This window comes from Microtus oregoni, unplaced genomic scaffold, assembly GCF_018167655.1.
Source record: "Microtus oregoni isolate MIOR12 unplaced genomic scaffold, Mior012 000007F_ref0000211, whole genome shotgun sequence".
NCBI classification, from domain to species: Eukaryota; Metazoa; Chordata; class Mammalia; order Rodentia; family Cricetidae; genus Microtus; species Microtus oregoni.
This window is the reverse complement of record NW_024543066.1, coordinates 43,981,977-44,052,215: the sequence shown is the minus strand read 5'-3', so window position 1 is coordinate 44,052,215 and position 70,239 is coordinate 43,981,977. Positions and strand designations below refer to the sequence as shown.

Sequence of the window (70,239 nt, the reverse complement as noted above, 5' to 3'; positions counted from 1 at the left end):
GGGCGGAACCAGGCTACAGGTGAAGTTTTGTCATGGACTCTTCTGGCGCTGGGAACAAGTTCAAGGTATTTCCTCTCTTGGTGCTAATGGCTTAGGGACATCTACACTTTGTTTACCTTATTATTTTTTCTTTGTTATAAGTAATTTAATTGTGACTAGATAATATATGTATACAGTAAAAAATTTAAAAGACAGAAATAGATGTATTTAGTAATACACATAACAAATATCTTCCTCCTCCCACATCCTACCATGGGGCTTACTAATGAGTCGCTATGGCTTTATGTATTCTTGTATGCATCAAACACATGTATATCGCTCCCTTTTATAGCATGTGTAAACACCACGCTTTCTCCTAGTAGTTAGTGTGTCTTCCGTGTCAGTAATAAAGAATCTCTTTCTGGTTCATGAAAACGCAGTGCTGTGACACAGGCCTCTTTCTTCACTCCTCTTTCAGAGCTCAGGTGACAGACAGGTCCTTTGCGCCTTTGTTTTTTTTTTTTTTTTTTAAGCCAGTCATGATGGTACATGTCTTCAATCCCAGCACTTGGGAGACAGAGGCAGGTAGATCTCTGTGAGTTTGAGGATAGCTTGGTCTACATAGAGAGTTCCAGGATAGCCAGGGCTCTGTAAGGAGACCCTGTCACCCTGTCTCAAAATAAATAAAAAGATTTGTTTTTAAGTGTGTATGTTTTGGGTGGAGGGGTCTTGCTTGTGAGACGGGTACCCACAGCGGTCAGAGAAGGGCACCAGATCCCCTGGAGCTAGAGATACAGGCAATTTGTAAACTGTCTAACACGGATGCTGGGAACCAAATTTGGATCCTCTAGAAGAGCAAGCAATATGTGCTCTTTTTTAATTTTAAATATTCATCTATTTCATTTTATTTATGAGTATTTTGCTTATATGTGTGTATGGGTGTGTGTGCATGCTCACACATACACAGTACCCATAGAGGTCAGAAGAGGGCGTCAGATTCCCAAGAATTGGAGTTATAGATGGTTGGGAAACAACACCATGTAGGGTGCTAGGAACTGAATCTTGAGTCCTTTGTTACTGGGAATTGAACTCACAACCTCTGTGAAGAGCAACCAGTGCTCTTAACCTCTGAGCCATCTCCTGGAATCTGGGTCTTCTGTAAGAGCAACAAGTGCTCCTAACTGTTGAGCCATCTCTCCAGCCCCCCTCCTGATTTGTTGTGTGTCCATTCAGTGAATAGCTCTGTGTCTGTCACTTGCTGCATGTGCTCGCGAAACAGGCCACCTGTTGTCTGATTTTGTGTCGATGCACACTCCCACTGAGAGCCTGCTTCCTTACCTTGCCATTGTCTTGAGACTTGTGGTCTGATAGTAGAAGCTGTCTTACTGTGGTTCCATTTGAGTGGAGTCAAGTGTTCCCTGTTTGTGACTGTCATAAATAAGTGTATGCTTATGCTACATGGGGACCTAATAACCGCAGCGTGTGGTGGCATCTGTGCCTGGCATCTCAGAGGAGGCTGCACAGTCCCTTTCTGTCTGGGCTGGTGACAGTTGAGTGGGACTTCAGGTTGACTAAGTCGAAGGAAGGAAGGGAGGGAGGGAGGAAGGAAAGAAGGAAGGAGGAAAGAGGAGGGAAAGACGGAAGGAAGGAAGGAGAAAAGAAAAAAGGAAGGACAGAAGGAAGGAGAGCGGGAGGGAGGAGGGAAGGACAGATCTTCTAGGCAGAGAGGCACTGACAATGTGAGTGAGTGACGAGGACTGACTGTGGAGACAAGGCTGGACACAGACCCGAGCTTTGGGGGCCTCACCAGGGATTTGCATTTTGATCAGAAACCAGGATATACTTTTTGTATTTTCTGTCCTCAGTTGGAGGTGAGACTATGCCTTTGAACCGAGAACCCTCTGGCATCACCTCCTAAGTTTGAAGGTTACGGATGGTGGCCTGCGCCTGACCCAAGATGTTCTTTGTTATGTCTTCATTCTTGTTTTGTTTGTTTTTGTTTTGTTTTGAGACTACTTCATCCTGGAACTCACTCTGTAGACCAGGCTGGTCTCGAACTCACAGAGATCCGCCTGCTTCTGCCTTCCGAGTACTGGGATTAAAGCCACCACCGCCTGGCTTATTCGACACTTCCATTCCTGCACCACCTCACCCCACCCCCATTAGTATTTTTTAGAGATCATTTCTGCTACAGAAAAACATCCTCATTGGCTTTAGTGGCTGCAGAGTGTCTTAGCTGTTGTTTACATTGGGGATGTGTTCAGTAAGCAATGCCATGATGGCATGGTGTCATTTTACTAGTATATCTGGACCCAGCTTCCTAGAAGCAGAATTCTTATCCCAGAATATATGGAGCATGACTTTTATAGTCATCATCATTTATATGTGTGTGTATCTGTGTGAGTATGTGTGCCTGCGTGCATGCACATGCCTGTTGAGGGCAGAAGTGGGCGTCAGAGCCCTTGGAGCTGGAGTTCAGGCATTTGTGAACTGCTGGATTGTGGGTGCTGGGATCTGGACTCCCATCCTCAGGACTGAGCAGCAAGTAGTCCTAACTGCTGAGGTATCTCTCAGTCCAGTGCTGGTTTTCAGAGGGTGAAAACTTGTGTCCTAACCCATTGCCAAGAGGGTGGTATTATAACACTTTAGAGAGGCGATGTGGTCACCAGATCCCAGCCTTCCTTCATGAGATTACCACTGTTACAGTAGAGGCCCCTGATGGGGCAGGGCTGCAGCTCAGTGGTGGAGCGCGTACTTACCTGGTATGTGCAAGTCCCTGGTTCTACCTCATGCACTTTCAAAACCAGAAAGTAGCCGGGTGATGGTGGCACACGCCTTTAATCCCAGCACCCGGGAGGCAGAGGTAGGCGGATCTCTGTGAGTTCGAGACCAGCCTGGTCTACAGAGCTAGTTCCAGGACAGGCTCCAAAGCCACAGAGAAACCCTATCTCGAAAAACAAAAAAAAAAAAAAAAAACAAAAAAAAAACCAGAAAGTGGAACCTGTCCAGTCCCTTCTGCAGTACGAGGACAGAGCAGGCACCCGCTGTGAACCAGAAAGCAAGCCCTCACTGGACACCAGTCTGCCTGGATGTCGGGCTCCAAGCCTCAGAACCTGTAAGAATTCAGTTTTCCAGGTCCCTAAGTTTCAGTGGACGAGCTGTGTTCCAGCAACCTGAGCTGCTTGAGGCAGCGGCCTCTGCCAAATGCCCTTGCTAGCGTTGTAGTGCATTAGCCTCCCTCCAGGAGAAAACAGAGCCTGCTTTTCCCACACTGTAGCCAGAACCCTGTGTTTTAATCTCCTGCCAATCTGATAAGCGAAAAACAGTATTTGAGAAGCGTTTCATTTTGTGCTTATTAAGCTAATGGCAGGAGCTTTCCCACAGAGCCATGTTTGGATGGCATCCCTAGCAGACAGCCCCGCTGAGGAGTGAGCCAGGATATTGTCTGAGCCTGGGGTTCTCACCTTCCCGGGACTGCCTGGCAGCAGCTGTTCATTCTGGCCAGGATCTACCCTGGTGTCCGCATGTGTGAAACTAGCTGCTCCTGAAACCGAGTTCTCATGGACTGAGCTCCCCTCAGCTCCCCAGGGACAGCATGTGCCTCCTCCCCGATGGCTAAAGAGATCAAGCAAAGTGACTTTCCCTTCATTCCCTTCCTCGGGTCAGACACAATCTATCTTAATTTTAAAAAGTTTTATTTATTTTATGTGTATGGATATTTTGCCCGCATACATATATGTGCACCACATGTGTGCCTGGGGCCATGGAGCCCTGAACTGGAGTTCTAGACAGCCATGAGCTGCCATGTGGATGCTGGGAACGGAATCCAGGTCCCATAGAGGAGCAGCCAGTGCTCTTAACCACTGAGTCATTTCTCCAGCCCCTATTTAATTTTAAAAAGATTTATTTATTAATATTTTATGTGTACAGATGGCTTGCCTGCACATGCCTGTGCTTTGTGTGAAGCACTCACAGAATCCAGAAGAGGGCGTCAGAACCCCTGGAGCTGGAATTACAGACAGTTATGAGCTGCCGGGTGGGTGCTGGGTCCTCTACAAGAGCAGCCAGTGCTCTTAGCCAGGGAATCTTCTCTCCATCCCCTTGTGGGGCTGCTATCAGTAGTGTTTTTATTACTCTGTGGGCTGTGTTCTTTAGACAGTTTGAGGACGGTAAGAACAAAATGAGGCTTCCACTCCTTCCAACTCCCTCTCACGGGGTGTTGGTTTTTGTTCTCCAAAACAAGGTCTCAAGACAGCCAGGTTGGCCTTGGACAACTAGATAGCCTTGAGAGCTGGACTGGTGACCTGTCTCTGACAGCCCAGTGCTTAGAAGGTAGAGGCTAGAAGAAGAACCTCAGCTGTCCCCAGACAACTGCAGCCAAACTGGCCTTGAGCTCCTCCTGCCTCCAGCTCCTCAGTGCTGGGGTCACAGGTGTGCAACACCATGCCCAGTGACTAGAAAACACATTGCGGGCATGTTTCCTAGTTGGATTTGTGTAAATGAACTAGAAAGTAAGAAGCAAAATGTCCAAGAAAGGTAAAGCCTCAGAGATAATTCCTGTTTCTTTCTCTCTCTGTGTATGTATGTATGTATGTCTCTATGTAGTATGTATATATACTACATGTATATATAATATATATGTATATATTATATATGCACATATAGTATTCTTTTGTGAATGTGAGTATGCACATGTGCTGGTGTGGGTTCCATTCCTGAGAGGTCAGAGGAGGATGGTCAGGGAAGGGCCTAAAGGCTTTCCTCCCTGTTCCCTTGAGACAGAGAATTTTAATTTTTTTATTTTAATTTTTCAGTTTTTTGAGACAGGGTTTCACTGTAGCTTTGGAGCCTGTCCTGGAACTAGCTCTTGTAGACCAGGTTGGTCTCAAACTCACAGAGATCCGCCTGCCTCTGCCTCCCGAGTGCTGGGATTAAAGGTGTGCGCTGCCACTGCCCGGCTAAGAATTTTAATTTTAATTGTCTCTCTTAAGACCTTTAATTCCAACACCCAAGAAGTCAAGGTTAAAGGATTTTTCAGTCTGCCAAGTTTGAGAACCCTGGGATGCATAGTGAGTCTAGGCCAGCCAGAGTTCTGTAGCAGAAGCCTATGGCAGAACAGGTAAAGCAAACCCAGCACAGAGACGCACGGCAGAGCCGCAGAGCCGGAGCATGGACACGAGCACTTCCGTGTGGGAGTCGGGCTGGCTGGGGAGAAACAAACACATGCAGCTGTGTCGGGGGGCCTAGCTGCGAGGGGAAGAATAGATGGGGCCATGAGAATAGAGCATGAAGGAAGAGGTTAGTGCCTTTTCGTGGCTGGGACCCCGAGGCAGAAGCAGGGTTAGCCAGATGGGACTCAGTTCAGCTGTGCAGTTGTCAGACGTGAGATGACGCCAGACGGCATGTGGAAATTCTGGAGCTCCGGGAAGAGCTCTGGAGTCATCAGGGTGTGAATGGGAGTTGCAAGGCCCCCTCTATTATCCATGGCTTAGTTTTGTGGGGACCCCAGGAGAGAAACCGCCTAGGTTACTCGAAGGGCTGAGGTTCTCTGTGACCACAGCTTGGGCTCAGGCACTGTTTTCTCAGCACGGTGGCCTGGCCTTTCCTGTCCTCCATTAACCCCCTAGACATATGACCATTGTGGTAACGGGGATCATTGACTGTGTATGGTTTTTACCTGGTAAGATGTGGTGTTCCGGGGTCCCCAGACACTAGCAGCTGTGCTGCATTAACATGGGATAACGTTTCCTGGGGAAGCTAAGTGCAGTGATACACACCTACAACCCCATTACTCTGGAAGCTACGACAGGAGAATTGCCTGTAGTGCAAGATCTTCCAGGCTTGCCGCTCCACACCATTAGTTCCCGCATGAGGGAGATAGAGTTTAGTGAGACTGTGTCTTAAAACACACCAACAGTTTCCTGGGCTATATAGCAAGGTCCAGCCTCAAGAAAAGAAACTAGGGCCACAGCTGGAGAGATGACTCACTGGCTGTTCTTCCAGAGGACCAAGTTTGCTTGGTGGCCCCAAACTATTCCTAATTCTAGTTCCAGGAGATCAGATGCCCTCTTCTGGTCAGCTCAGGTACTGCATGCACATGGCACACATACATGCAGGCAAAACACTCAAAATATATCTTTTTTAAAAAAATTAAAAAGTGGGGGGTTGAGAATATAATTCTGTTGGTAAAGCACTTCCTTAGCATGAACAAGGGCCTGGGTTCCATCCCCAGCACTGACTAAGCCAGGTGTGTGGTATCACAGATGTCTAATCCCAGCACTTGGGAGATGGTGGCAGAAAATCAAGATCATCTTCAGCTACATAGATAGTTCTGGGCTAGCCTTGGTTACATGAAATCCTGTCTCAAAATAACATCCCTCCACACAACAAGGCTACTGTCAAAATCTAGGCTAGGAAAGCTGGGCAATGGTGACACACACCTTTAAATCCCAGCACTCAGGAGGCAGAGGCAGGTGGATCTCTGTGAGTTTGAGGCCAACCTCATCTACAAGACTAGTTCCAGGACAGGCTCCAAAGTTACAGAGAAATCCTGTCCAAAAAAAAAAAAAAAGCAGGGTATCTTGATAATGGTTTGAATGAGCCACGTTTCCCACAGGTCCCCAGTTGAGGAGAGTGTTTGGGGGGAAGGTACGGAACCATGCGGAGGTGCAGCCTTGCTGGAGGAAGTATGTCCCTGGAGTAGGCATATTTGGGAGCTTATGGCATCAGGCCGATTCTAGTTCACTGTCTCTTTTGTATGGATGTGATGTGGTCTTTCAGTTTCTTGCCACCTGCTGCCCTGCCTCCCTGAACCTGTCATTATGGATTCTCCTAGAATTCTCCTAGAATTTTCAGTCAAATAAAGCCGTCTCTCCAAGTTGCTTTTGGTCATAGTGTTCTTGCTCCTTGGAGTCCTTGTCACACATAGATGGCCTTGGCCTGGAGAGAGCCCCTGACACTTCTCTCTTGGGTGTGTATAGTTACAGAGGAGCTGGGAAGAAGGGAGGACCCGTGGCCAAGGAAAGAGGGCCTTTAGAGCTCCGCCATGCCGGCCGCCTGAAGTTGTGTGCCCCCTGAGCCCAGCTGCAGTAAAAGGTAATCTTCAGGATTGTGAAAGAAGCGGCTTGTTTGTCTCGGTCCCCATCAGGCATCCCTGAGCACCAAAGTGTGCTTCTAAGTATTCTCACACTGGTACTCCCTCAGGGTAGAACCACAGTGAGCCAGGCTGCAAGACAAGGTCTCATTGTATAGCTCTGGCTGGCCTATAACTCTTGCTATGTAGACCATGCTGGTAAAATTTCTTCGTGTGTGTTGCATGCACCACAACACCTGTAGAGTCAGGAGACAGCCTGAAGGACTCTGTTCTCCATCCACCATGTGTGTGCCAAGGATGAAGCTTAAGTCATCAGGTTTGGTGGCAAGCAGCTTTACCCTCTGAGCCATCTCTCTAGCCAGGAGCAGAGGGTTCCTAATCCTCAGTGCACTGACACCTGGGGCTCTATTCTGGGGACCAGCCCTGGGACCTTGGCTTCCTAGCATTCCTGGCCTTCCCTACTGATGGCTGGTGGGCTTCTTCACAGTCATCAGCGAAACTGTCTCCAGACAGTTGCCACTGTCCTGTTGGGGACCAAACCCCCAAGATAAGGGTATTGAACTTAAATCTAACACCAGGACTGTGTGCGTCCAGGTGCCAAGAAGAAAGTGCTAGAAAAGATGTGTGAGCAGCAGAGGCTCCCCAGGCTAGAACACATCTTCACTGCCGAAAGCTGTGTGATTTCTCTGAATGTTCCAGGAGAGGGTTTCCAAACCTGCAAGGCCAGGAGCTTGACTATTCACACAGGAATCCTGGCTCTGCCCCACAGCTCTGACCTAGGGACAGGTTTCTTCACCGTTTCATGATGGAGGTGCTGTGTCCTGGGGTTGTCAGGAGCACCCCATGTAAGAACATGGGCGAGGCACTTATACCAGTGCCTGGATCTGAACCAGCGGCTGTGAGAGCAGCCCTCTGGAGGCTGAGGCTGCTGTGTAGTCTTGTGGAAGTGCCCTAGGGTTGTCAGGGGAGGGGGAGGGGGGGCAGAGGGACTGCCTGTGCTCTAAATGAACCCCCCCCCCCAACTGCCGTGACCCTCCAGGACTGCTCTGACTGAACAAAGGACTGTCAGCAAGTGTGGGAGGGGCATGGCCTTGGGCGACAGAACTCTAAGGACAGTTCCTTGGGGGAAGACTAAAAAGAGGTCAGTGGGGCCCTTCTAGCATAGGGAGTATGAGGGCTTCTGGCTGGGAATGTAGTTCTGGGGTAGAGCACTTGCCTGCTCCAAACACGCATGGCCCTGGCTTCCATCCCACATACACGAAGTGTGTGTGTTGGGGGGGGGGCGTGCCAAAGGGACAGTACAGAGCTAGCTGATGCCCGTGTGAGACTAGATGTGGAATCAAAATGCCTCTGAACAGTGTGGATTCCAGGGAATTGCTCTTGGTCTAACAGTGGCCCTGCTCCTGGCTGTTCCCAAATTATCTCTCCCTTTACCCTCTTCTTTTCATTCCTTTTTTTTTTTTTTTTTAGACAGGGTTTCTCTGTAGCTTTGGAGCCTGTCCCTGGAACCAGGCTGGCTCGAACTCACAGAGATCTGCCTGCCTTCCAAGTGCTGGGACTAAAGGCATGTGCCACTACTGCCCAGCTCTCTCTTCCTTCTTGGAACAAGAATCTGGACGGGTACAGGCACACCCACATCCCCCATGCTGCCACGGGTACAGAGGGCAGAAAGGAGGGAGTTCCCACCTCTCCAGCTATGTGGCCTGCGAAGGTCATTTGTACTGTGGGAACTGTAGTTTCCTCTGAGAGGGCTGAGATGTGTGCCTCTCAGATGCGTACCTGGGAACCTGTTAGAAATTAGCCCCAGAAGCTTATTTTCACAAGTCCCCTACTGCATCCCATACCCAGGGCAAACCAGGTCAACAGGCAGCTGTGAGCACAGCGCCACCTGCTGGCTGATGCAAGCTGCATGTCCGTACTCACAGGGTGCAGGGAGGACACCAGTGCAAACTGCAGGGGGCTGCACTCTCCTGCCTTCTGCCGGGGAAATCAGGTGAGAGCGAATGTCAGAAGCAGCATTAAATGTCCAAGAGATGTCACCAATGTACAACAGCAGAATGCTTGCGCCGGTCATGACAAGTGTCATTGTCAGGTGTTCGAATGTGACAGGCATGCAAATAGTGGCCCTTCTGCACAGTTCCAGTCCCAAGGCTACCACGGGTCCCTGCCCCACACTCTTCTCTCACCTTCCTAGCTAAGAGCAACCAAAGAGGTCCCAAAGCAAGTCTGCTGCACCTGGAAGGAGGTACAGGATGAGGCCCGGCTCTCAGTGGCCACCCATCCAGACAGCTGACTAATGACGGGCACCAACTGTAGAGCTGTAGAGATGAAAGGGGGCATAGTTGCGAGGGTAGGTGGGTGGAGCTGGCAGGTCAGGACAGGACCGCTTGGCAGCGCAACCCTCACCTTTTGGGTCCAAAAAGATCTCTGTCCCACTGGTTTTAGTCCCCAGCACTGCAGAAATGTAGACAATAAATGAAACAGCTGGGCATTTGGCACTAAGCAGCGGAAGGTGGAGGCAGGAGGATAGGGAGTTCAAGGCTGGCCTTTGCAATGTAGCAAGTTCATGTCTAGCCTGGGCTACAAGAAACCCTGTCTGGGAAAAAAAAAAGCACGACGGGTTGTTGGGGGGAACCAGATATGGAGTCTTTATCCGCCACTGAGGGAGGCTTGCTTTCTTGAGTCTGTCTCAGAGAAAGCTAAGCTTGACCCTAAGGGATGGTAGACCTGGGCTCCAAATACAGGCATCCTTAAAACTTGCCCTTGCTGCTTTAGACCAGGCTGGGTCACACAGAGAGGCTTCTGCAGCTAAGGTGTGGCCAAGCAGACCCAGGCACACAAGCGTCAACCTCAGCCGCCCACAATTGCAGAGTGGCTTTCCCGGCTCTCCGCCCCCGCCCTGCGGTGTTGGGTGAACGGAGGGTGTAGAGTGGGGAGCTGTATGTACAGAGGAAAGGCTGAGCCAGAGGGAGAGGCTGGAAGGAAGGCAGCTGTGATGAAACACAGAGTGAGTCAGGCTGGCTATTTGGAGTGACTTGATTCCTGCGTTGGAGGCCTGGTTTCCTCATCAATGAAATGCAAACACGGCTTACACACCCGCGGATGCTAGGACCGTAGTGAGCAACCAGAGAAGGAGCAGACTTTCCCAGCCGTCAGGGTTATGTTAGTGTTGTTGGCTATGGCTGCCACATCAGGGGTTTTCAGCCAATGGTAATATAAGAGCGCTACAGTTTGCATGGACCCGTGTTTTAGGTACTCTGACAGCACTACATAAAGCTATATCCCTAAATGCCTTTTTATATGACATGGGCTTTATGTATCCCAGGATGACCCTGGACTCATAGTGATCCTCCTATCTCAATTTCCTGACTTGCTAGAGATAGAAACCAATGCACTCTACCACTAAAACCACATCTCCAGGCCCATATGTATACACACACATATGTGTATATATACACACACACATTTTTTTTCTGAGATAGAGTCTCACTGTGTAGCCTTTGCTGGTCTTGAATAGAGATCTTCCTGCCTCTGCCTCCCAGGTGCTGGGATCAAAGACTTGTGCCTACCCCACCCCAGCCAACCTTTTGTTTGTGTTTTATTCTGTGCTCATGAGCAGGGAGGAACATGTCGAGTCATAGGACAACTTGCCGGGTCAGTTCTCACCTTCTACCACGAGGCTCTCAGGGATCATACTCAGGTTTTCAGACCAGAAAGCAACTTGCTTCACCCACTGAGGCATCTCACCAACCCTTTAAAAAAAACTCCATGTTTTTGTGTGTTCCTTTGTCTGTATGTGTGTGACATCTGTAGGACAGCCTCTGGTGTAACCCTTAGGAAGGTTGTCCACCTCGAGACAGGTTCTCTCATTGACCTGGGGCTTAAACATTAGGCCTAGGCTCTCTGCCTAGAGTCCCAGAGACCCCTGTCTCAGTGCCAGGACTACAAGCAGGCACCAAGCACAGTGGTTTAGTGTGGGCTCTGGGACCAGGTTTTAAGCAAGGCCTTCATGGGCTGAGCCATCCCCTCCACCTAGCACTGAACTCAGGTCCTTACGCTGGCAAGGCAGGCATTTATTTATTTATTTATTTATTTATTTATTTATTTATTTCGAGGCAGGGTTTCTCTATGTAACAACAGTCCTAGCTGTCCTGTAACTCAGAGATCCACCTGCCTCTGCCCCCCGAGTGCTGGGACTAACGGCATGCACCACCACTGCCCGGCTGTCTCACCTCTTCTAAACTGTATTTTTACTTCTGTTCACAAATCCTTGTGTTTTTTGTCTTAGAGGTGAGATCTCATGTAGTCCAGCTGGCCTTAAACTGTCTTTCTCCTGCCTGCACTTCCTCAGTGCTGGAATCGGAGGTTTGTACCACAGTGCCAGGTTTTAGACTGGCCCAGGATCTGAACCGTGGCTGCCTCCATTCCTCGCGGCGGCTTGAGTTAGGATTACCGCCGGGCCCAGAAGAAAAAACAGACTCAGAAAATCAAACTTGTTAAGGACAGTTTATCTGGCTTTACCCCTCGGCCCGGAGCCCTGTACTTGGCGCCATCCAGCTGAGTTCTCCAGAGCCCCATGATGCCTGGGGAGCTCCAAGTCACCAATCACCAGCTGCAGAGCAGGGGCCAGTCCAAACTGGCTGTTCATTTCCCACGCCAAGTGAGACCAAGCCCTTCCTCACCCACCCCAGGACACTCCATAGCACTGCTTAGGGAAGCAGTCAGAGGCCAGTGCTGTGTTGATGAGCTTGGCTTCGTGAATACAGGGAGTCCCTCTCCCTGCTTGAACCAGCTGGGTGCCATCCACCTAGTACTTCAGCTAGTGCCACAGATCACAAAGGTCCAAGAGCTCCTCCCACAGGGGGCTGCTCCCCCCCACAGGGGGTTGCTTCCCCCACAGGGAGCTTCCTCTTGTCTTTCTTCTGTTCTTGTGAGGTGGGCCATTCCTCTGCCCTTCCTTTCTTACCTGCCTTGACCTGGTCACAGGAATCCAGCCAGTCCCCACCTGAAGAACTAACTACTGTTCCTCATGTATTTGACATAACCCAAGACATATACTAGAATATATCCCAATTCCCTGCCCAGGCAGAGGACAGATGGTGACTATCCTGACAGGTTGCTCCTGCTCTGAACTGGCCTTAGCACACTACCCTTGATTGTCCAAGACCTGTCTCCATGTTGGCAGCATACTTCTGGACCTTGTGGCTCCTTGGGTCTACCCCCCATCAGGACTTCTTGGGCCTGGATGGAAAAGCAAGCCTACCCCCCATCCCAAGCTCTCTCATGGGTAAGTGACATGGCCAAGGAGCAAGGATCCCACCCTCGACCTAACCAGTGCATAGGCTTCTGTACTGTGCAAGCAGTCTTGATCGCATCTCCAAGTGCAGAGGAGACAACCTACTACATGTTCGGGGGAACAGGCACAGTGTGAGGCTCTGACATACAAATGTCACCCCCATGGGTTTCAATTCAGACTTGGGGCCCAGCCCTTCTTTTAGAACCTGCGTGTAAACTGGTTTCAATAAACCTTGGTAAAGCAGACAGTACCAGATAGCAGAGACAAGGCGCAGGCCCGGAAAGCTCCTCCTTCCCCCTCCCACCCCCATCTGCCAATAGTACATAGCCAAGCCGTCCCTTGGTGCTTTCGAGACAGACATGTTTCCATCTTCCACAGACCTCTGCCACTCACACACCACCTGTCTGTCTGTTCTGTCTTTGAGAACAAAGGCTCTCAGTGGTGTCTGAGCTGGGACCTATAATACCCAGAGTGACCTCCCACCCCCCACACAACAGCTGCCCCAATCCAACCCCTTAGAAGTCAGCAAAGTGAACCACAGCTCAGGAGGCGGCTTTCCGATGGGTTCCAGAGTAGGCGTAGGAGATGGGATGGCGTGTCCCTGGCCTCACCGTGAACGTATTGATGGGGCTTCCATAGTGGGGAGACCTGGAGGGAGTGTAAAGGGGGAGTGGTGAAGGTTCGCATGGACCCCCTCTACCCACCTCTCCAAGAACAGAACATTTTAAACTGTGATGTGATGAACTTCTGAACTCCAGGGTGGGACCAAGTGCATCAGACAAGCCCTGCTGACCGCAGAACACCCCTGGTACCCTCTGCTCACTCAGACTCCTTTACTCCCTGCCTCCACCCGGATCCATCTTTCCTCCTGAGTCCACTAGGTCTCCCTTTCTTCTACACTGATTTGAAGCCCTGAACCTCCAGAGGGCGAGAGGGGAGTGAAGAGATGTATTGGGAAGTAAGGAGCCAGCCAACAGCACCCTCTCCATGTATCTGAGCCTTTCTCCCTTCTCTCTTAGTTGCAAGCTAGGGACGTGGCCTTGGCATTACCTCTGTTCACGCATCCCTGGTCACAAACCCCCGGAGATCCTTCCCCAGCTCACCTGCTGCCTTTGGCAGGGATGAAGCCATAGTCCCCAGCTTTGCCGCCACTACCACCGCCGCCCCCGCCGGGCGTCTTGTACTTGACCTCGGCTGAACCGCGGGCGCCCTCCAGCGACAGCCTCCGTGCGTGCAGGCCTCCGGGGGCCGCGCGGCCCCCCGAGTTGACCCGTCGCATCTCAGGACCTCCCGGCTGCGGTCCGAAGCAGTTAGGGGAGCTCATGCTGCGGCCAGTGGCGCCGCGGGGCGTCCCGGCGTTGCGGTGGGGCTCCCCGACATACAGGCGCTTCTTGATGAGCGAGCGTCCGCTGCCGGAGAAGCGATCCAGGCCCCCGAGCCCGGAGTATTGAGTGCCGGCAAAGCGCGAGGAGTCGCGAGCCGGATTGGCCCCAGACCCCAAGTCCAGGGGCTGCCCCAAGTCCGAGTAGTTGTTCCTGGGTGGGGACCCACGACGGTCCTGATGCTGCAGCCCAGCGTGGGGTTCAGGGTCATTGCTAAACTCTGGCGGTGGCGGAATAATATCAAAGCTGAACTCTTCTTCCTCTTCCTTCTTGTAGGAAGGAGAGGGCGGAGAAGAGAAGGATTTGGGAAGGGCGCGGCCCTGGGATAAGCTTGAGGGTGCGTGTCTTTCTCGGGTCACAGCGGCGTGGGACTCGGCCTTGGTCCACCCATGCCTATGTGTTGGCTCTGGGCCCTGTGTGTCTCGTCCCTGCTGGGGCTTCCACTGACTGGCTCCAGAGGGCCGTGCTGAGGTCAGGTGGGAGCCCTCTGTCTCACTGGGTACCTTAGGGACCACAAGGAAGGAGTTGGGCCGACTACCTCTGTAAAAGATGGTATCAGAGCTGGCCTCCATTTGGTTGCCATGGTCACGGAGACTTCCTGGCAGAGAGGACCTTCCCGGTCCCATCGCAGTCCCTGCAGTGCCCCCAGGCCTGCTCTTCTGTGCCCTCTGCCTGGCTGCGAGGAGCAGGGCCATTGGGGAGCCCTGCTCCACCACCTCCCCAGTCACCGGGTGTCTGAGGAGTTGGTCAGCAGGCTGGACTGGGGCAAAAGGTTTGGCTGGATGGTTTTCAGGCTCCTTTTCGTCGGCCAGTCCCCCTGAGTCTGTGGCCTCCCCTTTGGCCCGAGTGGGAATCACCACAGCAACCCCTCGGCTGTGGCTGTTCTGGCTGCGATGGGATCTGTACAGAAACGGTACCTCCTCTCCTCCAGTGGACATCTTCGGTGGGAGGGCTGGAGGGGAGCGGGCTCCGTTTGTGGACAGTTGGGTGGCCGCTGCATTTGCTTGAGGTTCTGGCTTTTCTCTGTGTCTCACTGGGACAAGGTCTTTCTCCGCCACCTGCTGAGATGATGGGATGGACAACCCAGGTGTGTCCTTGGGTGCTGTGGCCTGCCCAGGTGTATCCTTGGGCGAGGTGGCCCGCTCAGGTGTAGGCTTGAATGGTAAGGCTGGCCCAGGTGTGGCCTTAGGAAGTATGGCCTGCCCAGGCGTGGGCTTGAATGGTGTGGCTGACCCAGGTGTGGCCTTGGGTGGTGTGGCCGGCAGAGCGGTGGCAGACTGCTGGGGTGGATTCCTGGTGACAGGCTTATGGAATCTGCCATGATCAGTCCCATTTTCAAAAGTTCTTCCCCCTTCCAGCCGGGGTTTGGGAGGCAGGGATGCTGTGCTAGGCTTGGCTTCTTTCTCCGCTGAGGAGGAAAACCGAGCCTCTAGCTCATTGCGGATCTGCTTGACACTGGGGGCTGGAGTATCCTGGGGGATGTAGTCCACAGGGGGTAGGGTCAGGCTGCTGGTGGCTTCTCTCTCTGGCAGGCTGTTGCTGGAGTTACTCTTCTCAGGACCACAGGGGTCTGTCTTCTCAGGCAGGCTTGGAGGAGCCTTCTCTGCCAGGCTAGGGTCCTTCTTGCTCTCGCTGTCCTTCAAGGCTACCTTAGGGACTGGCCTGTGGCTGAGTGACCGATCCTCTTTCCTGGTCCCACAGAGATAGGCTGCCAGCTCACTTCGAAGCTTTTCCATCTGCCGGGGGTCCCTCCAGTCAACGGGTTCTGACGAGGCTGTGTCCTCCGGAGTGGGGGGGTTGGGTTTGGGGTTGAGAGTAGGTGAACTGGATTTTGGGGTCTTCATAAATCCAGAAGATGGAGGGACTGCCTGCTCAGGTGGAGGCAAGGGAGGAGCAGCTGGGGGCAGGGAAGGTGCTGGTGGAGGGAGTGGGGGAGCAGGTGGGGGCAAGGGAGGAGCAGCTGGGGGCAGGGAGGGTGCTGGTGGAGGGAGTGGGGGAGCAGGTGGAGGCAAAGGAGGAGCTGGGGGTGGAACTCCAGCTTGTCCGTTTGTCTGGGGTTCAGGCTGCCCGAGCCTTGGGTTGCCTCGTGTCTCAAGCCTGGGCTCTGGCGTGTGCTCTGGCTCTGGGGCCCTGTCAGGGTAAACCTGAGACGCAGGGCGGACACTGAAGCTGGAGGGTGGCGGGAGGTGGGTAGAGGCCTTCAGACTGGCTTCCTCCTCTGGGGAAGCCCCTGGCACTTCCTGAACCGGGATAGATGAGGTCCTGACTGGAGTTGGGGGAGGCACCTTGAATGACCTGGGGAAGGTGAGGTGGGATTCGGGGCTAGGCCCCTTTAGTGCAGCAGGGCTCTTGGGGAAGCTGGTTCTGGGGTCTTCTGGCTGCCTGCCATTGAGTGCTACTTCGGATTTCCACTTGATAATACCCCCAGTGGGGAAAAGACGCGGTCCAGTTGTATGAGGAGAGACTGGAGTTGGGGGTCCTGGGGCTGGCAAAGAAGGTGGAGGGGGGTTTAGAAAAGCTGATGGCGGGGCAGGGGGGATGAAGTCTGGAGGGGTCGGTGTTGATGGCGGGGAGAGGGCAGAGGAGGGAGATAAGGTGTCCAGTACAGGGGGCGGAGGTGGGGCTGTGCTGGGTGGGGGTGGGGGCGGGGGCGGGGGTTCCACCAGCAGGGGAGGAGGAGGGGGAGGGATAGCAGGAGGCGGTGGTGGAGGGGACTCCCCCAGAGGCTGTGAAGTTTCCTGGGGTGGCCCTGGGGCTGGGCCTGGGGGAGGTGGCGGGATGGAAGAGTCCAGTTCATAGTGTGCGGGCCTCAGGTCGCCCACAGAGCTGTAGAGTCGGAGGTTGCCATTGACTAGTGAGCTGGTACCTGGGAGAAAGAAGGCAGAGATGTGGGGTGGAGCCGCCTCCGTCCCCCTCCCTCCCTCTCTTAACAAGGCTTTCCTTTTCTCTGTCTCTTTCTTTAGTGTGTGTGTGTGTGGGGGGGGGGGTTTACCATGGCATGGCTGAGGCGGTCTGAGGACAGCTATGGGAGTAAGTTCTCTCCTCCCACCATGTGAGTTCTGGAGACTAAACTTGGCTCGGCTCTGGTTGGTCACCTGCTGAGCCATCTTTCCAACCCAAAGCCAATCTCTGTGCCTGGCACAGAGTTGGTCAAAAGAAACACTAGTTCTTCAACCCTTTCATCGTAAACCTGACTGAGGAAGCAGCTATGCCGCCTGTGTCCTGAGCTGTCCTAAGAGCCATCAGTCCCCTTCTGACTGTAAAGGGTGCCTCCCACTCCATTTGTCACATGGTCTAGGACCTCTGCAGCAGGCTCTGGCCTGTGACAGTGCAAAGGAAGGAAGGTACCCTGGGCAATGTGGCTGCAGAGACAGACACCTGGACGGCAGCCACATTCCTCTCCTCCTGGGCCCTAGCCTCCTCCACATGTATTTTTCCTTTCCCCACCTCAAAATAGGAGAGAGCCGCAAGCTTGGAGAAGGGCTCCTGGGAAGGCTCCCCTAGACCTGGAGCTCCTGGGGTCCCGACAGCAATAAACAAGACAGACGCTACTCACTGGAGTTTATTCTTGTTTGTTCCAGGGATCAAACCCAGGGCCCTGTTCATGCTAGGTGATGTTATCCTCTGGCCTCCACCCATGCTTCCTTGCTATATGCTCAACCCCTGAAGTTTATTCATTAAGGGGTCAACCAGACTGACAAACAACACCATACATTAGTAAATCATTACCACGGTGAAGGTAGTAATAAAATCAGGAGGGGAGGGGTACCGAGGGGTGCCATCTTATTAGGAAGGCCCCACTGAGAAGGTGATCGTGGAGGAGAGAGATGGCAGGAGGGGGCTGAGATGCAGACCCTGGGGTGAGAACTGCCTAGGCAGATTAAGGAAACCCCACGCGGGCAGAGGTGGGAGGAGGGGGAGGGAAACTATGCGTGAGATCTCAGCAGTCCTCCATACCCTTTGCTCTGAGTGACATGGGATGTCACTGGCCAGGTGTGAATGGATACCTTAACACGAAGTGGCTTACATCCATCCATGTCTGACCTCAGAGGTCTTGCTGCTGCCTTCTGTCCTGTTGTGACCTGGTCCCGCCCCTTCCCCACGTCCTCCAATGAGCCTTAGCCAACCTTGGCTCTCCACACCTCCCGGCTCCACTGTGAAGATCACCCACCACCCACCTCAGCCAGGGGCTAAGAGGCCGGGGCCTCTGACTTTGCCTCCAGCTGGGGAGATGGAGCAGGTGGAGGGAGAAAGATGAAGAAACCACAAGATCAGAGTTCTCTTACCTCCCACTTCTTTGTCTGCAAAGTCGTCTGGGACAGAAGGGGTGGGCACAGCCAGCCCATGGTTCTCCTGGGCATTCTGAAAGAGATCCGAGAGAGGTCAGGGGGCATAGAGAGAGAGATGGAAGACCAGCCAGATCTCCGATCCCGGCTGCGAGTCTGTTGACTTGCTGAAGATGGTGGTCACTTTACAACTTTGTAAGTGGATGAAAACAGAGTGGGTTCACTCATCTTAGAGTGTGCAGTGCCCACAGGAGAAGAGGCCAGGCTAGGAAGAGTCACACACAGTTGGGAATGACCATGTGGGTGCTGGGACTGAACCTGGGTCCCCTGCAAGAGCAGCAAGTGCTCTTAACCGATGAATCATCTCTGCAGCCCTAAGTGTGAATTTTAAAAGATGGGTTTGGTCCAGGGATATACTCAATTGGTAGAGTGTTTGCCTAGAATACATAAAGCCCCGAGTTCAAGCCCTGGCACTGCAAAAAACCGGGCGTGGGGGCATGCCTGTCATCTCAGTACACAGGGTAGGTAGTTCAATGACAGCCTCAGTTATATAGTGAGACATGGACTGTCATCTCAGTACACAGGGTCGGTAGTTCAAGGACAGCCTCAGTTCTATAGTGAGAATGGGACTGTCATCTCAGTACACAGGGTAGATAGTTCAAGGACAGTCTCAGTTATATAGTGAGACGTGGGACTGTCACCTCAGTACACAGGGTAGGTAGTTCAAGGACAGTCTCAGTTCTTTTTTTTATTTTTTTTATTTATTATGTATACAATACAGTGTGATGCCTCCATGTATGACTGCATGCTGGAAGAGGGTACCAGATCTCATTGTAGATGGTTGTGAGCCACCATGTGGTTGCTGGGAATTGAACTCAGGACCTCTGGAAGAACGGTCAGCATCCTTAAACTCTGAGCCATCTCTCCAGCCCGACAGTCTCAGTTCTATAGTGAGTTTGAAGCCAGCTTGAGAGACATGGGATTGTCAAAAAAAAAAAAAAAAAAAAAAGAAAGAAAAAAGCCAAGTATCCGGTTGTCTGTCAGCTAGAAATGCATGCTTAGGGGCTGCCAGTCAAACCGTCCATTTCTCTGTGCACGTATGAGAACAACCACAAAAGAGCGTAAGTGTTAGTTGTGTAGTTACAGACCAGATTTGCAAATACAGCGTCAGCAGTGCTGAGAATCAACTACACTGGAATGAAAATCCCAATAGCAAACCAAGGAGCCAGGCAAGGTCATCCAGGTCAACAGAGTAGCTTCCGGCTACAGTAAGACCCTGTCAGCTGGGGAGTCAGCTCAGAGGGTAACGGTGCTTGCTGTCAAGGCTGAGCTCGGTCCTGGGGACCCAGAAGGGACAGAGAGAACCAGCTCCTGTCCCCAAACCTAAGAACCCTGCAGCGACTCCTTCTGGCTACCCAGTGGCCAGAGGCTAACACCACATCCTGACCTCGTGTTTACTCTGAGCTATCATCAGGAATTTACAGAAAAATAAGTAAGTGATGAAGCAGGGCTTCCAGGCAGTGCGGGTGCCTCTCTTCTCCGGAGGTAACAGAGCAGACTGCGTTTACACAGCTGTGGCTCTCCCCAAACACACATTTCCATAGATCAACAAAGCGTGCACCTGCTGCTCCGGTAAGGCACAGCGTGGAGCTTTTGATGGGTCTGGGGCCTGGTCTGGGCCACAAGCCCGCCCTCCTTTCCCACACCACCTCCTTCCTTCCTGTTCCCCCCTCCTAACTGCAGTCTGTGTTCCTCCTGGGGCTGGAACTTCCTAGCCCTATCTCTCCCACCATCCCTCCTTTTCTGAGCAAAGACAACCTTGAACTTCTAATTTCCCTGCCTCACCTTCCCAGTACTGGGATTCCAGTTGTCACCAGCACTCCTGGCTCGTTGTGGTGCTGAGAATCAAATCTAGGGCTTTGTACATCCTAGATAAGCCCGCTACCGACTGAGCCACACTCCCAGCGCCCCCTCCTCTCTAATAAGAATGCTCCTGTGAACACGCCATCTCAGTCACCACTCGATGAGATGTCCCCTGTATTTACTACATGAGGACATGACACTCAGAAGCACTGGAGAAATAACTGAAAGCATGCACCTGGGCCCGTGGAGTCCATGCCGGCACTACCACGCCCGGGCCCGTGGAGCCCATGCCGGCACTACCACGCCCGGGCCCGTGGAGTTCATGCTGGGCATCCTGCCCCTCCACAGCCACTCCTCTGAGGACTAGCTGCGCTGTCTGTTGTAAACAGGCAAGAGTTGTGAGCACTGGCTTTGGAGCATGAGGCCTAGATGTGACCAATCCTGCTACCCAGCCACAGGACTGTGCCTGCTATTTCTGCCTGTGAAAGTTCTAAAACCAGAATGTACCCATGCGCCCATCCAAGGAGGCCATGAAGAATCAATGAAGCAATGTCCAGAAAGCACTGGGCTCATGGCATAGGATGGAAGGAAGGGGCCACCCGCTGCCCGTGCCAGGTCCTACTGCTGGCCTGCTGCTGTCCTAAACCACCCAAGCAAGGCTGTCTGCCCTCCCTCTCCTCCACCTCCACTGCATAAGGCACGTGCCACTTGTTTGCTTTCTTCAGAATTCTTACTTTTGTGTGTTGCATGTGCCTGAGTACATATATATGTACCGTGTGTGTGTGTGTGTGTATGCACACGCACGCGCGCATACAAACCAAGCTGTCCCCAGATCCGCAAGCCCATTTTCCCCTCTCATATCTCATGGTTTCAGTTCTTAGCAGCTGCTTCCAATGCTCTCAAGAGGAGGCAAATTCAAGCTCATTTGAATCTCAGCCTCAGAAAAACAGTTTCCTCTTTTGCTTATGGGACCCAGCCGGCTGCAGCCTACAGACAGGCCTGGATGGGGACCAGCTCCGTGTGGACAGTGGAGGCGTACATTGTATCACCCTCGGGGTTGCCCAATTCTCATCGTCCTCTCAAGAGTCTAGGAACTGAGGCAAAGTCTCACGAAGAGGGTTTGGGGATGGGGAGGTGGTCTGCGGGCAAGTGCTTGCTGTGTGAGCGCAAGGCCTGAGTTCCAACACTCTAGAACCCGCATAGAGCTGGAAGCAGTAGTGAGTGCCGACATGTAATGCTAGCACTCTGATGGCGAGATGAAAGGCAGATGGAGGAAACCCCTGGAAACGGAAGTGTGCAGGCCAGCTAAGCCAGCACAAGAGCAACAAGAGACCCTGTCTCAAACAGGATAGAAGGGGAGGAGCAACACCCCAGGTGTTCTTTGACCCCTCTCTCTCTCTCTCTCTCTCTCTCTCTCTCTCTCACACACACACACACACACACACACACACACACGCAGGCACGCACACACAGATAAAACAGAGAAGGGCTTGGAGGTGCATTTGCTGGCCACGTGTGGTCCTGGAGTAGGGAAGGGGCGTGTCATGAAGAGCACGCGGGGACAGTTGATAGTTGCTGGCTGTAAACAGTTTACCAGATAACAGTACAGTCACCGACACTACCTTCCGGGGTGTTGCTAGACGCTGTCTCCTTGGGCAATACGCCAGGAGGACTTGGGGTAAAAGGACGCCATTTCTCAGCCCTTAAGAGACTCATAAGGAAACAAAATACACTTTTGTTTTCTTTTTCTGTTTTTTCTGAGACGGCGTTTCTCTGTGTAGCCCTGGCTGTCCTGGAACTTACTCTTAAACTAGGCTGGCCTTGAATTCAGAAATCCCTCTGCCTCCTGAGTGCTGGGATTAAAGGCATGTGCCACCACCACTGCCTGACCAAATGCAGAGAGAGAGAGAGAGAGAGAGAGAGAGAACGAGGCAGGTGCGGAGGGGTGTGACTCAGGGTCAAGTAGTCTGGCATACTTGGTGGAGTTCCAGGCCAGTGAGAGACTCTCTCAAACAAAAGATGGAAGACTTGGAAGATGTGACGGTTAGCTTACCTGTCTACTAGACACAACCCAGATCACCTGGTTAGAGCAGGCTGGCTTGTGAGATATCTGTGGGTAATGGATGTGACAGTGGGCAGCACCATTCCCTGGTGGAGCCCTGGACTGTACAGGAGTGGGAGGACTATATGGGCAGTGGGGGTGCAGACGTCCTCTCTTCTCTGGGCTGCGGATGTGCCTGCCATGAGCCACCCACCCTCGGGAGCTCCTGTGGCTGTGGCATCCGCACGGTGGGCTGTAACCGGGAACCGTAACCCAACGAAGGCTTTCTCACCTAAGCTGCTTTGCCAGGGTGTCCTGTCACAGCAGCACTCTGAAGACCTGCCACCGAGGTTGTCCTCCGGCCTCCATGTGTGTAATCACACGCCTACGTGCCCCTTCCCCCACACACGAACATTTTAAAAGATTATCTCACACATGAAAATAGCTGGATATCGTGGTGCACACCTGTAATTCTAGCGCTTGGGAAGTAGAGGCAGGAGGACCACGGTGAGCAGTAACCTGGGTTATATGAGGCCCTGTCTCAGAAAAATAAAAGCAGAGTTATACCCGTCCTCAGACAACAATGTGCTTGCTCCCCAACAATGAAAGCCTACAACTGAGTTTAATTCCTAGAACCCATAAAGGTGGAAGAAGAGAAGTCATGAAGTTGTCCCCTGACCTGTGAATACGTAGACATGCATCATATATGTATGTGTGTGTGACATATGATAGGTACACACACAGTAATAAACAGAAATTTACAGAGAGGAGGGAAGGAGGAGGGCTAGGGAGATGCTCGAAGGTAAACCTCCTGTGATGCAAACCGTACACCCCAAGCGAGAGCCCCCAAACCCACAGAAGAAGCTAGATGCAGTGGCGAGCACTGTGACGTCAGCACCCGAGAGACAGGAGAACTGAGAGAAGGTCTCTGGTGCTACCCTGGAGTACACCTCAGCGCCCCAACACGAGAGACCTTGCCTCAAGCGAGGTGGAAGGAAAGGATGACCCCCAAAGCTGTCCTCTGACCTCGATATTCTGGGACGCTGGCTCATAAGGTGTCTCTGCTGTGACTCCTCACCCAGGCTGTGTGACTACAGACATGGGCACACCAGGCCCTCTGTAAGGAACAGGGTGTTGTTAGCTCATCCTATTTCCCTGGCCTCAGGGGGTTGTCTGACTCCAGAGACTTGTCAGGGAAGTGCGGTAGAGGAGGAGAAAGCCCAGAAAGCAGTTTCCAGGAGCCACAGGCTAACAGTTGTGGTGTGTGTGTGTGGTGTGTATGTGAGGTGTTGTGTGTGTATGTGTGGTGTGTGTGTGTGTGTGTGTGATATGTGTGTTGCCCTGCTCTCCTCAGCACCACCCTATCCTTGGCCTCTAGCTCTGGTAAAATAGCAGACTGTGTCCAAGATGCTGTGTGTGGGGGTCACTCAGTGCACTGCTCTTAAGGGGTGGCCGTCCACCTCTCCATGGAGTGGACTAGCCTGTGGGCAGCATGCAGCGTGCTCAGATGAGCCACACCCTCTCCTGCTGTGGCAGGTGCCCTCACTCAGGGCCTGGGGCAGAGTTCAGCCTGGCTCTGACAGTCAGGAAAGGCACGAAACTGGGCTTTGGCACTTCCTGTGGCCCCAACGAGACAACGCCCAGAAGCTACAGTCGTGGGCCATCTACTTTTCACAGAGGTCCATGGCGGAGCCTTTGCTCAGAAGGACAAGGCCAGTGAGCCAGCTGCACTGCAGGGCCAGCAGAGGGCCTGATGGAGAGAGGCGCCACTCTGAGAAGATGCACGCTATTTTCCTCCTTATGTCTGTTTCTCCACTTCAAAACACAGGGTTTCATATAGGCCAAGGTTGGCCTCGAACTCCTGATCCTCCTGCCTCTGTTCCCGTATGCCAGATTATATACATTAAGTCACTGTGTCTAGCTACCTTCCTTCCTTCCTTTTTTTTTTTTTTTTTGACAGGGTCTTATTCTGTAGCCCTGGCTGTCCTAGAACTCACTCTGTAGACCAGGCTGGTCTTGAACTCAGAGATCCACCTGCCTCTGCCTTCTGAGTGCTGGGATTAAAGGCATGCGCCACCACACCTGAACCTTCCTTTCTTAAATTTCATTTATTTATTAATTATGTTTGTGTGTGTATATGTGTGTGGGGATGGACATACCATAGTGAGCTTGTGGAGTCAGGGGACAGCCTGTGGGAGTCACTTCTTTGTCTCTACCACATGGGTCTCAGGGATCAAATTGAGGTCGTCAGACCTGGTGGTGAGCGCCTTTTCCCACGGAGCCATCTCGCAGTCCTCCAGTCTCCTTCTTAAGAAGTGATTGTTTTTCATTCATAATTAAAAAACACCCAGTGCTGTTCCTAAACGTTATTGTGGCTGTAGGTGTTTGCTCATACTCAATCCACACAGCTAGCTGGGAGGGTGGGGCTAAGATCAGGCTAAATTCCCGACCAGCCTGGCCAGTAGAGCAGGACTGAACTAACTGTAGCTCACACTGTCTTTCAGTCTCATGGCACACGCCTGTAATGTCCACGCTTGGACGGCAGAGGCAGGGGGACTGCTACCTGTTTGAGGCTAGCTAGCCTGGGCAACATATGGAGACCCTGTCTCAAATAAAACACACAAAAACAAAATGAGCTAGGAGTAATATCAACCCCTATACTCCCAGCACTCGGGGGAGGCAGAAGTAGGAAGAGCAGCGAGTCAAGGCCAGCCTGGGCTATGTAAAGTTCTGTTTCAAAAGAACAAACTATAAAACAGCCCAAATAAAGTATCCCAAAGGCAGGGACCGTAGCTGTCACTGACAGTGCTCAGTGAGTGCCCCCTCCCCCTCCAGGACTCCGCGTCTGCACTCTGTAAAGTGGAGTGACCCCTTAGGTTTGCTGGACTACAGAGGCTGAGGCATGCCCATAGGCCCCCAAAAGCAGGCCAGAGAAAGGTTACCGCGCCTAGGCTCCTCTCCCGTGTCTAATTAAAAATCAGCGGGAGGCAGGAGAGACACTCAACAGTTAAGAGCACAGACTGTTCTTCCTGAGGACCTGGTTTGATTCCCAGCACCCCCACACAGGAGGCACCTCACAACTCTGTTACTACAGTTCCAGAGGATCCAATGCCTTCTTCTGGCCTCTATGGGCAACACACACACACACACACACACACACACACACACACACAGAAATATATACAGGCAAAACATTCATATCACAAAATAAAAATAATTAAACCTTAAAAACATTAATCAACAACACCATCAGAACCCTCTGTGGTTAGTAAGAGCCTAGACATTCGGATGCTCTACACAGGGCACAGCCTGTGACTCCTCTGTACGGTGCATTGAGGAAATGGGCATTTCCCTGTGGTCAGGGACAAGTCACCAGGGATCCTCTCCTGTCCTTTTGCTTTCATTTTAGGGTGGAAGAGAAGAGGAAGGAAAGGAGGGAAGTAGAGGAAGCACACCCCTCTCCTCCCTTGAGTAGAGTCTGCTGCTCACCCCTGCTGCCAGAGAGAACTCCAGGAGGCAGGACTCTGAGGGCTCTGTCCCGTCCCACTGACCTTCTCTTGCCCTGCACTGCACATCCTCATGCCTGGGATTCCTAAGAGTCCAGCCAAGGGTAGATCCTTTAGAGGCTGGGTCAGCAGGCAAATGCACAACTAACCTTGGTATTGGAGGGCCTGAAAAGCTTCCTCACCAGCCTCCTCCCGAGGCCTGTCAGTGCCCAGCTGCGGAAATGGATGGGGAGGGTGGAGAGGAAGAAGCCCCTGCCCCAGCTGTGACCCAGGCATGCTTGGGTCCTCTCCCAAGGCCCCTGGGTGGAAATCACAAAGAAAACTTTCCAAGCCAGGGTGTTTGGCTGAGTGAAGAGCAGTGCCTGTCACTGCCTTGCAGGGGGCCTGTGTGGGGTGTTGGCCAAGGACAGTGCTGGAGGCTCAGACAGGATGGCACAGACCCGGGAACAGCTGTGCTCTCTCCCTTACACTTAGCGTCTCTGGAATCAGACTCAGTGGGCGACTTTAGAAGTGAGCTCAGCCGAAAGGGGGCGTGCTTAGTTAGCATGCCGAAAGCCCTCGAAAGCCCAGGGTTTGATCCCAGCACAGAGCAGATCAGGCGTGGTGGCGCATGCCTGTAATTCCAGCATTCCAGAGGAGATACAGGAGGATCAGGAGTTCACGGTTGTGCTCACAAGATGATTCAGTAGGAAAGAACCTGTCACAGAGTCTGCTGACCCGAGTCCAGTCCCCAGGCCCCTGAGAGCTGAGGGGATTGCCAAGGGCGGAATTGAGGACAGACTCACACATACACACTAAGGCATGAGAGTACACATATGCACTAAATAATAAATAAATGTCATTTAAAAAATGTAAGTTAATGGCTAACCCTTTTAATTTCAGCACTAGGAGGCAGAGACAGGAGGATCTCTGAGTTTGAGGCCTGTCTGATCTACACAGAGCTACATAGTAAGAGCCTGTTCAAACAAGCAAAGAAATTCAAATTACTATTAAAAGTTCAGGATAATCACTGGTAATGTAATAAACTCAAGGCTAGCCTGGGATGTCTGAGTCCTTGTTGAAAAATGGCTCCCCACATCCTCTTGCTTCTTTGCCTCTTGGTGTCAGAGCTGCTTGGCTTCGGTTCTCGCCCTCCCCTCCGGGGTGAAGAGTAAGTAGGGACAAAGGAACAAGTTCTTGATGTCCGCGCTGTCGTGATCCAGGCCCGATTCCAGAGTTGTCTGTTTAAATCCCCCCCCTCCACTTTTAACTTCTCTTCCTGGTCCGCCGTCCTGAGGCAGCGTCCTGAGGCAGCCACCGTGGTGCTTGTGTGTGCAGGAGCCCCGGGGCTAGCCAAGAGGCCACTGTTTAAAGGTAAGGGTGACGGCGGCCTTGGGGCTCTTGCGAGTCATGGGGTCAGGTGGGTGGGGAAGGGGCAAACACTCCACCTTTACTCTCACTGCAGGCCTCTGACACCCCTTACCCCATAACCTTTCCGTTCAACATCACCTACATGAATCAGTCACACCCCACACTGCCTTGTCTGGGCCTTGATTTAGGGATAAGCTCCCCAAATGGATGGGCAGGCTCCGTGGGAGGGCTGGAGTTGCCTTCAGCTGTTTCTTTGAGTTCCCAGGTAACCAAGGACTAAAGGGAGGGGGCCTGAAGACAGGTCTCTCCTGCAGCTCAGGGATGCCTCCCCTTGGCAAGGCCAGGCCTGTGTGACTCAGAGGGTAGGGCAACCCAGGGAGCTCTCACCGCCTTGGGCACCCCCAGACCTGTCTAGCCAGTTTGTCTGTATTTACCACATGGGCATTTGATTTCTAATTTCTCATTAGCATCAGCCTAGGGGTGACCAGATCAGAGTGAGGGGGAGAAGAGGTCACCCCAGAGGAAAGTACAGTCTTTCCTTCAGCGGCTACTCAGGGTTAGCGCTTGGAAGTATAGGGCAGCTCTGCCTTGAGCTCGGGGAGACATTGTTCTCCCAGAGGCTGTGACAAAGCCCCAAGACCCAGCTCTGTTTGAGGCTGGGTCTCTGTGGATCCCTGGCTGTCCTGGAACTCATAGATCCTCCCACTTCTGCCTCACGTTCTGGGATTACAGGTGCAGGCCACAAGCCTGGCCTCTGTTCTTGTCCAGGGCAGGCCTTCCCTTCCTTGGGTCCAGCATTCTTTTTATTATTGTTATCATCACTGATATTTCATTTATTTATTTCGTGTGCGGGCGCCATGCGCACAGATGACTCAGGGGTCAGAGGATGACAGCATGCGGGCTCCAGGGATTCGCTCAGGCCATGCGGCAGGCTTGGCAGCACGAGTGGATAGAGAGTCTTTATCCTCCGAGTTATCTCACGGGCTCATTCCCCACCCTATACCAGGAGTGAACCCAGCGTACTGCACACCCTCGACAAGAGCTCTGTGACTGAGCCCCGCCCCGGCACTTGTAAAACGAGATCCGGCTACCTGGAGCCCAGACTGATACTAACTTTCAGGCCTCCTTGCTGCGGCTCCTGGGAGCTTAGGCCTGCACCACCATGCTGGCAACATGTTCCCACCCACTTCTGCTGTCTGGTGGCTCTAGCCAGTTCCTCAAAGCCCCCAGAACAGCGAGGTGAGTAGACCTGGTGGTCAGACGGCAAACTCCAGGAAGGTTGATCTCCAGGAATCAACCCAAGCTGGTGTCAGAGTTTACCATGCCCCCTCCTGTGCATTATAGTCACAAGTCACAGTTGGGGACACCTAGAGGCCCAGAGAGAACAAGGGCCTGGCCCTCTGTCACTCCACAACAGGGTTGGGACTGGGGACAGGTACCCGATGGCCAACTCCAGGGCCCAGCCTGGTCTCCAAGGAGCCCAAGGGTCTGTTTCATGATTGGGCTTGGGTTGTGGACACTTGAGAAAGTATTTTCCTAGAGTAGGGACATCGGAGGGCACCTCTTTTTGAATGCGTCCCTGGCTGGCTCTTGAAAGGTACTCAAGATGAGGGGCCATTCAGAAGATGGCCCAGGCAGAGCTCAAAGACCCTTACTGTTCCTGTCACCCTTTTCTCAAGTGACGATGCATCGTGACTCTCCTTCCCTGCCTCCTGGCCTGGGTGGTGTCTTTTTGCAAGTTGGAGGGTAGGGAAGGGCTAAGGACCTCAGAGGTTTAATACAATGTCAGGCAAAGGGGGCAAGGCTCAGGTACTGGCCCAGGGTCCCTCCCACACTGACATGGGGCTGGGGGCCGGTGTGCGTGCACGCATGTGCGAGCCCACACACACCTGGGGCACTGGAAGAAAGCCCAGCGCTATGGAAGGGGTCAGAGATTAGAGTGGAGAACATGAGCTGCTCAGCTGCCCTCCAGGAGCAGCTGGTAGATGAGGCCCTAAGCTACTCCAGACCCGTAACCTGAAGCAGGATCTGAGCTGCAATTAGACCAAGCACACCAGAGACGGCTTCAGTGGGGCCTGCAGGTCCTCAGCGAAGACCACTTTAGACCCTTTGAGGCTCCAAGGGTCTCAGAACCAAGAGGCAGCAGGGCAGGGATGGAGAGGGCCAAGCCAGGGAGATGCGAGTGTTTTGTGCCAAGGCTGCCAGGTGGGGCATGGAGGGACGGTCAGGGTCAGGGCAGTCTGAAGGGCATCTGGCTGTAGAGGGCTTGGGTCTACAGGACCATAAGCAAGCCATTTCCTGTCTCAGGGCTATAGCTCTGTGGCTGTAAAATGGGGGTTTGGAGGGGGGGCCCTCTGTGTGTCTGACCTCTGTAATGATGATCACAGAGTGGGTGGGACAGATAGCAGCCCCACCTGTCGTTCCTTACTTAACCGGCACTGAAGGAATGTGGGTTCAGTTCCTGGTCTATAAAGGACAATCCCATGGACCTAATTGGGCTTTAGTTGTTGGTTTGACAAGTGTTTTCTCTCCCATTCTCCATAGTGGGGCCTTCCTGATGGGTCCAGAAAGAATGCTCCCAGGGCAAGTCCCCAGGAGGCCCCAGTACTCCAGGCCTGAGCAACCCTCCAAGTGGGAACTGTGGTAATCTTCCACCAGCTTCCCTAGGGGCTGCCCAGATAGAGGTGTTGGGGAGGGAAGTAACGGCACGCACGAAAGGCCCAGAGTGGGCAGGAGGGAGAGATGTAGGAGAGTGGAGGGGGCCTCACCGACCCTGTAGTCATGGGTCAGGGAGGGGTCAGGACAACGGGAGCCAGTCACCATCTAACGACCAGTCCAGGGACAGGCATGTCCCACACCACCATCCCCAGTATGTGCTATGGGTCGATGAGAGGACGGAACGAACTCACATCTAGAAACAGGACGGCAATATCATCGTGGCTGCCGCAGCCTTACACACAGCTATACGCATCTCGGGAAACAGGGTGGTCAGGATTTAGGGTGTTTTTTTATTTTTTCCCCCCTTTGGTTTCTCTTTCTTTTTTGTTTTTTGAGACAGGCTTTCTCTGTGTAGCTTTGGAGCCTGTCCCGGAACTCACTCTATAGACCAGGCTGGCCTCGAACTCACTGAGATTCACCTGCCTCTGCCTCCTGCATGCTAGAATTAAAGGTGTGTGCCACCACCATGTGCCCTTTTGTTTGTTTATTTTTGGAGACAGGGTTTCTTTGTATAGCCTGGAACTAGCTGTTTTTTTGGTTTTTTGGAAGGGGGTTGTTTTGTTTTTAGTCTTTATGTTGGAAGTGGAAATTCTGTATCTGTCTGTGTGCTGCTTTTGTTGTTGACATGACAAGGTGTCATGTAGCCCAGGCTAGCCTCAAACTCATTATGTAGTTAAAAATGACCTAGGACTTCTGATTGTCCTGCCTCTACTTCCCAAGTACAGCAATCACAGGAAGGCTCAAACTGTCCTGTTTTGTTCGTTTGTTTTTGTTTTTTATAATGCTGAGGACTGAATCCTGAGGATCATATAAGCACTTTGTCAAGTGAACTACAACCCCAGCCTCTGAGATCACTTTTAAACAGAAAATAAGAGATCTGAAAGGCACGGTTATTTTAGACAGGGCCTCAAGTAGCCCAGGTTTGCCTTTACTTGCTATGTAGCCAAGGATGACCTGGTCCCATACCCCAAATGCTGGAGCTGAGGGGCTTCCATGCTCAGCCGTGTTCTGTAGTGCTGGGAAGTGAGCTCAGGGTCATTTATTTCTTTTTAGTTTGTGTGTGCTTTGTTTTCTGGGCCCTTTGAGACAAGGTCCCCTGTGCCCAGGCTGTCCTTTGTTTTCTGGGCCCTTTGAGACAAGGTCCCCTGTGCCCAGGCTGTCCTTTGTTTTCTGGGCCCTTTGAGACAAGGTCCCCTGTAGCCCAGGCTGTCCTTGAATGCCCGATTCTCCTGCTCCAGCAAGTGCTCAGATTACAGGCTGAAGCCACCACATGGACCATCCACTTTTTACTTTGAATAGAGCACCTAGAAATTTTAAAATCACGCATTGACTTGCATTTCATTTTGATTGAACAGCCGTAGAGAACCCAGCAACTGTCCTGGCACTAAACAGAACCATTTGCCAGAGGTCCTTTTTTAACAGGCACTTGCTTGGAGCGTGGAGGTCAGGGGGCAGCTTGCAGCAGCTGGCGCTTTCCTTTTACTGTGTGGGTTCTGGGGAACCGAACTTAAGCTGAAGTCACCAGGTTTGGTGGCAAACACCTTTGCCTAACCATCTTCCAGAACTCCCGAGCAGTTCTTGGGTCTGGAGAGATGGCTCACTGTTCTTACACAGGACCTAGGTTCCATTGCCAGCATCCACATGGCTGCTCACAAGTGCTTGTAATTCTACTTCTAGGGGTTATGATTCCCTCTTCTGCTTCTGATGCAAACATACATAAAAGCAAATACCCATACAGATAAAATACATACATACACATATATACATATACACATACAATACATATCTACTTAAGGGTCAAACATCCATACAAATAAAAATGTATATACAGATATACAATACATATATATACATATTATATATATGTGTATGTATGTGTGTATAAGGTGTTTGTTTTGCTGGGAAAAATTGTAATTCTAGTACTTGGGAGGCAGAGGCAGGAAAATCATTAAAGATCCAAATAGCAAGTTTCTGGATAGCCAGGGCTAGCAAGATCCTGTCTTGGAACAAAAGATGAGAGTTTTTTGTTTCCTGTAGTTTCATATGTGCGTGCGCACGCGCACACACACGTCTCAGATGCCCTTCTCCCACGTGTCACTACTGTGTGTCCCAATGAGGAAGTTCAGTTGCCACCTCTTCCAGGAAGCCCTCCTTGACTATCCACAGTGAACACACTGGCTGCCTCTGCCTGGCTGCATCCTTACAGTGGGCACAGAGAGCAGAAGTGCCAGCTACGTCATCCCTGCACCCAGAGCCTGGTAGGAAGTCACCGGCCATTAGTAAAACTAACACCTGCTGTGCATGGAGCTGGCGCCCACCACTGGGTGCCTCTCCTAATCCCAGGCTGATGTCTGTGGCGGGCAAGGTGCCCACCCGGAGCGAACTCGGAGTTCAGGCCTAGGCACTGAGCACTTACCAGGGGAAGGAAGGTCAGCAGGGGCCGGACTCTCGGCCGGGCTTTCAGCGTGGCTGTTCCAGATTCACTCACAGTGTTGAACCGACTGTTTTCATAATAGATCCCATCTAAAGGACAGAGAGGGGACAGTGAGCTGGGGATCCAAGGAGGTGACTAGGCCTTGAGGTTGCCAGGTGTGACTCAGGAACGCCCCTCTGACACAGCGAGGTCCCACAGACAAAGGTGTGCTAGTGGCAATTCTAAGATCACTCTGTGGAAGGGACTTGGGCTGTGCTCTCAGGACGTTCGGCCCCCAGCAGCCACTATTCTTCCAACACCCTGCCATACGCCCTCCTAACCCTCCACGTCCACACAGCGCCTGCCGTACGCCCCCATAACCCTCCACGGCCACACAGCGCCTGCCGTACGCCCTCCTAACCCTCCACATCCACACAGCGCCTGCCGTGAGCCCTCCTAACCCTCCACGGCCACACAGCGCCTGCCGTACGCCCTCCTAACCCTCCACGGCCACACAGCGCCTGCCGTACGCCCCCATAACCCTCCACGGCCACACAGCGCCTGCCGTACGCCCTCCTAACCCTCCACGTCCACGTCCACACAGCGCCTGCCGTGCGCCCCCATAACCCTCCACGTCCACACAGCGCCTGCCGTACGCCCCCATAACCCTCCACGTCCACACAGCGCCTGCCGTACGCCCTCCTAACCCTCCACATCCACACAGCGCCTGCCGTGAGCCCTCGTAACCCTCCACATCCACGCAGCGCCTGCCGTACGCCCCCATAACCCTCCACGTCCACACAGCGCCTGCCGTACGCCCCCATAACCCTCCACGTCCACACAGCGCCTGCCGTACGCCCCCATAACCCTCCACGTCCACACAGCGCCTGCCGTACGCCCCCATAACCCTCCACATCCACACAGCGCCTGCCGTGAGCCCTCGTAACCCTCCACATCCACACAGCGCCTGCCGTGAGCCCTCGTAACCCTCCACGTCCACACAGCGCCTGCCGTACGCCCTCCTAACCCTCCACGTCCACACAGCGCCTGCCGTACGCCCTCCTAACTCTCCACGTCCACACAGCGCCTGCCGTGCGCCCTTGTAACCCTCCACGGCCACACAGTACCCTGCCATGTGCCCTTGTAACCCTCCACGGCCACACGGCGCCTGCCGTGAGCCCTCGTAACCCTCCACGTCCACACAGCGCCTGCCCTGAGAGCTAGGCCAAAGCCTGAGCTCATCTGGCACAGAAGAAAACAAGGTTGTTTCTCTCAGCTGTTTGTGTTTCTAATCCGGAACAAGCAGGTCAGAGGACCTACCTGCTCCCCCTGTGGCCAGTACCCCCCTCACACCCCTGTAGGTCAAGTGCTCCCAAACCACCATCAACGTGTGACTGTGTCCATCTTGCTTCAAGGGTTAAGAAACAACCCAGCTCTGCCACTGGCTGTACATGTTGTTTAACCTCCCTGGGCCTCAATTTTCCCATCTGTACAATGGAAATTATGGTGCCAACCTTATAACAGCTCTGAGGTATAGATGTGGCCAGTGCAGAGAGGAACTGAACAACTGTAGCTCCCTCCCCCAAGGGAGGATGACGCTCTGGGCTGACCTGTGAAAAGCAGTGTTCCTGTTCTCAGAGGGCTCCCTTGTGACCTTTGACATCATTGATAAGGATTCCCCATTTCCTCCCAGGCTCGCACTGTCACAGCTACGGGCCTCCTGCTTTATGGGTCATAAGACAGAAGGCACTGTCGTGTTTAACAGACTGGAGGAAACGAGAGGCCGTCTCCTCTCCATTGAAAGAGGAAAAAGGTCAGAATCTCAATTAGTCAAAGCCTGGTGTCATGTGCCTTTAATCCCAGCATTCAGGAGGCAGAAGCAGGCAGAGTTCCGGAACAGCAAAGTCTACGTAGTGATACCCCGTCCAAAGTAACAAATCCTAGTTAACCAGAATCCTGTTACATGGAAACAGAGAATCCTTTCCTCCTCACATATTTTAGGAGGAAATTACAAGAAAACCCAATAATTTATTTAAAAGAGACTGAGCTAGGCTGGTGAGGCGGCTCACTGGGATTGCTTCCTAAGCCTGTTAGCCTTAGTTCAATCTCCAGGACCCACATGGAGGAGGAGAAGGAGTGACTCAAACTCTCCTCTAATCTCCATGCGCACACGTACTACATACACGTGCATGCACACACAAGTACCACACACACATATACCACACACATACTCCACCTCAATACGTAGATTTGCCGTGGGACAGTTTCCAGTGCTGCTTGGAGCTTTGTGAAGGAACATGATTCCCCAGCCCCCAGTCTGGGTTGCCAGGCTCTGGTCCGAAGACTGGACACAGACAATGGCCAGGGTGCGGCAGAGAAGAAGCAGACTGCCGAAAATGCTGGGCAGAGCAGTTGGTTCTAAACCTGACCCATGTTCCCAAGATGGTGGGCGTTCTGTCCTTACCATCTTACAGTCTCAAATGCTGGTGCTTGAGAGACTGAGAAAAGAGGAAGGCTCTGAGCTTCAAGCAAGCATAGACCACACAGTGACTTCCAGGTTAGTCTGAGCTACACTGAGACCTTGTCCCGAAAACAAAACAAAATTCTGGGCTGGTGAGATGGCTTAGTGGTTAAAAGTACTTACTGCTAAGGCTCATGACCTGAGTTTGATCCCCAGGACACACACACACACACACATACACACACACACACACACACACACACACAGTGTGACAAAGAGAAAGGGAGAGACTCCTTAAATATCTCTGACCTGGAACTCAAAGAGACTCACCTGCCCGTTTGCCTCCCGAGTGCGGGGATTAAAGCATGTACCACCATGCTCAGCAAAGTCTTTTTAAAAGAGAAAAGGGCAAAGCTAATAGGAAAGGGGCAGTGGCTAGACTGGCAGGCCTGTCCCAGGCCCTGCCAAGTGAGGGACAGCATCAGAGAAGGACACTATGGCCATCATAAGCCAAATTTTTCCCCCAAGGCTCAAGGTCAAGGACCTGAACCAGATAGAATTCCAGGAGTCCACCCTCATGGAATTTCCTCTTAAAGCAGCCGAACTCTGTGGATCACAGTGTCGGGAACCCTGGAATGGGCCTTCCTGAGAAGCAGCCCCCTCTTCAGGCCAGTGAGACAAGGACGGAGGAGAGGAAAAGAAGGGGTGAAGGTGGCTGGAAGGCAGGTGGATAGGGTTCCTTGACACAGCGATAGCCCCAGTCAGAAAGCCAGGCCCATCTTCTTGACTGTAGGCCCACTGGAAGGGGCTATGTGCCTAGAGGTTCTGGCAGTGCCGAGCGCGGGGATGCAGGGCGGACTCAGAGGGTCAGAAGGGCAAGGACCTGCACTCAGAGAGGCTTCCAGAGGAAAGGGCAGAGGACCTTCAGGAATGTCCTGAAAGAGAGCCTTGTGAGTGAGGTGTGAGTCTTAACTGAACCACAGACAAACCAAGCACTGGGAAGAGAGTCCAGCAAGTAAAGGTACTCGCTGAGAAGCCGGGTGGCCTGGCATTGTCACTGGTGCCCACATGGTGGAAGGAGAGGACTGATGCCCGCAACTGTCCTTTGTGCCACACAGTGGCACTGAGGACATAGAAACACATGCACACCACTGAAAATTACACAGTAATGTTTAAAAGTCAAAGGAATCACGAGCACACGTTGGTATCGCCCCCCCCCATCATCACTGATTCCCACCCCCTTTCTCCTGCTAAGAGTTTAAGGCTTTGAGCCTGAATCGGGTCAGATCCCCTGTGCCCAAGGGTAAGAGTCACCAGGAGGGATGTGGCCTCTTGCTTTCTTGCCAGGCTTCATTGTGAGTTCTGATGCGTGGGGCTGCCTTCTTGGCACACAGGAAGACCGAGGCCCATAATGGAAGGGACTGGACCAAGGCCACAAGGGCCCAGTGGTGTCAGGGTTCACAGGGTCCCAGACAAGCCTTCAGTACAAACAATGTGGTGTCTGCCATGGCCTGGAGCTCAATGCCTCCATAACAGGCCTGTCTGGTTCTCTGGCCTGGGGTGGGGCTGGCATATGGCTCTGAGTCTGTGTTTGACCTAGGGGATGCCTTGGGGAAGCTGAGGACTCACCACAAGCTGCGTGCAGACTCTGAGTCCTTTCTTCCTACCCTTCTCCCCAAGAGGAGGAGCCCATGGGACCTTCTGCAAGTCTGCTCCCACAGAGCTCAGGTTGAAAACCTTTTAGTGAAATGTGCTTTTTGTTCCCCAGGCCCAAATCTGGCGAGGGATCTCCACGGTCACTGAGGCAGAGATATTCTGGGACAGTGACTTAGTTCATGTTCTCTGAATCCTAGATCTGCCCAAAGAAGCAAGAAAATTAACTAATAAATAAATAAATCCCTAACATATATTAAGTTACAGATACCTAGTATATATTAAGCATATACTATGATCGAGGCACTTTTTCCCCCTGTCCTGGAGCTCACTCTGTAGACCAGGCCAGCCTCGAACTCACAGAGATCCACCTGCCTCTGCCTCCTGAGTGCTGGGCGCTTCTTTTCTGTAGGTGAGGTCTTCCTCTAGCTTAGGCTGACCCGGAACTCACCTGCCTGAGCTACCCTGCCTAGTATAGGCATCATTTTTTGTCTTGCACTACAGGTAACTGAACCTGAGCCTTGTGTCTGCCAGGAAACCACTCTGGCGACCACTGAGCTAAACCCAGAGCTACAGGGAACCACATTCCAACCTTGTGCCTACCCTCTCTGTCGTGTATCCTGTGGGGAAAACACTCTTTCTAAAAAAACATTTGAAAACGTTGTTAGTGCGTGCATATTGGTTTTTTTTCTAACTAAATATTTTTTATTTATTTTACATACCAGCCACAGCCTGTTCTTGGGTGCATGTTCTTACGCATATGTGGAGACCTTCCTTCGCATGGGTTCTAGGGACCGAATGCAATACAGCAGCGCCTTTCCCCACCCGGCCATCTTCTGTGAGACAGGGTTTCCCTGTGGAACCCTGGCTGCCCCGGAACTCATTCTTTAGACCAGGCTGGCCTCACACTCAGAGATCTGCCTCCCGCACTGAGTCACCCTGCCAGCCAGGGAAAATACTTGAGGAACCTGAAGCTGGAGGAGGTTATATGCTCACAGTACCACACCTGCTGAACAAGCAGGGCCAATACTCAAGGGCCAGCCTCTAGAATCTTCTCCCTCTGGCCACACAGCGGGGGAAGAGTGCAGAGTCTGAGGGTCTCCTGTAGTCAGTGCAATCCACGCGGAGTCACAGGACCTAGGAGGTATATCCAGGTTCACAGCCAGTTCCTCTAGACGATACCTATGAACCTTCTCAGGCTCAGTTTCCCCACCTGTAAAGCGGGAATAATGTCTCCTACATTGTAGGGAACGTTCCAAGCTCATGGCAGTGAAGCCGTCAGGGGTAAGAAAAGGGCTAGAGCGCCCCTGGCGACCTGTTCTAATGGCTTTCAGGGACTTAGGAAGAATGGAGTCATAGCTTAGAGGACTTGTGGCTTTGACCCAGAATAACCTGGAACCCCCAAACATACCACACAGCAGACACACAGTGGGGGCCCGTACAGTGGGAAGGCTGGGACTTTTTGTCTCCCACCACCGGAGGATCAGCAACAAGGGGTGGCCATGTGAATGTAGCCCACAAATGACATTAATGAGGCCCTTCCTTGCTAATTAGCAGGTTCACATGACAGGAACCTGAAAAGGCCAGTTTGTTCCAGCAAGCCCTAGCAGGCCTGACCTAAGCACCAGAGAGAGGCCTTTGTCCAAGGGCAAAGGGGATGCTGAAGGGAGGTAGGGCAGGGGACGTGCAAAAACGGAGAGCAGCCCAAAGGACAGCAGTCTAGTGTAGGACTGAAGAGGACGTGGTTCAGCAAAGGTAGCCCTTGTCTAAGGACGGCTGTCTCAGCCCACAGCAACCAGGTGACCTCACCAGGAACTTGCTAGAAACTCTGAACCTCTTCCCATTCCAAACTTGTCCAATCAGGAGCTGATCTTGACAAGGGCCCGTGGGATCGGGTATGCTCTGCTGCCCCTCGGAGTCTTGATTCCAGGAAGACACAGAATTTATGGATTTTACAAGTTCAGGCCATGGGAACTGACAATGAAGCTATTACTCAGGTTAGGGGTGTATTCCACGGCTGGGCACTTGCCTAACATGAGTCAGGCTTGGGGTCCTGTGGCTGATATCTCAGAAGAAAGATAATTATGCTATGATCATTATTAACTTATGGGCTATAGCTGTCAAGGAGGGGCCGCTTTCTAGAGTTAGCTACAGCCAAAAGAGGTACTTACATAATGGGGCTATAGGGAGGGTGAGTGTGTGCATGCGTGCATGTGTGTGTATGCGCGCATGTGTGTGTGTGTGTGTGTGTGTGTGTGTGGTGTGTATGGGGTGTGTCAGGTGGGTGTATGTGCAAGCACGTGCTGAACCAGGAAGACACAGCCTGTCTCTAACAGTGACCTCCAGGCTGTGTTTACTCTAGGTGACAGGAGTGTAAACAAGTCTCCTTCACACCCCAGCAAATCACAAGTCAGTTTCCTACCAGCCCGTGACAGCCTGGCCTTGGCTAGATGTGGGCGCTCAGCTCTGGGAGGGTTGTGACTTTCCACCTTCTAGCCTGGCCTGGTCTGCAAAGTGTGTGGAGCCTGGGGAGAGAGTCTCAGGAAGGACGCAAGAACCAGCTTCCGTCACAGGGAATGCTGATAAGGCTTCAGCCACAGTTCACCACACACAGATTTCCAGCCTGCTGTATGCCCTGTAGGGGTCTTTGGGAGAAAGCCAATAGCTCAGCTCCAGCAGGGGAAGGAAAGTCCAAGAATTCCCACAAGCCACCTGGTACAAAGAACCACCTGGGAAGGAGGCGTGTAGGGAATGCTAGCCCAGCTCCTGGGTCCGAGGAATCTGCACCGCTTGAGGTCTGAGGGATGAGTGCCTGGACTGGTTCTCCTTTGGTAGAAGCAGGCGGGATAATCCCCAGCTTCCCGTTGCTGGGATGGGGAGGTTCGGCAGCAGGGAAGGAACCTCAGGTGAGTTGAGCTAAGAGGCCCCAGAAGTAGAGCAACAGCAAGCTTGGTCACAAGGTGCTCCAGCAGTTGCTTTTGTGGCCCAGTCTCTTATCAAAGGAGTCTACAAAGATCTGTGGAGATTCCAATCTGTTTTCTCAAGTACTTAAAAGACAATGGCTCAGCCCTTTGAAGCCCTTGTTAGGGAGGCAGAAGGCTTAATTAGGACTGTGCTTGCATTCAGTAGGGCTGAAATCACCAGATACAGGGGCTAGAAAAATGTACCCATCACCCCCTGCACCTGTTTGCATTTTATCCGAACCCAGCCTGCCCTTGTGCAAACAGATTGGGAGCTGGGACGTGGCTGTAACCAATGCCAGGCAGGCTCAATGCCTTCACATACTTAGACATGGGTTTCTGATTTCTACCCGTCCCCCAGCACTGAAAACCCGGCAGGTGCCGGTCTCAGGGGCCCTTAGACCTGGAATGCCCCACCCCTTTGAGACCTTGGGGTGGCCTCTTCAGGTCTATTTCCTTTGGAGTACAGCCACCTGAGGACACGGAAATGAAGTAGGCAGGGACAGGCAAAGTTCAGAGTGGGAGTCAGCCAGGCAGCAACATGCTTGTGGTACCAGCTAGGAAGCTGAGGCAGGAAGATCGATGGGGTCCAGGAGTTCAGGGCCACTCTGAGCAACATAGCAGGCCACATTTCAATAAAATCAACAAAAAGCTGCAATGACCTGAGTATAACAAACTGTACTTTAGGAACCCCTGGAGAACTTTCTGGAAAGGCTGGGCAGCAGCTACTTTAGAGTTTAACATCTCTTGCAGCTACTTATAGCCCCACGAAAACAGTTTCCTTTTTTGTTTGTTTGTTTTTTGAAACAGGGTTTATCTGTAGGACAGCTCTGGCCATCCTGGAACTGGCTTTGTAGACCAGGCTGGCCTCGAACTCACAGAGATCCCATTGCCTCTGCCTCCCCAGTGCTGGGATTAAAGGTGTGCACCACCACAAGCTGCCTTCCTCTTGTGTTTGCAAAGGTTGTCATATACATGACTTAAGGCAGTCAGTCTCTCTTCTAGGGACTGTATATTAAATATTTGCATTACAATTCACTACAGTAACAAAATTACAGTTACAAGCTGGGCGCGCCTTTAATCCCAGCACTCGGGAGGCAGAGGCAGGCGGATCTCTGTGAGTTCGAGACCAGCCTGGTCTACAGAGCTAGTTCCAGGACAGGCTCCAAAGTCACAGAGAAACCCTGTCTCGGAAAAAAAAAAAATTACAGTTACAAAGTAGCAACAAAATAATTTAATGGTTGGGGGAATTACCACAACAGGAGGAACTGTATTAAAGGGTCGCAGCATTAGGAAGATTGAGAACCACTGATCTAAGCAGTCTTCACACCCTACACACTGAACAGAAACCACTGAGGCCCGGGGGAGCTAGCTAGCACTATCACTGACAGGTAAGGCTGACAAATTCACTGCCATCCCAGAATCCCCAGTGCCAGTTGCTTTCCTCCTCAACCCCAAGCACAGCAAGGAGGAGGGGTTCTCAGGCCTGTGAGCACCCCAGGGAACAGTCCAGAACGCAGGAGAGCCAGCCTGCTGGGTTGGTACTGTCCGCCCCCCAAAACCCCAGCCCAGTGCACACGCAGCCTAGCTGAGTCAGCTGAAGGCTCGGCCCTGCCCCGGGGACAGGGAGGAGCTGTCCCCTAGACTCCTGCCCTGCCTAAACTGGTAAGAGCTGACAGGGTACCCTGTCCCTCTTCTCTCCAGGACGGATGCCTAGCAACAGTCTGGTCATCGGGGAAATAGGGAGAGTGGGAAGGCTGTTCAGAGATTCTCTTTAGAGAGGAAGTCAGGGAGCTGGTTCAGTTCACCCTACACCCCTCCTACAGAGTGAAGTTTGCAAGCTTGCTGCGAGTGGCTCTACCTGGGTCCAGATGTTGGCTCTCACCAGCAAGACCCTGGGGTACTAGAAACTGTCAGACTTGCTTGGCTGTGACTGCTCTGTAAGTTTGCAGTCTACTGAAAAGTGTCTGTCCCCTCGGGGACAACGGCAGCGCTACCATTTCGATCTTGTGATCCTCAACATGTTCTGTACCCCCCTGTCCTTGGTGTCCTCATCTGGACAGCCAATATTAGTACCTGACACTAGACAAAACCCCAGTCAACACCAAACATTTTGGGAGCTTGCATCTAGGAAAGGGTGGGTGATGGGGCCTCACAGAGTGCTCCAGGTTCCTAAGACACACCCCCACTTTGCCCTGCTCTCTTTTCCTTTGCTGTAGCCTGTGGTCTGCCAGGAACACCCCTCCCTCTCCACTCTGAAGCTAGGTCCCCTACAGGCATCTCTCCTCTCTTCCTCATGCTGAGGCCCACAAAGGACATGAGGCATACTGCTAGTTTTGTCCACCTGTGGTGAGAGGTCTTTGGGTCAGAGAGAGGTGACATCTTGTTGTTTTTCTGGCCCCCAACGTAGTAATATGGGTGTCAAACAAACCATAGCACCAATGGGGGTTGCAACATCCTCTGTAGCCCAGTGCAGTGACCTTAAGGTAAGAAGGCAGGCAAATCAAGGGGTGATACTTTTTTTGGGGGGGGAGGTTGAGACAGGGCTTCTCTGTGTAACAGTCCTAGCTGTCCTGGAACTAGCTCTTGAAGACCAGGCTGGCCTCGAACTCACAGAGATTCGCCTGCCTCTGGGATTAAAGGCATGTGCCACCACCGCCCGGTAAGGGGTGATACTCTTGACATCTCCCTCATCAGACCCCAGAATCATGGCTCAGAAACAAGAAGTGAATACCTATCTCCCATTTCCCTGGTTCTTCTCATTCAAGAGCATACAAACCGTAGATCGAGGAAGAGATAAGGTGACCCATAGCCAAACCTGGGACAGGGCCAGTTTGTTTCCAGAAGTTTGTAAACCCTCGACTCTAGGGCTCCCTGCTCTCCACTCTCCCACCTCTGACTCCTTAATCAGAGACCATAGACAACCCAGACCGAAGTGGACCTGGCAAGAACCTGTGACACGGTCCCCACCCCCAGCCCCAAAGGGGAAGAAAAAAACCAAAACAAAACTAATTCAGTGTTGCGAACGGCTGGCAACCTGTTAGCAGTGGCTGCGGTGTCGCTCTCTTTTCTAACCCAAACAGAGCGAAATACAGGGCACCTGAGGCAGGCTCTCTGCGGGGCAGAGGAAGCGGAAAGGGTGAGGGAGAGATGCCTAGATCTCAGGATCACTTCTGACTCAGAGAGAATGCGGATATGCGGTGGGGTGGGAGACACAGCAAAGACAGCCACACAAACGGAAACCCCACCATAGGTTGCGAAGGAGCCGGGATAGCAGGTGAGGGCGGCAGGGTTCGCCGGCCTCGCTTTAGGGGGTCCCTCTCTGACACGGGCTGCGACGCCTCCTCCCCCTTCCCAGCATCTCCTTGGCCCGTCCGCAGGTTCCAACGTGTCCCTGCCCCTGCCCGCCTTCCCAGCGCCCAAGAGACGCCAGAGTCGGGAGGGAAGAGGCGCCGTCGGGATTTCTCCCTTGTTTTTTTCCCCCGGGGTGCACTCACCAAAGTCCCTGGGTCCCTCTTCCTGGGCCTCCTGGGTGAAAATCCAGGGTGGGTTGGTGGCGTAGAGGGACGTGGTGGCAGGGTTGGCATGCTTCTTCCCAAAGAGTTTGCTGAAGGTGCCCTGCATCGTCTGGTTCTTTTTCATGCTGCCGCAGGCCTCTCTGTCCCCGAGGGAAGGACCTTCCCTCCCTCACCCCGTCCTGCCCCTGACTGAACTCCGCAGCGTCTCCCCAGGGGACACTACCAGGCCATGGCCCCCAGCCGCGCTCCCCGCCCGCGCACCCCGCGACAGGTGGTGCGGGCGCCGCCGCCGCTCACCTGGAAATGCGAGCTACCTGGACAGGTAAGAGGCTGCCGCTGGGACCCGGCCCCGCCCCGCCGCCCAACTCCTCGGGCCACATTCCTGCCTCCTTCTACAACAGCCCATTGTTGGCACGGTGCGCTGCGCTGAGGACCTCGCCCGGCCCACGCCCTGCCTGGGAGAAGAGCCGCCCCCTGCCCCGGGTTCCCCACGGGCCCGCCCAGTCCACCCCCTTTCCCCTGGGCCAGGAAAGGCCTGAGGCGAGTTCCTTACTTCTATGGGACGTTCCTGAGCAGACCTGGGTGGGTAGTTTAGAAAAGGTTCTTGTGTCCCAGAAAAGGAACCTCCCCTGACCAAGCATCCTGTGGACCCTCTGACATGTGGGCAGAGACTTTGATGAATATAAACGATGCCTGTAAAATAGCAAAAAGGTAGCGATCGGGACTCCACAAAGTGATGTTAGCAAGAAAAAGCACTTGGGAGACAGAGGCAGGAGGATAGTCCAAAGTTTGAGGCCAGCCTGTTCTACACAGGCCAGCTATCATGCAGAAATTTCTGTACCACTCTTGAGAACACAGGAAGAAACTATTTTCACGGGTAGGGCTCCAAAGATAAGGAAATCTTTTTTTTATTATTTATTTTTATTTTATTTTTCGAGACAGGATTTCCTCTGTGTAGCTTTGGAACCTATCCTGGCACTGGCTCTGTAGAGCAGGCTGACCTTGAACTCACAGAAATCCTCCTGCCTCTGCCTTCGGAGTGCTGGGATTAAAGGCGTGCCCCACTACACCCCCCCCACCCCCTCCCCCGGCGAGGAGATTTTAGTACATATTAATATCTTCTATATAGTGGGCAGAGTCTCTCTATTATTAGCCCTGCTGTTCTGAAATTTTATATGTAGGCCAGGCTGGCATCGAACTGACAGAGATATTTCTGTCTCTGCCTCCCAAGTGCTGGAATAAAGGCTTGGGCCACCAAGCTGGGCTTAATATATTTTTAATGAAATCATCTTTTCTTTAATCTTTGACAATTCCATTCATATAAACAATGCATCTTGAGTACATATATCCATACAAGCTCTCCCCCTTCCACTCTCCCAACAACCCCAGCCCATCCTTTCGCCCCTTCAGGCTTTTTTTTTTTTTTACCGGTTGGGTCTAGTTATTTATTTTGTCTGCTGGAATGTTGGCTGGCCTCATTGGCCTGATCTTGTGCGGTCACCTCACTGTTGTCAGATCCTCAGTGCAATGACTATGCCTGAACATAGCATTGGAAATTTTGGCATTTTGTAGTCATCAGATTCTCTTTTCCTGTATTATTATTATTATTATTATTATTATTATTATTAGGTTTTTCCAAGACAGGGTTTCTCTGCAGTTTTGGAGCCTGTCCTAGAACTAGCTCTTGTAGACTTGTAGATCAAGCTGGTCTCGAACTCACAGAGATCTGCCTGCCTCTGCCTCTTGAGTGCTGGGATTAAAGGCGTGCACCACCACCACCCGGCTTAATAAATGTAACTTTAAAAATTAAAAAACAGGGCTGGAGAGATGGCTCAGCGGTTAAGAGCATTGCCTGCTCTTCCAAAGGTCCTGAGTTCAATTCCCAGCAACCACATGGTGGCTCACAACCATCTGTAATAAGGTCTGGTGCCCTCTTCTGGCCTTCAGGCATACACACAGAAAAAATATTGTATACATAATAAATAAATATTTTTAAAAAAAATTAAAAAACAAACAAACTGATAAGGTCAACTGTGATGGTGGAAGACATGTGGCATTAATGTCCGGTGTCTATATGCACCCACACAAGTACACACGTGTGCACGTATACACACACACACACGCACACACGCGCACACACACTCACATACACACACACACACACTCACACGAGACACACATAGAGTCTGACGTTAGCACGCTATCACCCCCTGGCCACTCTATATCAAAACTGTTCTTCTCCCTCAGATGCCGTTTATTTTTCAGCTCTTTGCCCACAGTGCAGTCGAGAGCCACACATGGCCGTTTCTCATCCCGTCACTTTAATCTCCAGTTTAACATTCTCTCCCTGTTTGTTTGCTTTCCATGATAGTGGCATTTCTGAGAAGTCCCCTTCAGCTTCAAGAGACAAGAAGAGCCAAGCCTTCAGGGCTTGCCACTGTGCAGACGTTGTTTTCCAGGTAAACTGGAAGGGCAGGAGGAACACTGGGGGGGGGGGGGATGGAACAGACTTATTTTTTTTTTTTCAATACAGGGTTTCTCTGTGGCTTTGGAGCCTGTCCTGGAAACTAGCTCTTATAGACCAGGCTGGCCTCAAACTCACAGAGATCTGCCTGCCTCTGCCTCCCGAATACTGGGATTAAAGGTGTGTGCCACCACTGCCCAGCCTGGACCTATTTTTTTTTATAGTGTTGGGAGTAGAACTGGGAACTTCAGACGTGCTAGCTTTGCCAGGAGAGGCTCTCCACTGAGCTACAGTCTCAGCTGGGGTGAGGGTCATGTTAAAAACAACTCCATGGGAACTGAGTTGGCAGACCCCTTGCCGACCGTGCATGACCGTTCAGTTCTCCTGAACCACACAAATCTCGTGCAGTGGTGCACCTGGAATCCTAGCATAAAGAGGCAGAAGCAGGAGAATCAGGAGTTGGCTTCACTGCAAATTCAAGGTCAGCCTGGGCTACCCAAGGTCCTGTCTCAAAACAAACAAGAAGAGAATAAAAACCAGAAAAACAATTTTAAAAAACTGTTTTCTCCAGATGTTTCTGTGGTTAGAGGGCCACCTGTGGTCAACACTGTCCCCTCCAACCACAGCAGTTCTGAGGCATAGGACACAGGAATCACGGAAGACCTCTCAGTGGTCACGTAGGGAGTAGGTTAAGTGGCTATGCAAGAGGAAGGCCGTGTCTGATGTTATCCCACCCGGATCTGGAGATCGCAGAAGACAGACTTCTGTGACTGGAGGTGGCAGGCTCAGGATGACTAAGTACAGCTCTGCAGTGGCTCTGGCTAACGCACAGAGCAGTTCACAGGAGCAGAGGTCAACAGGAGCTGCTTAGTCCAGGAAGGCTTCTAAAAATGGAGAACAGAGTCCGTCTGTGCAGGAAGACACGGATGTCACAGAGACAGGAAAGGGTCCGGCTGGGACAGTGCACAAAGCCGCGTGACCCGTAATCCCTTACCTCTTTTCAGTCAAAATATCTATTATTATTATTTATCATTTAATATTTGTTTGTGTACAACCTGTGTGGAAATGTCCACAGAGGCCAGAAGAGGGCGTTAGATCCCCTGAGCTTCTAGACAGGCAGTTTGGAACCACCAGATGTGGGTACTGAGAATCAATATGGTTCCCCTGGAAGAGCAAGAAGCCTTATTTATTTGTGTGTCTCTGTGTGTTTGACTGTGGCACAGTGTGCCCGTGGAGCTCAGAGGACAGCTTGCAGAAGTCCCCTGTCTCGCTCCAGCCCGTAGGTCCAGGGGGCTTGGCAGCAGGTACCTCTACCTACTGAGCCATCCTGAAAGCTTCCATCCCTTTACCTTTTGTTTTTTTGTTTTTTTTTTTTTTTTTTTGGTTTTTCGAGACAGGGTTTCTCTGTGGCTTTGGAGCCTGTCCTGGAACTAGCTCTGTAGACCAGGCTGGTCTCGAACTCACAGAGATCCGCCTGCCTCTGCCTCCTGAGTGCTGGGATTAAAGGCGTGCGCCACCAACGCCCGGCTTTACCTTTTGTCTTTACATCATAGTTTCCCCTACTGTCCAAACGGAAAGGAACAAGGATTCCCCAGCCCCACAAGGATCCCCATTGCATCGTGGGCATCATCATGGCCGGCCCAAATGCTCTAGACCTTAGGCACAGGACACAGGCTTTGTTCTTGGAGACCTATGAGACATGAGGCCTCCGTTGCTCTGGGTAGCTCCTGGGCCCTTAGACCTGCACATGGCCTGGCAGAGTCACCATCCACAGCTCCAACCATACTCCAACCATACGCCCACTGCATACTCAATGCTCTTGAAAACCTTTGTGTGCCAGCTCTGCACCGTGAAGGAGCTGGATGAGTCCAAAACCTGGTTTCTGAGTCTCAGTTGCTGTAGGCTAGTTGGGGAAGCAGGTAGAACCGAGGTGGGACTAACCATGGTGAGATAAATGAGAAGGAGGAGGAGGAAAGACTGAAGACAATGGGCTGGGGCTCTAAGGGAGAGCATCTGGAAGGTGTCTGCAGGGGTTTAGAGAGGAGGAGTGGGGTAGGTACGGAGTGCTATAACAAGACTGTCTGGAGCATAGAGAGCTGGGAAACCAGCTGCGGGCCTGCAGATGTGGCGGGTAAAGTGTTTCTGTGCAAGCATGTGACCTGAGTTCAGATCGCCTACATCGAAGTCAGGCATGGTGGCCTGCAGCTGTGATCCTGGTGCTGAGGGGTGGGCGGGGCAGAGGCAGGTGGGTCCCACAAGCTGGCTAGCCAACCAATCTAGCTGAAATAGCAAGTTCCAGGTGCAGTGAGAGACCCTGTCTTAAAAAATAAAGTGGAGGATGATTGAGGAAGACATTTAAAGTTAGCCTCTGAATTCTACGAGGCATGATCAAGCATGCGTGTGCACATGCACACACCACAGTATGCACATGTGCATACACATACGCATGCGCACACACACATATGCATGCACACATGTATACACACACATATACTGAACACATATTAAAATGAAAATGGATATGATTAAAATACATTGTATATATGTATAAAATTCCCGAAAATAAATAGAAAATATTTTTTTAAATTTAAATAAGAAAGACACCTGGAATAATGAGAAACAACCAAAAGTCCACTAGAAGGCAGCTGGCTGAATACATTATGGCATATCAACACGCTGGGCTCATAATGTCACTCTCTGCAGATGGTGCTGCATCCTGTAGTCCCAGTCACTCAGGAGGCTAAGGAGAGAGGAACACTTGAGCCCAGGAGTTTAAGACAGCAGGGGCAGCACAGTTAGAACAGAAGAGGGATGAGTAAGGCTGCCGACTCTCCCCAGCCGACGCGATGACAGACTCTTAAGTAGCCTGTGTATCGCTGTCCTGCTATTTGTGAAAGGGGAGGGGGGCAGATAAGTACAGTCTTATTTGCTTTTGTTGGCAGAGAGAAACTTTGGAAACATAAATTACAACCTAGTAAAAGTGTTTACCGAGGGAGGAGGCACATGGGAGAGAGACCTTCCAGAAACTTCAAATCATGCAAACGCATTTCCTATTTTAAAGTTAGAAACAGTTGGACAGGGTGGCACACACCTTTAATGCTAGCACTCAGGAGGCAGAGGCAAAATCTTGAGGCTCTTCTGTGAGTGCCAAGCCATCCTAGTCTCCATAGTGAGTTCCGGCTCACTACATACTTTGACTCCATCTCAAAGACTAAAGTTAAAACAAAGCCAGTGTGGTGTTGTACACTGTCCATCTCACAAAGCACTTGAGAGATGGAGGAAGGGGGATCATGTGTTCAAAGTCACCCTTGGCCAGATAGCAAGTTAAAGGCTAGCCTGGGCTACAGAAACCCAGCTTTGGTAAATTAACAAACAAACAAACAAAAGCAAGTAGAGATCTTGGTCTAGAAGGACCTGGGACCTGGTTAAATCTACGAACGGCCAGTCTTGGAATCCCTTGGTGTCTTATTTTATTTTATTTTATTTGGGTTTTCAAGACAGGGTCTCTCTGTGTAACAGCTCTGGTTATCCTGAAACTCACTTCGTAGACCAGGCTGGCCTCACACTCACAGAGATCTGCTTGCCCCTGCTTCCCGAGTGCTGGGATTAAAGGTGTACGCCACCATTGCCCATTTTAAAATTCTATTTATTTATACATTTTTAGATTTATTTATTTATGTGTATAATTTTTTTTTGTCTGTGTGTTGTGTATGTGTACTATGTGTGCCTGGTTCCCTTAAAGGTCAGAAGAGGATGGTTGTGAGCCACCACGTGGGTGCTGGGAACCAAACCCAGGTCCTCTGGAAGAACAGCAAGTGCTCTTAACTGCCGAGCCAACTCTCCCATCCTATTTATTTATTTTAAAATTACATTTTATTTATTTGGGGGAGGGGTGGTGGTCACAGCATGAGCATGCCACAGAGCATGTATGCAGTCAGAGGACAACTTGCAGGCGGTTGTCTCTTCCCTTCTACCTTGCCGGTCCCGGGGATGCAATTCAGGCTGGAAGGCTCTGCAGCAAGTGACTTTATCTGCTGAGCCATCTTCTCTGACGTTACCCAGAGGGGTCTTACTGAACTTGTGAGCAACCTCTCTCCGCTTGGTTGATTCTTCTGCGAAACAGGATGACGGTCAAGGTTTGAGAGGCTGTCGCTGGGAACCAGTGGCTACCAGAACGCCTCACAGGATCCTGAGCATGTAAGGGAGACTGGACACAGAGGGTCTGTTTGCTCTGACGGTGCCAGGGATCCAGCCCAGGCCCTCGTGCGTGCTTGCAAGTGCTCTGCCACCAGCGCCACCTCAGTCTGGACAAGCTGACAAGCTCCGTGTTAAGGACATATATCCTTACAGCTCCAGGAAAGGTGCCGGGAAAAGGAGGGGTGGAGGGGCTGAAGGAAGCCACTTAGCTGATTAGTCAATCTGCTGGTCAGCCGGAGAGGGTGAGGGCGGGCCTTGTGAGCTCACACTGCAAACAGAGGGGTGTAATTGCTAGTTTGTGGAACAACTTAAAAGACAATGGGCTTGAGCATGATTGGTATGTGAAGGCAAATATGCTGAGCCAGTTTCTTCAGCTGTGGACAAGAGAGAGGGCAGGAGCTATAGTGAGGTTGTTAGGGATACCATAGGTGGAAGGCATACAGCCCGTGCCCAGCACACACAGGACACCTGTAAATGTTTGTGTATTTCTCCCAGGGCTGGTCCCTTTGCACATGGGTGCGTCTTGGCTGGGGGTAGAGGACTTTGAGGCCCTGCTGCTACCATCTCTGAGTAGCAAAGATGGTTGAGGCTGAGGTCTGGGTGTCAGCGTATTCTAGGCACCCAGCTCCCTCCACACCTTTCGGCCTGGGGTGGTCTATGGAAGATCTAGGTTCCATGTGGAGAACCTGTCCCCAACTTCCGGTTTTACTCTGTCACCCAGAGGCTTTGGAAACAGTTTTCCTCTGCAGAGTCAGGGCCTGACGTGGGGCTGATGATGTGGCCTGGGAGGCAAAGCATTGGCCTGGCGTGTGCGGCCCTGGGTTTAATCCCAGCATCATATACAACAGGCATGGCGGCAGATGCTTGTGTTCCAGCCCTCGAGATTGGAAATTCTACGTCAGGGGCCGGGAGCCTAATTCTCTGCCTTGTTCGGACTTAGTCAACTAATAACACTACCCTACACCTGTTCCTCCAGGCACCCCTCAACACAGAAGAAAACCCATTCTGTAATGAATCCCTCTGCTCAGTCATTACTCAGCAACCTGGACCGTGGCCAGCTCTGGAACCTGGGGTGGGGGCTGGCCCAGGAAGTTCCAGTCTATCTGGAAACCAGTGTATCTTGGAAAGCCTATGGTCTCTCTGAATGGGGGAGCACACCTCCATCCTGCCCCTGGTCTCTGCGGCGCTCTCCAGAAGTGCCAGCACCCGAAACCCAGATGAGCCTGACTGCAGCCCAGCATCTTATTCCCAGGCAGAGAACATCTTATCTCAGATCAGTTCATGGAGCCCTGTGGGGGAGGAGCACGGGGAGCGGGGACTTGAATCTATTTCATCTTCCCTCTGGAGAAGTGATTGCTGACAGGAACACTTGCTTAGCTGCTGTTGAGAGCTGTGCGTGTCTGGTGTGCGCCCTGTTTTGTGTTTGGTGCTGGGGAGATATTCACTTTCCTATGTATCTACTTATACATGCACACATACACACATATGTATTTGAGACAGGGTCTCACAATGCAACCCGGGCTGCCTGGAGCTTCAGTGTAGAACAACCTCCGTGCTGGCCTTTAAACTCATAGATCCACCTGCCACTTCCCCTCCAATGCTGGCATTCGAGATGGGTGCAGTTGTATTTTATTTTGTGAATGTACCATGTACATGCAGGTGCCCAAAGAGGTCAGACCCTTTGCCCGGTGTGATCTGCTCAGTGTGGCTGCTGGGAATCCAACTTAGACCCTCTGGAAGAGCAGCAAGCACTTCTAACTGATGGACCAAAGTTCCAGCGCCTCGATTTCCTTCTTCCTGTGAGCTATGTTGGTGGGATTGTAACTCCAGGGGAAAACTTTGGGGTATAGACTAAGTTTGAATCGTGGCTCTGTTATGTCTCAGGGCTGTGGCCCTGGCCACACAGTCACCTCTCCTAACCTTCTTTGCTTCCTGTGGAAAGCAAGGTGTAAGTATTCAGAGTGTCACAAAACTCAGGGAGCTGGTGGGTTAAGGTGCCAGCAGGTGCTCAGCCCAGGTGCCCCTGCCCTGTCCTCTGCACTAACTTTGGTCTCAGTGGTAAACAAAATGAGAGAAAAGAACCAGCAAGGGAACCATGTAGATTCAATGAAGTAGCTAAGAAGGAAAATTCCAGCAAGGCCATCAAGCAGGCTGGAGCAGGTCCCCACAAGGTCACCTTGAAGGCCAGGGAGACATTCCCACAATCAGAAAGAATGTGTGTCCGTGTGTGCAAGCACGCCTGTGTGCACTTCAGAAAATAGAACCGTGCCTGGTAGTGCAGGCCTGTAATTGCAGATACTCAAGAGATTGAGGCAGAAGGATCAGAAATCAAAGGTTGCTTATGCTACAGATTGAGTTCAAGGTCACCATGGGCAACTTCGTAGTAAGCCTTTCTCTGTCCCACCAGCCAGCTCCAAATGAAATCTCAACCTTAGTTTAGGCTTGTTCCACTAGCTCATTTTGTTTGTTTTTGTTTTTGAGACAGGGTTTTACTCTTTAGTTCTGGCTGTCCTGCAACTCATTTTGTAGATTAGGCTGGCCTCGAACTCACAGAGATCCGCCTGCCTCTGCCTCCTGAGTGCTGGGATTAAAGACATGCACCATTACTGCCAGGCTCCATTAGCTCTTTTTTTTTTAAAAAAAATATTTTTATGGTTTATTTAACTTTATTTTATGTGCATCGGTGTGAAGGTGTCAGATCCCCTGCAACTGGATCTTCAGACAGTTGTGAGCGGCCATGTGGGTGCTGGGAATTGAACCAAACCTGGTCCTCTGGAAGAGCAGCAAGTGCTCTTAACCACTGAGCCATCTCTCCAGCCCCTCCATTAGCTCTTATAACTTATTTTAATCTATGTTTTGTCCCATAAGTCATTACCTCATCTCTCCATACTGTTCATGCTGCTTCCTGAGCAGCAGGAACTTCTCTTCTTCCCAGACTTCTCTCTGCTCGGAAGTCTGCCTATACTCTCCTGCCTAGCTATTGGCTGTTCAGCTTTTCATTACACCAACCACAGCAATACACCTTCACACAGTGTGCAGGTATCCCACAGCACAACTTAGTGGGACCCTATCACAAAACAGGAAGTTAGGCTGGGAGTGGTGGCACCTGCTCACAGTCCCAGCGCTTGGGAGGCAGAGGAAAGGAAATTGAGTTCAAGGTCATCCCTCAAAATATGGGGAGTTCGGGGCTACCCTCAGCTATAATGTGACTCTATCTCAAAAAAAATTTTTTTAAGAGGGTGTGGATGTATCTCAGCAGCTGAACATGTTGAGGACCAAGCTTTGATTGCTGATGAAGTCTGTAGACCTAGTTACTCTGTAACTGAGACAGGAGGATTGCTGGAGTACAGGCACTCCAGGCCAGCCTTGGCAACATATCAAGATCCTGCCTCAAAAATAAAGAGGGCACCGCAAGACGGCTCAGCTGCTAAAGGCATGTGCAGTCCTGGTACCAACCTGGGGAAAGAGAGAAGCAGTTCCCACAAGCTGTCCTCTGTGTGGTGTGGAGAGCAGGCGTATGGGGTCCATCCCCCGAAGCAGAGGATGTGGAAGAGGTCAGAAATGCATGGCTAGACACTTGCCCAACACCTGGATCAGAGCTTCAAAACAGCAGGGACAGATAAAATCTTCAAAAGAAATTAGAGCTCTAAAACCAACAACAGACCGAGATCTAAAGCACACAATACCACTTATGTAAATGAAAACTACCTGCACACCAAACAACAGTGTAGGTTTTGCGAGAACACATGAGCAAGAAGATATTCATTAATGGCTGCCTCTGGCTGACTGGCTGGGCCAGGGATGCCATTGAAGAAGCGAGATAAAGGCAAAAAATTAATACAGTGTGGCCTTGGAGTGATCATATGCTACAAAGCCAAACATAGGAAGAACTCAGCCCTCTGAACTTCAGGCATAGCAAATGAAAAACAGTTGACGACCAGAGAGATTACATTGTTTGCACAAGCCGCAGAGCAGGTAGGGAAGGGTAGGGAAGAGGCCCCAGAGCCAGGTCTACTAGAACAAGGCTGCAGGCACTGTCAGCCACCTACACCTGACAGCGGGGAGGCAGGAGGCTATGGGAGGCGAGGGATGGGGCGCATGGTGCCTCTTCCTGTGCTCTGGGTCAGCCCAGAGTACCACTGACTCTGTTTAGCTTTCCTAAACCCCCATTGAGTGCTGTGGAGGATATACCACAGCCCTTGCCTTCCGGGATCTTCTAAGATGAACAAAATGAGGTCATAGTTCAGAAGCAGGACTTCTGGGAGTCGGGACTGATTCAGCATTGTACACAGTTTAGAAATAGTGACAAGGTAATTGACAGCCCTGCCAAGCAGCCAGGCATTCTCTAAGCTCATGGTCCTTCCCAGGAGCCATCAAGAGCAAGTCTGTTATCCCTTCCACTTAGATTAGGAGTTGGCACAGAGAGGTGTGAGGTCATCTGTACAAGTCACACAGCTGAGAAATGTCAGAGCTGGGATTCAGTCCCAGAAAGGTAAACCCAGAGGCGATCGTCCGTCTGTCCATCCATCCGTCCAGGTGGCAAGCCTGTGCCACCATGCCCACCTATGGAGTTGATGTTAGGGATGGGACCTCAGGCCTTGTGTGTGCTAGGCATGTGCTCTACCACCTGCCCATCACATCTAAACCCATCATAAAATCTGCATCCAGACCTGCCAGGCTAGGCTTTCCTAGGGAGATGTTCCTAGCTGTTACCCCCGGAAGTCATTAGGGTCCCTGCCTAAGAGCCCCGATATGTGATGGGATGCCCCACTGTGGGAGTTTAAATGTAATGGTACCCATAATCTCATAGAAAGTGGCTTTGTTGGAGTGGGTGTGGTCTTGTTGAGGTAAATGTGTCACTGTGGGAGCTCAGATTTTTAGACAGTCGACTTTCTGTTGCCTGCAATATGTAGACCTCTCAGATTCCTCTCCAGCGCATGTCTGCCAGCATGCTGCCATGCTCCCCACCACGATGGTCATAGACTGAACCTCCGACACTGTAAGTGAGCTGTCACAACGAAATGTTTCATTTGGCACACAAAGGGAGCTGGGGCTCAGAGTTGTCAGGACCTGTCTCTGATCACCTAGGACTCCTGTTACCAGCCTTCACCCACTTGGTATCCTAAGCATTGCTCCTTCCATCTTTCCCAAACCTTCTCCTGCTTTGCGGAGAAAAGCGTCTTCCAGCCCAGGACTAAAGCAGGCCTTCTCACTTGGCCAGAGAGCCTGGCCACCCTGCCCAATGCCACCCCCCCCCACCTTCCTTCCTTCTTTCTTTTTTTTTTTTTTCAAGACAGGGTTTCTCTGTGGCTTTGGAGCCTGTCCTGGAACTAGCTCTGTAGACCAGGCTGGTCTCGAACTCACAGAGATCCGTACCTTCCTTCTTTCTGACCAAGACCTCAGTGTTTTGATTTCTGGCCCATGTCTTCCAGTACTCAGCTCCTCCCAGCCTCCTTGGAAATTAGGGGTTGTTATCATCAGGGTATGAGCCTACAAACTATCATCACCTCCACTTCCAGTTCGCCTGTGGGCCCCAAAGTCCACTCTGTCACCTATGGTCAGCAGTGGCTGTGCCAGGAGGAAGGCAAACAAGGCAGCAGCCAGCAAGATGGCTCCAGGCAGCCTCCTTTTGGGGCTTACTGATCCTAAAGAGAAGTCAGGTCGTTCCTGCATGTGTGGTTTCTAACAAACTTCAGGAGGTGTCAGCCAGGTGTGGTGCATGGGACCCTAATGTATAGGAACTTTTTAAAAATTTTTATTTATTTGCGTATTTCATCTTTTTTGTTTGTTTGTGGGTGTTTGGTCTGAATGTGTGTCTGTGCACCTAGTCCATGGGAGGCTCAAAGAGAGTGTTACATCACCTGAGTCTGGAGTTACAACCGGATCCAAGCTGCCATGTGGGTGCTGGGAACCAAATCTTGGTCCTTTGGGAAGAGCAGCCAGTGCTCTTAACTGCTGAGCTGGCCTAGGCCCCCGGCCTTGTTTTTGAAGATGAGATCAGGGCAGACCATTCAACCACCCACCCGTCAGCCCAGTTAGCTGCCCACACAGTGATTGTCGATCTGCACAGTGATTATTTTCTGCTTGGTCATTGTCCTATCTACTCTGTCCCAGCCTAATAGTAGGAGACTCAGTTCGCCCATCTCACAGTAGGGAGGGGAAAGAAGCAAAGAGGGTCAGTCGGTGTGGCCTGAGTTACACACGTAAAAGCTGGGGCTCAGATTTAGGCTCAAGAATCCTAATTCCTGGGCTACAATCTGTTCTCTGTGCTACAACCGCCCATCTACACGTTAGCTTCCTGGACAGCCAGCTGTCTGCCTCCCCACCCAACCATCCGTCAATCTGTCTCTCAGTCTGACTTCTTAGTCAGCTAGCTGTCTGTCTGCCCATCCAGCTGCTGGTCTGTCTACTTATTTACCGTCCATCTCTTCATCATCCATTCTCACAGCTACTCACCACTTTCTGACCAACAAGTCAACTGTCCATCTATCCATTTGTTCCTCCACCCACCAACTCTCTTCCTAGTCAGCAAGCCAAGTACCTGTTCATCCATCCATCCGTCTGTCCATTCGTCTATCCATCCACTTCCTAGTCAGCAAGCCAAGTGCCTGTCCATCCATCCATCCATCCATCCATCCATCCATCCACTTTCTAGTCAGCAAGCCAAGTGCCTGTCCATCCATCCATCCATCCATCCATCCATCCATCCATTTGTCCATCCATCCATCCATCCACTTCCTAGTCAGCAAGCCAAGTGCCTGTCCATCCATCCATCCACCCATCCATCCATCCATCCATCCATCCATCCATTTGTCCATCCATCCATCCATCCATCCATCCATCCATCCTTCCTTCCATCCACTTCCTAGTCAGCAAGTCAGCTGTCCATCCAACAATCCATTCTACTCCTTCCCCTCCTGACTCCGATTCAAAGCAGTATAAGAGGAGATCATCTATCTATATGAGGTTTCTGGGGACAGAACGGATGGGCTTAGGAAGGTGGCTGTGGAATGGAGAGTAAAGAAAATAGGAGGAGGTGAGGGGCAGAGACGGCTCAGATCAGGAGGCCTGGTCCATTTCCCTGCTACCTGGCAACACTTCAACCTCCGTCCCTATCATTTTTCTTCAGACCCTTTGTCTTCCACTTCTGTAATTAGAAGGTGTGTGGAGAGGTAAGGGAGAAGAGAGAGATGCTCTTAGAAGGCAGGGACCAAGGGTTTAGGAACAAATTCTTCTGCTATATTGTAAGAATTTATGAAGGCAGCCTGGCCTAGATGGGAACCATCACTGAACCACAGCATTCAGGGCTAGAGAGATGGCTAAGTGGTTAGAGCACTTGTTGACAGTGTTCAGTTCCCAGAACCCAAGTGGTGCTTGTTCCAGGGACACGCTGCCCTCTTCTGGCCTCCTTGGGTACCAGGCATGCATGTGGTACACACACACACACACACACACACACACACACACACAGAGAGAGGCAAAATACTCATACACATAAAATAAGTTAATCTTCAAAACAACAACCAACCAAAAGAAAGAGAGAGAGAGGGTCTATTTCCTCTCTACCAGTGACTTTCCCCCCCCCTGAGACAGGGTTTCTCTGTGTAACAGCCTTAGCTGTCCTGGAACTAGCTCTTGTAGACCAGGCTGGCCTTGAACTCAGAGAGATCCACCTGCCTCTGCCTCCTGAGTGCTGTGTAGTAATAAGGAGCAGCGGGGCTGCGTTCCCAGCACCCCGGCCGCCTGCTCGACTTATGCCCCGAAATAACAACACACAAACTGTATTCATTTAAACACTGCTTGGCCCTTTAGCTCTAGCCCTTACTGACTAATTCTGATATCCCGATCAACCCATCTCTAATAATCTGTGAGAACCGGTCTTACCGGGAAGATTCTAGCCTAGTCCATCCTGGGTCGGAGCTTCATGGCGTGTCTGCCTGGGAGCTGGGAGCATGGCATCTCTCTGAGGCGTCTGCTCCCGAGAGGAGAGCCGTGGAGTCTGAGCTCACTTCCTCTTCCTCCCAGCATTCTGTTCTGTTTACTCCTCCCACCTATCTTCTAACCAATGAGGGCCAAGCAGTTTCTTTTTATTTAACCAATGACCTTCCTCCATCAGTGCTGGCATGAAAGGCATGTGCCACCACCACCCAGCTGCCAATGGCTTTTTATGACACATTGGAGACCTGAGACACACAGGGGACCCCACTCTGTGAGGGCTCTAAGGGGTACAAGGGAAGGGGGAGAGTGTCAAGGCTACAAGGCCTCCTGGGAAGACAGGGGAGTTTTGCTGTAAGGAGCATCACAATGCCCCAGGCCCACACCAAGTGCCCCTGACGGTGACACCCTCAGTGCCCTCCCAAGAGTCTCCCTGGGTGCCTCTGGAGCCCCGACCACCACAAGGTCCCATTTTACCATCAAGGAAGGCCGTGGACAAGGATGCTGAAAGTAAGATGACATCAGGGGCTGGAGGCTGGGCAGTTCAAGATCACAAGCAATTGGAGTGGAGTGAAGCCTGGGGCTTGGTTTACAGGACCCCTGCCTGACTTGTTCCCTTCCTGGGGGCAGAGGAGGAAGCTGCCATTCAATTCCTCTGATTCCTTTACACTTGGCTTCTGCAGGGTGCCTTCCAGACTTTTCAGTTAGCATTCTCCTAGACAAATCTGCTAAATTAGTGCTTAAATCTAGGTACGGGTGTGTGTGTATGTGCGTGCACATCTGAGTGTGGTGTGTCTCTCTGTATGTGTGTGTCTGAGTGTGGGATGTGTGGGTGTGTGTCTGAGTGTGTGTGTGTGCGCGCCTCTGTGTCTGTGCCTCTCTCTGTGTATGTGTCTGTCTGAACCTCTCTATGTGTCTGTGTACGGTGTGTCTGAGTGTGGTATGTCTGTGTGTGTATCTATGCCTTTTTGTGTGTCTCTGTGTGTGTCTCTTTCTCTGTGTGCATGCCACAGTACACGTATGGAAGTCAGATACAATTTGCAGAAGTTGCCTTTCTCTTTCTACCATGTGGATACCGAAGATTAATTTCAGGTTGTCAGGCTCAACTACAAGCGCCTTCGTCTACTGAGCCATCCGTCTCTCTGGTCCCTAGAGTTTCTTCTTATTTTACGCATGGGGGAAACAAGCACAGAGTGTTGTACTATACTCAGATTATACTCAGTCGGTGAGATGAGGCTACCATTTGAACTCATTCCATCTCATTCCGTGATAAACTGGTGAGGCTGATGGCCGGATTATGCCCCTTTTGCAGAAGCTCAAAGTTGCCTGACCTGTTAAGGACCAAGCCAGGGCCAGAGCTCAGCCTTCAAACTGTAGAGCCCCGACACATTCTACAGCACCAGGTGTCCTGGGGAGACTCCCAGCTGCCTCACCCTGGTGCCATTTGCATTTCATGGGGCACCAGGCAGGCTACCAGAAAGTGAGAGACTAATGGCTGAATCTCAGCTAGGGCCAGGGCTGAGGGTGTATTCCAGAGGTTGGAGCACACGCCTAGAAAAAGCTATCGGCAATGCGGATTTTAAAAAGGTTCTTGGCTAGTGTGGGTGAAATTGGCTTTGCAAGCCGTGATACGGAGTCTTGGGCCAGACCAGGCCATGTAACCTGTGGGCCTGAGGACTTGCAAGGGCCAAGTGCCTTCCTGGAAGACCTGCATTGATACCATGTGAGGGTTTGCCCTGCTCAGAAAGTCACGTCTTTTTTCTTCTTTAATTTATGTGTGTGTGTGTCATATGTGCATGTGTGTGCATGCATATGCGTGCCCATGTGTACACAGAGGCTAAAGGAACATTTAGTGTCCTTCTCTATCACACTCCACCTTGTTCCCGTGAGACAGTCTCGCTGAGCCTAGAGCTAGGCTGGGAGTGGTCAGTGGCTCCAGCTCTCTCTTCCTCAATGTTGGGGTTACAGGGGTGTGTGTGGTGGCCCTGGCTCTTCCCTGGGATCTGAACTCAGGTACCCGTGCTTACCCAAGTGCTTTATCGACTGGAGGGAACATCTCTCAGCCCCAGGGGACCTTCTCAATCCAGCCCCCAACCCATGCTAAATCCTGACAGGAGGGATAAACACAAGCTGACAAGAGAATCTCAAAGACCTCTTCTGGGACTGCTTGGGCGTGGAAGGAAGGAGCGTTCTGTCGGGATCCTGGCTTTGGACTCTAACTTGGGAATGGAAGAGGGTTCCATGGGGAAGGGAGGAGCCGTGGTCCTCCCCTCCTTGCCCTTCCAGGTCCTTGGCTCTGTAGAATGGGAAGGATAAGTGTCACCCTCGAGGCTCTGAACCAGGCCTCCTCAGCCTTGGCATTGCTGAGCCTGAGCAGTGGGAATTCTTGGTGGGGCATGGGGCTGTCCTGAGCACCGTGGGATCTCTCTCTAACCACACCCACCCCCAAGGTAAGAAGGGCATGATGGGAAGAGCTAGTTAAATGAAACCAGGTGCTAACGTGGAAACTATGCAGCCAGGCCCCAGCCTCGCTCCGGTGCCGCGGGAGTTAGTCACTCAGAGCCTGCCTTACTTGGCCCCTGGGAGGGGCAGGGCAAAACCAGGCCACAGCTCTCTCTTCCTCCTTCCTCCTCCTCCCGCTTTTCTTTGTGTTCTCTCTCTTGATTTCCTTTTATTATTTTACTTACGTGTCTGTGTGTATGCCACATGTAAACAGGTGTCACAGAGTCCAGAGGAGAGTGTTGGATCCCTGAAGCAGTTGTGAACCATGTAGCATGGGTACTGGGGACCAAACTGGGGTCCTTTGGAAGAACATTAGACACTCGTAATGTCTGATGACCGGAATGTAACATTTTTGATGAGCCATCTCTCTAGCAACCTCTGCCCTTTTCTTTTTTCTCTTTGTCTTTACTCTCTTCTTTTTCCTCTACCCTGAACTGTCCTTCTGCCCCAGTTTCTGTAAGAGCCGTTCTCTGGCTGTGTCAAGGCTCAAGGCCCTTGCATGTGGTAGCAGCAGTATTTAGGTCAGGGCCCAGAGTAGATGGGGACCCAGAGCAGGTGGGTCTAGAGAAGGTGGGTCCAGAGAGGTGAGCAGAGTAGATGGGGCCCAGAACAGGTGGGTCTAGAGCAGGTGGGTCCAGAGTAGATGGGGGCCCAGAGCAGGTGGGTCCAGAGCAGGTGAACTCAGAGCAGTGGGCCCAGAGCAGGTGGTCCCCAGCAGGTGAACTCATCCAGAACAGGTGGGCCCAGAGCAGGTGAACTCAGAGCAGATGGGTCCAGAGCAGATGAACTCAGAGCAGGTGGGTCCAGAGCAGATGAACTCAGAGCAAGTGGGTCCAGAGCAGGTGGCCCAGAGCAGGTGGGCCCAGAACAGGTGGCCCAGAGCAGGTGGGCCCAGAACAGGTGGCCCAGAGCAGGTGGGTCCAGAGCAGATCAACTCAGAGCAGGTGGGTCCAGAACAGATGAACTCAGAGCAGGTGGGTCCAGAGCAGATGAACTCAGAGCAGGTGGGTCCAGAGCAGGTGAACTCAGAGCAAGTGGGTCCAGAGCAGATGAACTCAGAGCAGGTGGGTCCAGAGCAGATGAACTCAGAGCAGTGGGCCCAGAGCAGGTGGCCCAGAGCAGGTGGGCCCAGAACAGGTGGCCCAGAGCAGGTGGGCCCAGAACAGGTGGCCCAGAGCAGGTGGGTCCAGAGCAGATCAACTCAGAGCAGGTGGGTCCAGAACAGATGAACTCAGAGCAGGTGGGTCCAGAGCAGATGAACTCAGAGCAGGTGGGTCCAGAGCAGATGAACTCAGAGCAAGTGGGTCCAGAGCAGATGAACTCAGAGCAGGTGGGTCCAGAGCAGATGAACTCAGAGCAGGTGGGTCCAGAGCAGATGAACTCAGAGCAGTGGGCCCAGAGCAGGTGGCCCAGAGCAGGTGGGCCCAGAACAGGTGGCCCAGAGCAGGTGGGTCCAGAGCAGATCAACTCAGAGCAGGTGGGTCCAGAACAGATGAACTCAGAGCAGGTGGGTCCAGAGCAGGTGAACTCAGAGCAGGTGGGTCCAGAGCAGATGAACTCAGAGCAGGTGGGTCCAGAGCAGATGAACTCAGAGCATTGGGCCCAGAGCAGGTGGCCCAGAGCAGGTGGCCCAGAGCAGGTGGGTCCAGAACAGGTGGCCCAGAGCAGGTGGGTCCAGGCCCTGGGCTGAAGCAAATAGTGGAGTCTGTGTTGGAATTCTGGTTGTGTACATCAGTTGTGAGACTTCTGAAAAGCACTCTGTGCCTTGACACAAACTGTGTGACAAACTGTGTGAGCTTCAACTGATGATAGCTTAGTATCCACGAGCCTCTGTTTCAACATCCGAAAAATGGGGTTAACATCTCACTTGTTTGGAGCTTTGGCAGAGGTGAGTGTCACTTGAGTGACAAGTGCTTGCTTGGTACTTGGTAGGTGTCTAAGTGACTATTCTACTGCTGTGAAGAGACACCAGGACCAAGGGAACTTAGAGAGGAGAGAGTTTATTGGGCTTGCTGTTTCAGAGGGGGAGAGTCCATAGCAATCATGGTGGGGAGCATGGCAGTAGGCCAGCGGGCATGACACTGGAGCAGGAGCTGAGAGCTTTGTTAAGACAACAGCTAACTGGGATGGCGTGGGCACCTCCTCCAACATAGCCACACTTTCTGATCCTTCCCAAATAGTTCTATCAACTGGGGACCAAGTATTCAAATCTAAGAGCCTGTGGGGCCATGCTCACTCCACTACGGTAGACGCTAGATTCTGTCAGCAGAGCGCATTATCCTTCCTGCTCTGGGGTCTTGGTCAGTCCCCACACCATTCTGAAGCACTTTCTGCTGTCATCCCTGGTGCCAGTCTCCTGAACTAGTCCAGGGGCCGGAAGGTGAAGATGCTAAGTCCCAGGTTACAAACAGAAGGAGGAGGGCATGATGCTTCCAGAGATGACTTCTCTTGGTTTTGCTTCTTGAGGGAAGGACGGCTTGAGCATCTCATCTTCCTGTCTGCATCTCCCAAGTGCTAAGATCACCAATGCAATCTGCCCCCTGTACAAGTTTACAACTTCTTTTTGTTGTCAAATATTGATTTTTATTATGTGTAGTGTGCATGTGTGTGTGTGTGTGTGTGTGTGTGTTTACATGTGTGTGAAGGTGCGTGTGGAGGCCAGAAAAAGGTGTCATAGAATCCTCTGGAGTTGGAGTTACAGATGGCTGTGAGCTGTCGGTAACAGAACTTGGATCCTCTGGAAGAGCAGCAAGTGCTCTTAACCATGAAGCCATCTCTTCAGGCCCAACTTAGAACTTTTTAGAATTGTGTGTATCTACCTTAGTTCGTCCTAGAAAAGGACAGCATCTTGGGAGTGTGAGCGGGTCCAGGTCGAGCTGCTCACTACGGAGCAGGAGAGTTCTGTCATGAGGCAAGATGCTGAGGGACAGAAGATGTTTTTATTTATGTAGCTAGCTCAAGGAGAAGACAGGACTCATGTCCAAATTTCATCCTGTTGGGAGACTGGTTTATATAAGTGGTTGGTGAGTGCCTTACTCAGTGGGGGATGGGGCATTGCCTTCTCATGGTGGGCTGGCCAGCCCTCATCCATAGTCATACCTGGGTACTTTTCAGTTCTGCTGACATTAAGGCTCTTTGTGCCTCTGATCGAATTGCCAGCATGCAGTTCCCAACATAGTCCACAATAGATGGTGGGGCCCAGAGAGATTCTCTCTCTGGTCAAAGTTAAGAACATGAAAAAAAATAACCTTAGAATGACTATGGGAGCCAAGGCTAAGTGAGGTAATGGGGGTCTGTCCAAGGTCCAGTGTGGTGCTCAGCGTTGGGGGTGGCATATGATGGGGTGGGAGCCGTGGCAGGTGTGGGACAGCATTCCCTGGAGAGGAAGGTAGTCAAGAGAGCTACCTGCAAGGGGAAGACGGGAAGAATTTAAAAAATGAGGACGGGGCCTGGGAAACAGTTTGTAAATCAGATACAAAGCGTTCCCTCCTGACTTGAGCACGGACTTCTGTAGGGGGCTCCACCTTCCCTAACTCCATCGTCAGGGCTTCTTTTCTGAGCCCAGAGACTGGGCAGAGAGAAATGGTTGGTGGTTGAAGCCCCAGAGACAGAATCCAAGTGACCTGATGCACCCTCGTGGGTGGTCACCTGCAGGCAGCCCAGGCTTTGGACTGGACTGTCATGACTGAAAAATCTGTAAGAAAAAAGGAACTTGGGTGGTAGAGATAGGGGGATCAGGAATTCAAGGCCACCTTTAGGCCACCCCATTGAGTTTGAGGCCAGTCTGGGCTACATGAGAACACAATTCAAAAAGCAAACCCAAAACCAAATCAATAATCAAACACATAAATAAATAAAATGGACACCTGTTTCCTGGGATTTCAAGGAGCAAGGCAGTTCCATCATAGGAGAGTCAAGAAGGGTGATAACAGGGATAAAGAAATGTCAGTGCAGGGCCTGGAGAGATGGCTCAGGGGTTAAGAGCATTGCCTACTCTTCCAAAGGTTCTGAGTTCAATTCCCCAGCAACCACATGGTGCCTCACAACTATCTGTAATAAGGTCTGGTGCCCTCTTCTGGCCTGCAGGCATACATGTAGACAGAATATTGTATACAAAATAAATAAATAAATATTTAAAAGAAAAGAAATGTCAGTGCAGTGTGACCCCCATGGCAATGGGGTACCCTTAGATTGGGGTGGGCAGACCCCAATCAAATAAAAGCAAGGTGAGGGAGAGGTAGGCGTAGGTAGGAACGACACACCCTTGGTAATAATGAGAGATTCTAAAACAGAACTGGGCCAGCGGCTTGGAAGGTGGACTGCCCTATATAGAATTCAGTTAAGGTGAACCTACATTTACCGAGCACACTTTAAATGCTTTGGTCTGGAGCAAAGAAACAGGATTTTCGAGGCTTCTATGTCATGGGTAAGGGATCTTCCTACCGACAGTAAGCAAGCGAGCTTTGCTGGCCTGCTCTGATGGAACCCCTTAATGATTTGGAAGGACAGGTGTGATCTGGGTGACAGGTAGCCCAATGTGGCAGAACACAGGTGGGTAGAGGGACAGGAAGGCTGGAGAGCTGGCGCCACATCTCTGTTGAACCTCTTGCATTCTAGGCTTGAAGGTTTGGGATTTGTTTTCCAGGTAGTAGACACAAAAGATGTGAACAGCTGGGTTATGTGGCTGTTAATACAGAAAGTGAACTCTGGGGCTGGAGAGATGGCTCAGCGGTTAAGAGCATTGCCTGCTCTTCCAAAGGTCCTGAGTTCAATTCCCAGCAACCACATGGTGGCTGACAACCATCTGTAATGAGGTCTGGTGCCCTCTTCTGGTCTGCACACAGACAGAATATTGTATGCATAATAAATAAATAAATATTTAAAAAAAAAAGAAAGTGAACTCTGGAGCAACTCAAGAAGACAAGAAGTTGAAGGGAGAATGACCGAAGTGGATGCTGGGCTGAGCCTTCAGGAGGATGAGGATGAAGGTTGATAGTATGAGGAGCCGGGGAGCACATCTCCAGAGGCCGTGGGGAGGAGTGACGATTGACTATAGGAGTGAGAGGCACTGAAGCCAGCATCTGGGTTCCCAGTCTTCTGACCTGGCAGGTATCTCTGACAGTTAGGCAGACGTCCACAGGAGCAAGGACCAGGTGAGGGGACTTGAGGGCTTTCCCCTGCTCTAGAGGTTCTGGTACATGGCCAGCAGAACTGTGTTCCAGGGTGGCTCTGGGATCTCTGCAAGGGGCCCATTCTCCTTCTTGTCCTGGCTTTAGCAAATCAAAGTCCGAGTCCCCTGTTTTCAGGCCTGCCAACTTTCTCCTTCATTCTCTCTCCTCAGGACTCACAAAAATCCTCAATCCCCAGCCATGGGCAAAAGATGCCATCAGGCAAAAAGGTGAAGAAGGCGTCATCACCGCCCTTGTCACAGACGTGGAAACGAGACCAGGAGCAATCTCTGGCGGCAGCCTTTGTACCTGTAGTGGTGGATCCTCGGGGGCAGAACCCGGATAAATGCAGGTTCAATTTCTACACCTCCCAGTATTCCAACTCTCTGAACCCCTTCTACACCTTGCAGAAGCCCACCTGTGGCTACCTGTACCGCAGGGAGACTGACCACACCCGCAAACGTTTTGACGTTCCTCCAGCAAATCTGATCTTGTGGCGCAAATAGGTCCATGACATCTGAAGTCCCCACCCTGCACCTTCATCTCCATGCTCCTGGGTCCCAGAGGGAAGGCCATTCGTTTCTGGAGGAGCAGGGCTTACCTGGGCTAGCCAGGTAACACCACCGTTGACAGCAGAGGAGGCTTCTCAACAACAATAAACTTTGACCTTCCTTTTCCTGGCCTCAATGGATAGGGTTGTTGATGGTGAGTGTATTCCAGGGGACAGGGGGCTGGAGAATTGGAAGGTTTTACTCTCAGTCCTCTCCCCACCCCAGGAGTATCCTTCTCCCAGGCCCAAGTGTCAGTCGCTTCTCCCCAGCATTCCCGTGGGTCACACTTGCGATGCCTCCAAAAACTGGCTGTATGCACCCTGCTTTCTCAGGTGTCATCTTACCCTGTGTTTACTCAGGGTCACGCAGTGCTCGACAAGGACGCTGCAAACTTAGCCACATTGCTAATTGTTTCTGGATTATCTTTAAGACAGCCCTGGCTGTCCTGGTACTCACTCAGTATACCAGGCTGGCCTCAGACTCACAGAGATGCACCTGCTTCTGTTTCCTAAATGCTGGGATTAAAGGCATGCCTACCACTGTCCCAGACTCCTTGTTTCTGGCTTTTTGAACCAAGATCTTTGCTGTGTAGAGCAGTCTGGCCTTAACCTCACTGTGTAGACCAGGCTGGCCTTGACCTCACTGTGTAGACCAGGCTGGCCTTAACCTCACCTGTAGCTTAGGCTGACCTTGAACTCATAGTCTTCCTGTCCCAAGTGCTGGAATTACAGAAATGTACCTCCATCCTGGGCTTCTGACTCATGGCTTTTGCTGGGGGTTGAATCCCCCATTTCTATTCTCTCATATGGTTCAGAACAGGTAAGTATAAGACTTGCAAGGTTTTTGTTTGGGGGGGGTGTCCTAGAACTCAGTCTGTAAACCAGGCTGGCCTTGAACTCAGAGAGATCCACCTGCCTCTGCCTCCCAAGTGCCGGGATTAATGAGGTGTGCCACTACCATTCAGCTAAGACTTACAAGTCTTATGGGCCAATGGTCATGGAGGGGTGGGTGAAGGCAGAGGCCACTAAGCCTGTAGTGGAAGACCCTATCTCAAAAAAAAAAAAAGCAAAAAACCCAAAAGCATAAAGATAACAAAACCAAACCAACCAAATACACACGCACATACACACACACACGTTCTCTCTGTCTCTGTCTCTGTCTCTCTCTGTCTCTGTCTGTCTGTCTGTCTGTCTCTCTCTCTCTCTCTCTCTCTCTCTCTCACACACACACACACACACACACACACACACACACACACACGTACTCACGCATAGAACCAGACAGACACACACATCCACAGACACCCACAGAGCATCTAGGCAGTTCATTTCCTTTGCACCGACTTTTGTCCAATCTTATTATGACTCTCACATTGCATATCCCAGAATCGACTCCTAGACTGATGGAGGAAGGTCATTGGCTAATAAAGGAACAGCCTTGGCCCATTTTATTGGTTAGAAGATAGGTGGGAGGAGTAAACAGAACAGAACGCTGGGAGGAACAGGAAGTGAGCTCAGTCTCGACAGCTCTTCCCTCGGGAGCAGATGCCTGAGAGAGACGCCATGCCCCGCTCCCGGGATGAAGCTCCGACCCAGGATGGACTAGGCTAGAATCTTCCCGGTAAGCGCACCTTGGGGTGCTACACACAGATGATTAGAAATGGGCTAAATTAATATGTGAGAAAGAGCCTAGAAGAGAATGGGCCAAGCAGTGTTTAAATGAATACAGTTTGTGTGTTGTTATTTCAGGTAAAGCTAGCCGTGCGGGCTGCTGGGGTGCTGGGGATGCAGCCCCGCCACCCTAATTACTACAGATTGGCGCCCACGTGGACAACTGAATCCACAGAAAGCCTGAAAAAGCTTGGGAAAGAGTAAAGCATGTTTTCTTTTTCTTTTTTTTTTTAAATATTTATTTATTTATTATGTATACAATATTCTGTCTATATGCCTGAAGGCCAGAAGAGGGCGCCAGACCTCCTTACAGATGGTTGTGAGCCACCATGTGATTGCTGGGAATTGAACTCAGGACCTTTGGAAGAGCAGGCAATGCTCTTAACCACTGAGCCATCTCTCCAGCCCCAGCATGTTTTCTTGATAGTGACAATTTCTCGGATCTACTCTGCTTGCTAGAGGCAAGCAAGCGCCTCATTTAATAGAGGCTTCCTGACTCAGCTTTAGCTGCAAAACCCTGCAGCTCATTAAGAGGTTCTGCCACGAAACACTTAAATGGTGTTGACGAAAAGCTGAACGCATGCTTTTCGGTTTTCAGCTGTAGCAGGAAAAAAGCTGCGCCGTTTAAAAATGCCGGCTTTCTGGGCTGTCCTGCCAGGGCAAACTCTTGAGTCTTTTACGCAGGTGGTTCATGCGGTTTGCAAGCACAGGCTGCTGAATCTCGCTTGCTGGCAGGGACCTTGAAATGCCATAGAGTTGTTGCAGTAAACGTGGCTACAGCCAGTACCTCAGCCATGAGGCTGGAAAGCTAAGGAATGGACTACATCTAGCCGGCAAAGCCACGCCTTTAGTCCTACTGAGATTGCTTGGTAAATTAAAGACTCATGTGGTCAGAAAAACAGAGAGAGATACAGTAAAGAGAGATTCAAAGACAAAGAAAATTTTTAAATGGTTTACAGTGTGTTAAAAATATATGCAGACTAAAAGTTGAAGTTCTTAAAGTAAAAAACAAAAAAAAGTTAGAGAGTTGTTGTATGTGGTAGCACACGCCTTTAATCCCAGTGCCTAGAAGGCAGAGACAAACAGTTCTCTGTGAGTTCAAGGTGTAGTAGTGTGCACCTTTAATCCCGAATGCCTGGGAGGCAGAGACAGGCGGATCTCTGAGAGTTCAAAGACAGCCTGGTCTACAGAGTTACTTCAGGTCAAAGATACAGAGAACCTGTCTCAAAAAGCAAAAAGTTAAAAGTAAAAATAAACAAAATAGAGGTTAAAACAAAGCTGTACAAAGATGGAAAATAGACAGAGAATTTTGATACTGTATGCTATTATGCTCTCTTTGAATTGTTTAAATGCTGAGGAAGGAGAAACAGATGCTAAAAGATACTTGTTTATAAATGCTGCTGAACTAATCCAACATAGATATTTTGAATTTGGATCTAAGGATATGATACTTTGGAAAAGAGATTCTTCTTTTGTTTCACAGAGGATCAGACCTTGTGGATTGCATTTATCCCAATTTGGTATGATGGACCACGCCCTCCTGAAGGGTTGGTGTGAACACCTTCAGAAAATTGCTTCGCTCAACTGCCAACTGAGATGAAACTAGCACACAGGTTATACCATGAAAGGCCTAATTAACGACGTCCCCATTCAGCAGGAAGCAGTTTGGAGAGAAATAACTGCGCCCAAATTCCCAAAAAATGTTTATAAATGTTCTTTTACATTTAAAGGGGAATATGATATAGATATGAATAATTTACATTAGTATAGATTTTGCTTTATTGATAGAGATTTAAGGTCAATTTTGTTATATATATAAGTGTTTCTGATTTTGATTAAGGTATTTTGATTGTGTAGTTCATTTAAATATGTACTGTATAATTAAGAAATATAAGTTGTTAATGGTTAATCATCGATAATAGTAAAGCTTGTAGTCATGTTAGTTAGATTTTCTAGATATATAGAGATATATTTTAGATAGACATTCTTCATGTCTTTCAAAGATTACAGAATAGGACATTTAATGTTTTAATAACTGAGGACTTTTCATGACAATGAGACACTCTGCTCCTGGCAGCACCAATCTACTTCAAGAGGAAGATGGGCATCGAAGAGGCTCGTTATGGAGTTTGCTCTTGCCTGGACTATTGCATAAACTGGACACAGAGAACCCACAGAGAGAGGACTACTGAACTTGCCGAAGGTGAGATGATCTTTCGGGGTTCCTGATTCATGAAAGAGTCTGCGAGACATTCTGCAGGACACAACAGATAGTGACTGAACTGACTTTGAATCTTCCTGCTTTATGTAAATGTCTGCTGGATACCATGGTCCTGAAGGCTGAAGATGGATGCCCCAACGGTACAGAGGAACCTTGGATGACTGTCCAGGCAACAAGATGTCTCTGTCATTTCTAGAGTTTTAAAAGTTGCTTTTTTCTTGTTTGCTTAGGTAGTATTGTATCTTTCTGGAGTCTTTGATGGAGTTAAGAATAGTTAGTTATAGTTATAGTTTTCCTTAGTTATGATAAAGATTATTGTAACTTTTACTTGATAACTGTTTTGTTATATGTAATTTTGCTATGTTAAAGTTAAAGCCTTTTTTTGTTTAAACAGAAAAAGGGGAAATGATGGAGGAAGGTCATTGGCTAATAAAGGAACAGCCTTGGCCCATTTTATTGGTTAGAAGATAGGTGGGAGGAGTAAACAGAACAGAACGCTGGGAGGAACAGGAAGTGAGCTCAGTCTCGACAGCTCTTCTCTCGGGAGCAGACGCCTGAGAGAGACGCCATGCCCCACTCCCGGGATGAAGCTCCGACCCAGGATGGACATAGGCTAGAATCTTCCTGGTAAGCGCACCTTGGGGTGCCATACACAGATGATTAAAAATGGGCTAAATTAATATGTGAGAATTAGCCTAGAAGAGAATGGGCCAAGCAGTGTTTAAATGAATACAGTTTGTGTGTTGTTATTTCGGGTAAAGCTAGCCGTGCGGGCGGCTGGGGTGCTGGGGACGCAGCCCCGCCGCCCTAATTACTACACTAGACCTCTGTGGCAGATTAGGTTGGAGTTTGTACACCCCTGTGCTAGCCCAGCAGTCTTTTCCTCATTGAGGAAATGGAGGTTTCAACATTCTCCACTCTAATAAACCACTGTTTTTCCAGCTCCCCCGAACTTTCTGTCTGTCACATTTGTTTGAGGTGGGGTCCCATCTTGTAGCCCCAGCTGCCTGGA

General features: G+C 51.2%; 2 protein-coding genes across 2 annotated transcripts; one reads left to right on the top strand and one right to left on the bottom strand.

Moving 5' to 3' along the window:
* Positions 1-11,230: 11,230 nt before the first annotated feature.
* On the bottom strand, positions 11,231-42,886 carry CUNH6orf132 (chromosome unknown C6orf132 homolog). Its single transcript, XM_041656243.1, has 5 exons — positions 42,499-42,886; positions 31,931-32,037; positions 18,037-18,112; positions 13,472-16,616; positions 11,231-13,016 (listed from the first exon to the last, which is right to left on the bottom strand). Exons 1-5 carry the CDS (start codon positions 42,641-42,643, stop codon positions 12,911-12,913), a joined length of 3,579 nt encoding a protein of 1,192 aa, XP_041512177.1. The 5' UTR covers positions 42,644-42,886; the 3' UTR covers positions 11,231-12,910.
* A 21,670-nt stretch (positions 42,887-64,556) lies between these two features.
* Positions 64,557-65,291, top strand: Guca1anb (GUCA1A neighbor). Its single transcript, XM_041655122.1, has 2 exons — positions 64,557-64,605; positions 64,894-65,291. The coding sequence occupies exons 1-2, from the start codon at positions 64,557-64,559 to the stop codon at positions 65,289-65,291; spliced, it is 447 nt and encodes a 148-aa protein (XP_041511056.1).
* The last annotated feature ends 4,948 nt before the right edge of the window (positions 65,292-70,239 follow it).

Bases quoted from the DNA above. Each gene is read 5' to 3' on its own strand.
- Guca1anb (XM_041655122.1), top strand. From the start codon at position 64,557: ATGACCGAAGTGGATGCTGGGCTGAGCCTTCAGGAGGATGAGGATGAA. The intron at 64,606-64,893 runs GTTGATAGTATG...TCCTGGCTTTAG, and splicing joins TCAGGAGGATGAGGATGAAG to CAAATCAAAGTCCGAGTCCC.
- CUNH6orf132 (XM_041656243.1), bottom strand. From the start codon at position 42,643: ATGAAAAAGAACCAGACGATGCAGGGCACCTTCAGCAAACTCTTTGGG. The intron at 16,617-18,036 runs GTAAGAGAACTC...TCTTTCTCCCAG, and splicing joins TGCAGACAAAGAAGTGGGAG to GTACCAGCTCACTAGTCAAT. The intron at 13,017-13,471 runs GTGAGCTGGGGA...CACTCCCTCCAG, and splicing joins ATCCCTGCCAAAGGCAGCAG to GTCTCCCCACTATGGAAGCC.